Raw genomic sequence first — 72,089 nt, forward strand, 5'->3', positions numbered from 1 at the left:
ATGTTTAAGGAAATACTACTAGAATCCTTTACAAAAATTATACCCTCTGGTAATAAAATGTCCATGAATAAAAATAAACCATTATGCATAAATTAGACACTGCAAATTTTAATAAAACTCAAACAAAGGGCATTCAAAATACAGAAACAGCATTTCAGGAGTATAAAGATCTAAGTAAGAAATGTAAAAAAGAAATTGAGCTAGCAAAGTTATCCACAGATAATCAAATCGCCAGTGAAATTAAAATAAATCCCAATTTTTTTTATAAATACATCAATGCCAAAAAGAAAAAAATACATGTTATCGGCCCCTTAAAAGATGATAATAACATGATAATAATAGAGGACAAAGAAAAGGCTGAGATATTAAACAGGTACTTCTCATCCTTGTTCATCAATGAACTGTCTGTTATACAGGGATCATTCAACAAGGCAAAAATCAAAAGTTCACCATCTGATGTAATTAGTTTAACACAAGAAGTACATCTATGTCTGAGCAAATTAAATACTGGCAAATCCCCCGGCCCAGATGGCATTCATCCACGGATACTGAATGAATTGATCTCAGTAATTGACAGACTGCTGTATCTTATAGTCTTAGACTCTATTGTAAAGGAGTGGTTCCACAGGATTGGAGAAGGCTGATGTGGTACCAATATTTAAGAAAGGTGAGAAGGTGGATCCAGGCAACTACTGTCCGGTAAAGCTGACATAAGTAGTGTACAAAATTTTTGAGGGTATTGTAGGAGATGACCTGCAGAAATATATTGTAAGAAATAATATAATAACTGACAACCATTATGGAGGAGATATAGTAAGTTCAAATCTGGATGTTGGTAAGGCAGCTGATGTGATTTATGTAGACTTTGTAAAGACATTTGATACTGTACCACACAGCAGCCACATAAGCGGGAAAAAATTCCAAAGTCGTTGAAATTGCATAAAAAGTGCTATTACACAAATGTTTTTACCATTTTCACTTTATGATAAAATTGACCTACAAATATGATTCCCTAAGACAGTACAAGTACACAGATGCCAAACATGTATAGTTTTTTTTGTTTACGTGGTGAAACAAATGTATAAAAATTGAAAGTCATTTTTTTGCTTATGTTGCCATATTCTGAGACCATTAGCGTTTGTATTTTTCGTGATCTATGGATGGATGACTGGTCATTGTTTGTGCCCTTAGATGATATTTTTACTGATACCATTTTAGGGCAGATGCGATGTTTTGATCACCTCTTATTGCATTTTATTTCAATGATACGACTGCCAAAAAAGAATTAACTCTGGCCTTTTGATTCTTTTCTCATTACTCTGCTAACTGACTGGGGACATTTATTTAAATTTTATATTTTGATAGATCAGACATTTCTGAATACCCGATATTTATTTTTTTAATTGCTTTCTTTTTAATGGGGCAAAAAGGGTTGATTTGAACTTATGTGGATTTTTTTTTCATATTTTCATATTTTGAAAAACCTTTTTTTCTCACTTTTTAGTGACTTCAATAGACCCCTCAGAAGACTTGAAACTCCTTTTTTTTGCTTTTCACTGTATTCAATTGTCCCTACAGGGGACTTGATGCTCTGATAGTCCAATCGTATAACAAAAAGCGCAATCTCTTATAAATGCAATAATGTGGAGACATGGGAGGTCAGGGAGCGCCCTGATCCGCTACCGAAACCGTATGGACCAGGGATCATCCCACCGAATGCCCGCTCTCCATTCACCATGGCCATAATGCTACTCAGACAACACAGGGTGAAGATGAAACAGTGTGGCAATAATTTATTGAACCAACAAACAGGCAGATAGAACAATCCAATCTCAGCAAAAATTCCCAAGATGGTGCAAAATTACTGTGTGTGTCTCCTCATTGTACCGCCATATAGCTCGTCATTGCTTAGCAGCAGGTTCCATCAATGCACTGTGGACCCCGGGCTGCGAACGCACCTTATTCCTTTTCCAAGAGGACATCTGAGCTCTTGGCGAGGACATACTGGTGGCTGCATATGGCCCGTGACGTTGGGGACTATATTCGGGCATGTGTCTCCTGCACCAAGAATCAGTCTCCTCGGCAACGGCCTGCTGGGCAACTTTACCCCCTGCCGGTGGCAGACAGGCCCTGGGAGATGGTTGGGATGGACTTCGTGGTGGGCTTACCCAAGTCTCGTAACTGCACGGTTATCTAGGTTGTCACCGATCATTTCTCTAAGATGGTGCACTTGGTGCCGCTTCCACGGTACCTTCTGCATGGGCCTTGGCGGCGTTGTTCATTAAACACATTTTACGTTTACATGGCATGCCTGATAAAATTGTCAGTGACCGGGGTCCCCATTTCTCGTCTCGGTTTTGGAGAGAGCTCTGTCGTCTACTCAGCATAGAACTAAATCTCTCCTCTGCATATCATCCCGAGACGAATGGGTTGGTAGAGAGGGCCAACCAGACTCTGGTGACATATTTGGGCAGTGGAGGCACGTGACATTTGGGACCGCACACAGGATGCCTTTCGGGCTTCCAAGGAGAGAATGAGGGTTTCTGCCTATGCTCACTTGCGCCCCGCTCTGACCTTCGCTCCTGGCGACTCAGTGTGGCTCTCCGCACATAACATCAGGCTGCGAGTTGAGTCCACTATGTTTGCGCATCGCTACATTGATCCTTTCAAGGTTCTGGAACAGGTTAACCCTGTGGTCTACCATTTGGCTATTCATCCGTTCCTTGGTATCACCGACACCTTCCACGTTTCCCTCTTAAAGTCCATCTATATGTCCCGATTTTCTGAGTCATCTGCCGGGACATCGGGTTCATCCACGGATGAGTACGAGGTGAATGCTATTGTGGGGTTCAAGGTAGTATGTGGCAAAAAATACTATCTGGTGGACTGGAAGGGCCACGGTCCTGAAAACAGAACCTGGGAACCTGTAGAGCACATTCGGGCTCCGCTGCTCATTGCGGCCTTTGAGCGTAGCGAGGCCCAAGGAGGGTGGTCCTAGGAGGGGGGGTAATGTTAGGAGTCAAGTTCCCACCGCTGCACAGGGGGAATCTCGAACCATGTCTGCTGCAGTCTCTCATTCTGCATCAGCCGCAGTGGAGCCTGCTCAGTGGAGACATCAGTCCCAGCGTCTCGCTCACCCTGATTCTGTGCAAAGGGTTACTGTGCTGCCTTTTCAGGCTCTGCCATTGTAGCCTGTACTGATCAGCGGCGAGTAGACGTCTCTGTGACTAAGTCCTGCTTTTTACCTTCTTAGCATGCCCAAAGGAAGACCTCTCAGTGGAGGTCTGGGGTCACATGCTCAGGTACTGCAGCAGTTCTCATTGGTCCTCTAGGAAGGTCCTGAAGTTGCTGCAGCTATAAAAGGTTCGCATGGCCGCACGGCCATGTGCTAGTATACCCTTGTTTATGTGTGTGTGTTGTGAGTGAACGTTGCTCTTTAAACATCCCCTCCCTTGTGTTTGAATGCTCGCGTAAGGAGGATGATTGTACTCTAGCGCCCAACTTGTTACCAACACTAGTACACGAACAGCGTCTATTACTGTGACCATCAGGGTGGCGCCGTGCGCTATCTCCACACTTTCCTAACCCAAGTTTGGGTGGTTAGTGGCATCCGCCAGAGCGGCACCGCATGCACTCTCATGCTACTTTATTATTATTTCTGTTATGTGCGGTACTGCGGCCCTGTGACACAACAGGGCTCGCTTCTTTCACACTGGGTGAAGCTAAACCGTGTGTTTATTCTCATTGTACCACCATATAGTCCGTCATTGCTTAGCAGCAGGTTCCATCTCTGCAAGGTGGACCCCAGGCTGCGAACGCACCTTATTCCTTTTCTCTAATTATTTGGTGTGTTCCGCTAGCCTTAACAGTCTCACCTTTACGTTGACTTTCCGGGATAAGAGCAGCTGTGACTTCAGAGCTTCCAGGACTGACTACCGCACCTGTGCCATGCACAAAGAAGAGATAATGACAAGCTTAGGAAGATGACAGGCCATTGAGTTACAAGGCCAGGAGACCGGAGGGTCACAACCTGGCTTTTTCATCTCCTTGGAGTCAGGTGACTGGTGGGTCTCATTCCAAGCTTTCACAAATGTTTCCATGGTTGAGCTATGGTCAACGCAGCAAATCTGTATTCCTCCAGCTGAGGCCGAGGTCCCTAAGCTGGCATCCTGAAGAATGACAAATCTGTGTCCCTCGTGATGGAGCCATGATGTCTTGGCTGCTGTCCTTTAGAAAGTCTCTGGTTCTTTGGATGTCTGGATCTCTTGGCTCTCTGGAGGTCTCCTATTATACTTTTTCTCTGATTGTTCCATTCCTTGATTTAGTTTACAAATACTGATGTAAAATGCTTTATAATAATAATAATAATAATCTTTATAATTATCTATTTTTATACTGACCGAATACTGAATGCGTTAACGTGGCCTTTATATGAAGAGAAATTGACATATTGTAGACTGCAGACCAGTTTCCGCTGTGTTAAAATCCAGCACTGTGAGCTGGAGATTTACATAAATCCCATAGTTTTTGCTGCAAATGTAATCAGTAAAAAAAATTGTCACCAATATCTCATCTTGGTAAATTAGTCTTAGAGTTTAAATCCATTGTCATGTTTATCAGAATATATTCCTTATTCAAATATGCTAATAAGGCACCCAGTGCACCGTGGGCGTAGCTGAGCAGCGGAGTGTGCCTTCCTACTGTCAGTTTATTAGGGCTATATCCTCTAGAAGGGGCCATGCTTGGTTTGGACAGTCAGTTTCTGCTGACAGACTCACATTATAGAGCCAGCACTAATATCTAGAACGTTCATCCTTCTAATGATATTCTGGATCTGTTCATGCAGTAGGTGTAAATAAGTGCTATGTTAAAAGGTCAGGAACTCGGTAGATATTTGGGGTGTTAATAAAGGATTGAAAGTCAGCGTGAAAGTGAGCTAATGAGGTGTTTGCATGTGAATAGCAGGTAATTTGCAGCTTGCCACTTAATATAATATCTTATCAGCCTTTGTGAATATTTGCACTAAATTTCTTGATATATTTTGCTTTCTCTTCATTTTCTTTTCTGAGTGTTAAGTTGGTCACAGCTACAAACCTAGATGGAAACAAAGAAAGTACTCAGAGCTGTGCAGCAGAATATATTGTTAATAGCTTTACTTTATTCTGGAACATCGGGATCAATTGATTAATATGTATATGGTAGTTTTATTTCACAGAAACTCAGAAATTCTGTAGAAACCAGCAAAGAACCTAATGGCCGTCGCCTGTCACTCCAATAGGTAGGTCCATAGTTTGAGCCATGATGAAGGAATAAAAAAAAAGGAAGGTGGCATCTACAGGGTGTTGCAAGGAGAGACGAGCCCGGTCCAAGTAGGAAAAAAACTTTTATTCCACTGCGCGTTTCAGGGATGGTCCATCCTCTTCATCATCAGGTATATACAGGCCATAGGTCACCATCAGCCTTTATACAGGCAGGTGGTGGCATCACAATGCCAAGAACTTTTCATTGGTCACTCAATTATTACAAATTCAATTAGAAAATATTGTTCACAGAATTCGGACATTTAAATTGCAATGGATTCCTTGTTAGCACACCAGGGACACAAAAATCAAAGAGAAAATAATAAAAACATAATAAATGAAAAAGTAGATGCCACTTTCTTTTTTTTTCCTTCCTTCATTCATCCAGCAATCCGAGGGAGCCCTGCGGTTGGTGAAGCAGCAATCTAGGGGAGCCTGCAGCTGGTTCGGCAGCAACCTGGGGGAACTGTTGTGAATTCTGTTTTTGGCTCCCTCTGGTGGCTACTGGTGGTACTGGTTGACTTTGGTCTTGTGTTTCCAGTGCACCTGTTTTCATCAGGAAATTGGGAGTTTCCTATTTAGTCTGGCTTCTCAGTCACTCTAGTGCCGGCAATCAATGTTACCAGAGCATCTCTGTTGCTTGCTACCTGCTCCAAGTCTGCAATTCAGCTAAGTTGAAATCTTTGGCTTTTTGTGTTTGTTTTGTCCAGCATGCATTTATATTTCTCGTGCTGCTGGAAGCTCTAGTGATCTGAAATTACTACTCCGGTGTCATGAGTTGATAACGGAGTTAAGGTAGTTTCAGGATGGCTGCTTAGGGTTTTGAGGTAACCGCGAAGTCCTCTTTTGTATTTTCATCTATCTAGTCAGAGGGCCTCACTTTGCTGAATCTATATTCATACTGCGTTTGTGTTTTCCTCTTACCTAACCGTTATTACATGTGGGGGGCTACTATAACTTTTGGGGTTTCCCTGGAGGCAAGCCAGGTCTGTGTATTCCTCTTATAGGGGTAGTTAGCTCTCCGGCTGGCGTGAGGTGTCTAGGGATACAACGTAGGCACACCCCCTGGCTACTTTTATTTGCGTGTTAGGTTCAGCATCGCGGTTACCTGAGATACCATCTTCCTAGAGCTAGTCTGTTTTTGCCCATGTCCCTGCCATTGGGAATCATGACAGTATTGCCGGACATCCTCATCCCCTTTAGGAGCAGGTTTTTTTTTCGTGGGTAAAAAAGATGGCTCCCTGAGGCCCTGTATTGATTATCGCCTGTTGAATAAGATTACAGTCAAATACCAGTATCCTTTGCCACTACTGACTGATTTATTTGCTCGTATTAAAGGGGCAAAGTGGTTTTCTAAGGTTGATCTTCGGGGTGCGTATAATTTGGTGCGGATCAAGCAGGGAGATGAGTGGAAAACTGCATTTAATACGCCCGAGGGCCATTTTGAGTATTTGGTAATGCCTTTTGGTCTTTCTAATGCTCCTTCAGTCTTTCAGCCCTTTATGCACGATATTTTCCGTAAATACCTGGATAAATTTATGATTGTGTATTTGGATGATATTTTGATTTTTTCGGATGACTGGGAGTCGCATGTTCAACAGGTTAGGAAGGTTTTTCAGGTTTTGCGGTCCAATTCTCTGTTTGTAAAGGGTTCAAAGTGTATCTTTGGGGTTCAGAAGATCTCCTTTTTGGGGTATATTTTTTCCCCTTCTTCTGTTGAGATGGATCCTGTCAAGGTTCGGGCTATTTGTGATTGGACGCAGCCTACTTCCCTGAAGAGTCTTCAGAAGTTCTTGGGCTTTGCTAATTTCTATCGTCGATTTATAACTGGGTTTTCAAGTGTTGCTAAACCTCTGACTGATTTGACTAAGAAGGGTGCTGATGTTGCCAATTGGTCCTCTGCGGCTGTGGAGGCCTTTCGGGAGCTTAAGCGCCGCTTTTCTTCTGCCCCTGTGTTGCGCCAGCCTGATGTTTCGCTCCCTTTTCAGGTTGAGGTTGATGCTTCCGAGATTGGAGCGGGGGCGGTTTTGTCGCAGAAAAGTCCCGATTGCTCAGTGATGAGACCATGTGCATTTTTCTCTCGAAAGTTTTCGCCCGCCGAGCGAAATTATGATGTCGGTAATCGGGAGCTCTTGGCTATAAAGTGGGCATTTGAGGAGTGGCGTCATTGGCTTGAGGGTGCTAGACATCAGGTGGTGGTCTTGACTGATCACAAGAATCTGATTTACCTTGAGTCCGCCAGGCGTCTGAATCCTAGACAGGCGTGCTGGTCATTGTTTTTCTCTCGGTTTAATTTTGTGGTTTCATACTTGCCGGGCTCGAAAAATGTTAAGGCAGATGCTCTTTCTAGGAGTTTTGAGCCTGACTCCTCTGGTGATTCTGAGCCTACGGGTATCCTTAAGGATGGAGTGATTTTGTCTGCTGTCTCCCCAGACTTGCGACGTGCTTTGCAGGAGTTTCAGACTGATAGGCCTGATCGTTGTCCGTCTGGGAGATTGTTTGTTCCAGATGAGTGGACCAGTAGAGTCATCTCAGAGGTTCATTCTTCTGTGTTGGCGGGCCACCCTGGAATTTTTGGTACCAGAGATTTGGTGGCCAGGTCCTTCTGGTGGCCTTCCCTGTCTCGGGATGTGCGTACCTTTGTACAGTCTTGTGATGTTTGTGCTCGGGCCAAGCCTTGCTGTTCTCGGGCTAGTGGATTGTTGTTGTCCTTGCCTATTCCGAAGAGGCCGTGGACGCACATCTCTATGGACTTTATCTCGGATCTCACGGTTTCTCAGAAAATGTCCGTCATTTGGGTGGTGTGTGACCGTTTTTCTAAGATGGTTCATTTGGTACCCTTGCCCAAATTGCCTTCTTCATCGGAGTTGGTTCCTTTATTTTTTCAGAATGTGGTTCGCTTACATGGTATCCCGGAAAACATCGTGTCTGACAGAGGATCTCAATTTGTGTCTAGGTTCTGGCGAGCGTTCTGTGCCAGGATGGGCATTGATTTGTCTTTTTCATCTGCGTTCCATCCTCAGACTAATGGCCAGACGGAGCGAACTAATCAGACCTTGGAGACGTATTTGAGGTGTTTTGTGTCTGCTGATCAGGATGATTGGGTCGCCTTTTTGCCGTTGGCAGAGTTTGCCCTCAATAATCGGGCCAGTTCTGCTACTCTGGTTTCTCCTTTCTTTTGCAATTCAGGGTTTCACCCTCGTTTTTCGTCTGGTCAGGTGGAGTCTTCGGATTGTCCTGGAGTGGATTCTGTGGTGGATAGACTGCACCGGATTTGGAGTCATGTGGTGGACAATTTGAAGTTGTCTCAGGAGAAGACTCAGCAGTTTGCTAATCGTCATCGTCGTGTGGGTCATCATCTCCGTGTTGGAGACTTGGTGTGGTTGTCTTCTCGTTTTGTCCCTATGAAGGTCTCTTCTCCTAAGTTCAAACCTCGGTTCATAGGTCCTTATAGGATTTTGGAGATTCTTAATCCTGTATCTTTTCGTTTGGACCTTCCAGCATCTTTCACCATTCATAATGTTTTCCATAGGTCGTTGTTGCGGAGGTACGAGGTACCGGTTGTCCCTTCTGTTGAGCCTCCTGCTCCTGTGCTAGTGGAGGGTGAATTGGAGTATGTTGTGGAGAAGATTTTGGACTCTCGTATTTCCAGACGGAGACTTCAATATCTGGTTAAATGGAAGGGATACGGTCAGGAGGATAATTCTTGGGTGACTGCCTCTGATGTTCATGCCTCTGATTTGGTTCGCGCCTTTCATAGGGCGCATCCAGATCGCCCTGGTGGTTCTCATGAGGGTTCGGTGCCCCCTCCTTAAGGGGGGGTACTGTTGTGAATTCTGTTTTTGGCTCCCTCTGGTGGCTACTGGTGGTACTGGTTGACTTTGGTCTTGTGTTTCCAGTGCACCTGTTTTCATCAGGAAATTGGGAGTTTCCTATTTAGTCTGGCTTCTCAGTCACTCTAGTGCCGGCAATCAATGTTACCAGAGCATCTCTGTTGCTTGCTACCTGCTCCAAGTCTGCAATTCAGCTAAGTTGAAATCTTTGGCTTTTTGTGTTTGTTTTGTCCAGCATGCATTTATATTTCTCGTGCTGCTGGAAGCTCTAGTGATCTGAAATTACTACTCCGGTGTCATGAGTTGATAACGGAGTTAAGGTAGTTTCAGGATGGCTGCTTAGGGTTTTGAGGTAACCGCGAAGTCCTCTTTTGTATTTTCATCTATCTAGTCAGAGGGCCTCACTTTGCTGAATCTATATTCATACTGCGTTTGTGTTTTCCTCTTACCTAACCGTTATTACATGTGGGGGGCTACTATAACTTTTGGGGTTTCCCTGGAGGCAAGCCAGGTCTGTGTATTCCTCTTATAGGGGTAGTTAGCTCTCCGGCTGGCGCGAGGTGTCTAGGGATACAACGTAGGCACACCCCCTGGCTACTTTTATTTGCGTGTTAGGTTCAGCATCGCGGTTACCTGAGATACCATCTTCCTAGAGCTAGTCCGTTTTTGCCCATGTCCCTGCCATTGGGAATCATGACAGGGAACCAAGTGGTTGGTGCAGCAGCAATCCGGGAGAGCTGTGCGGTTGGTGCAGCAGCAATCTGGGGGACCCTGCGGATGGTGCAGCAGCAACCTGGGGGAACCAAGTGGTTGGTGCAGCAGCAATCTGGGAGAGCTGTGCGGCTGGTGCAGCAGCAATCTGGGGGAGCTGCGCGGTTGGTGCAGCAGCAATCTGGGGGAGCCTGCGGCTGGTGCAGCAGCAACCAGGGGGAACCAAGTGGTTGATGCAGCAGTAATCCGTGGGAGCTGTGCGGTTGGTGCAGCAGCAATCTGGGGGAGCTGCGCAGTTGGTGCAGCAGCAATCTGGGGGAGCCTGCGGCTGGTGCAGCAGCAATCTGGGGGAGCCTGCGGCTGGTGCAGCAGCAACCTGGGGGAACCAAGTGGTTGATGCAGCAGTAATCCGTGGGAGCTGTGCGGTTGGTGCAGCAGCAATCTGGGGGAGCTGCGCGGTTAGTGCAGCAGCAATCTGGGGGAGCCTGCGGCTGGTGCAGCAGCAACCAGGGGGAACCAAGTGGTTGATGCAGCAGTAATCCGTGGGAGCTGTGCGGTTGGTGCAGCAGCAATCCTGGGGAGTTGTGCGGTTGGTGCTGCAGCAACCTAGGGGAGCCGTGCGGTTGGTGCGACAGCAACCTAGGGGAGCCGTGCGGTTGGTGCAGCAGCAATCCGGGGGAGCTGTGTGGTTGATGCAGACGCAATCCAGGGGAGCCCTGCAGCAGGCAGCAATCCAGGGGAGCCCTGCAGTAGGCAGCAATCCGGGGGAGCCCTGTGGTTGGTGCAGCAGCAATCTGGGGGAGCTCACACAACCACTTTAGGAGAGCAGCACCCTCCCTTGGTTGATGTTTGCAGACATGGAGTTCTTCTCTTTTCTTACTACTTTGAGCAATAGACACATAATGTCATCACGACTCGGGTGAAGTGACCAGGTTTATGTTAGTGGCCGGTGATACATCTGCCTTAACCTCTCGGCTGACCCTTCCTATTGTTCACTAGAGAGGATTTATTTATTTACATTCAATCAAAACTTCTTTGTCCTCCCACCACAGGTCAGTCCTCGATTTTCCGTATTGGTTCTTCCAGCCTCCAGCATATGGGTCTTCCGGCATTGATATGTAGACAATGAAGTGCTTCGCCGGACGCCATTTTCCTATATACCTGTGAATTGGATCAAAAAATCTGATTTAGAACATTTTCCTGAAATTCTTGATAAATTTATTTTGTTCACCTCATATGGTCACTATTGAAGTTCCACCTCCTTTTCTTAACCCCATAATGACGAGGGCCTGAGAGAGACCAACCAATTTATTTCCGTTTTAGCCTCCCCTCTTTTAGCAGTCACATGTGGTTGTGCGATGTCTGATTTTCTGCAGAGAAAATTGTGTTACACTATGCACTCCTTTTTTGGTGGACATATAAGTTACACTGAAATGTATGTATATACAGTAAATTTTTTATCACCAATTTTTTTAAAAAAACCTATTTTTCTTGTATTATTTCTACTGTTCATGGTTCATATTCAATAACCTGTTTATTGATTGTAATTTTGCAGGTTACTACAGTTGTATAGAAACCTAATATGCTTATTTTTTGTTTCTAATATTTAGTAAAATGTACTTTAAATACATTTTTTAAAGTTTATTTATTTTTTTTTTTGCAGCACTTTTGATTTTTCTTACTGTATTTTTTTAGTATTCTTAGGATAGGGTAACAATGTCTCATCGGTCGGGGTCTGGCACTCCACACCCCCACACTCCAGCTGTTACTGGTGACGGTGGCAGCAGCTGTCGTCCGGAAGTACTTACTTGCGGAGCTTGGCCGTCTACTTGCAGTGTCCCCCGCGGGGTACAACACATCCACCTCCTATCCAATTCAATATGAGGCAGATGTGCAGAAACAAGCCCCAGCCACTACAAGTAGACGACCAATCTCCACAAGTATTTCCAGATGGCGGTCGCTTCTGCCGGCACTAATAACAGCTGACTGACAGGGATGCTGAGTGAGTGAGTCATGAGTAAGACTGCCTAGTGCATTTTTGTTTTGTATGCACTATAATTTCTTATGAAAAAGAAAAGGAAAATCCAGTCCTGTTGAGCCGGACTCCAACGTTTTCTGTTTTCCTTGATGTGAGGCCAGGCCGAGTCTGGGCCCCAGGTGGATGAGCATGGAGCAACTGGGTGAGCTGGAATCACGTTTCTATAATTGATGCCTTCAATGTAAAAGTAGTGGACAACTTCTTTGACTTCTTTGAGCATTATGTAGCCCAGAGGATAGAAGACAGAAGCAGTAATAGACCGCTTCTGTCTTTTCCTCAGCAGTCCCGGCTCAATCGTACAACCAGTGCTGAACCTACTGCCACAATTTCAGGAGCTGTAAACTTACACCCTAACTTCACAATAGCGTTGGGTTTCAGCCAAGGACCAGACTTCACCATTTTCAAGTCAAAACCTATACACAATAATTTTCCTAATAACACAATGTTACCGGATCACACGATGCCTCAAAGTATGGCTCAGGGTATCCACTGTAGTGTAAAGATTCATGGCCTCAATTTTATTGTTTGTCACCCAACATTCCATATGTAGCTAAAAAGAGCAACAATGTAACAATCTGACTGCTAGTTTGAGTGTGTGCGTATAGGTGCCCAAATCTCCATGTTTTACTTACTGAGTATGCAGACAATGGGAGTCGTCAGATTTCCCTCTGCTTCCACCATGTTTGTGCCATTACTCAGTGTTTTAATAACTATAATTCCTTACTTCCCCTCAACCTAAAAGCCAATAAGCATTACACGGTTTTGATGGGAGTAAACAAAGAATCCTCAGCCCCTGCTGTGATCCACCCCTCTGTTTGTGATGTGGATGATGACCCCTTGATCTTTCTACAATCTACCTCAGAGGGGCTGGGTTAGCGGGTTTACAACAGGCACTGAGGTACAAACCTATCCGACAGCTCGGTGCATAGTAATATACACCAACACCAATAGTACAATGCCACTTCGGAGATACACCGGAAAGCTGACAAATTGTAATGTCAACAGTTTATAGCGGGAATCATGATTACAGGTTCACTTTAAATAGAATCAGTCACGAGGATTCTGCTAGCAAGTCCTGGGGCAGGATGAGACCCTGATTCCAATGATATTGATATGTCACTTACTGGAAGTTCTAATAATCTCCAGCTAATAAAACTGTGATTTTATCATTAGAGGACTAGAAAACCTGCTGTCATGTAGTCCTCCATATCCATGAGCTCTGTATAACCACACCCCTAGCACTGATTGGCAGCTTTCTGTACACCCTGTGCATAGGCAGAAAGCTGCCAATAAATGGTGTGGGTTATAATGTTATAAAAAAAAATTGTTATCTATAATCTGTTATAATCTTTGTATAATTCCGCCCACACTACTGATTGGTAGCTTTATGTGCACCCTGTGCATAGGCAGAAAGCTGCTAATCAGTGGTGTACGCAGGTATATACAGAACTCTGCATTCGGAAAACTGCTAGATGTGAAACCGATTATAGATAAAAACATTTTTACTCAAAACTGCAGCATGGAGCCCAGTAAGTGAAACATCACTAGAATCAGGATCTCTGCCCAAACATCATGCTGCTCTCAGAGCAAAAATGTGATGACAGCTTCTATTTTAAGAAAGGAGCGGTGCCGTGCCACTCAGTCCCATCTGTTTTCTAATGTATGGCATTGGCAAGACATTTTGCAGAAATCCCTGCTACATCTTTAGCAAACAAGGCAGAAAATTGCCCCAAAGGTCATGAAAAAGGTAAGGATAAGTGAACATACAAAAAGGCAAATATGGCGCCATAACGGTCTGCTACCGCACATTTAGGTATAACGAATGCAAAGCATAAAAAAGGAAATAAAGAGGAATTTGTTTCTGCATCGTGCACCGCCGAGCCTAATATTGTTACAGTCACAAAGACAAATGACAGGGAGCCTGCCGCACACTTCCAGCCTCCTGCCTCCAGGATACAGCAACCTGACCTGCCGACTGCTAATAATGCCGCCAACAGCTTCTCCACTACATAAAACCTGCAAAGTCAAAAGGCCAGCGTTTCTATCAGCTGAAAAATAATTGACAAGTGCCGTCAGACAATTATTTTCTCATGCAGGTTACCAGAGGAAGGTGAGAGCAAACATGGGAGAGATGACGGAGAACACAGCGCGTTTCAGTACGGAGGGGCGAACAAGTTGTTAGAGAAATGCCACTTACTACTTTGTAGAAGAGGTCGAGGTGGCTGCCGTGACATTTGAAAAAACACCTTAGTAATACGGCGCCAATCACTAACCAATAAACCAGATGCCCCCGGGGGTCTGAGAACACAATCGTCATTCATTATAGAGTTGAGACAAATTAAAATTGATATTCTAGAACATGAACAGTTGGTAAACAAAAAAATGAGAAAATGAAAGAGAGAACGAAAAGTTTCCAAGTATTCGGTGGAGATTTTCATGTTGATGAAGCATCTTACGGACCATACTACTAGTTATTGTAACTTGAGTCAAATAGGGACCTGAGAGAAATGGTCAAATCATTAGATTTATGTTTCTTCTTAATATGGTGTATTCTGCAAAATTAGGAAACTGCACCAGTTTGTGGCTATTGAAACCGCCAAGACTCTGTGCCTCTGTGCCACAAAAACCATAAAGCATGTGTCACAATTGGACACGAGTAAGTCCGGTGAACAACACAACATACACCAACAATGGGATGGAATAGGGTAGCGCGGGATGGTGCATCTCCTGACTGCAACCTGTGCCTGCCCCTAAGCTCAATTAACGCCCTATGCGGGTCCTTCCCCCCACCGCCATCACGTGCCTAGTCCCTGATTGTGACCTGAATATACCCTGGCTAGTGCACTGGCTGGCAAGATTGCTAACCTTACCACTGTATATGGTAACAACACAGGAGAAGTGACAAACATGGGACAGACAAACATAGGGGAAATAACACTCATAGACTTGCTTTGCTGCAAAGCTCCAAACAACAGATGAAATGACACCAGGAATCCAAAATTCCACAGCAGCAGCAGCTGCAGTTACACCACTGATACCGGAGAGCTCCTAACTCCAGGATGGTCTTCAAAGAATAACTCTATTACCAACAGTCAGCTGATGTGTCAAGTGACTATTTAAAGGATGGTGGGTGTGGCCACCACCCACATCAGCTGACCAGCAACAAAGTAGCTATCAGTGAGGAAACTGACATTAACCCTTGCTAGCCCAAAACAAAAAAAGCATTATTTAAATTAAAGCAGAACCAGAGCTGCCATGAATCCATTAATGAATAATTAATGATAGTACCCCCCTTTTAACGAGGGGCCTTTGGACCCTTAAGACCAAGCTTTACCAGAAATGATGTACAGCAAGGATGCCGCAACCCACTAGGATTTACCTTTGCAGTCGCCTGATCCTCAGAGTTATGGCAAACGCAGCCCGATGGTGATGGCAATAACGTAGGCTCTGGAAGCGCAACAAATCTCCTGAGCGACGACCTGTGGAATACGTTATGTGCCTGCATTACTGGTGATAACTCTGACTGGAAGGTCCCAGGGCCGAGAACAGCTGACAGCCGAAACTGTTGTGAATTCCGTTCTCGGGCTCCCTCCTGTGGTCATGAGTGGTACTGTGTGAGTTTGTTCTTGGGCTCCCTCTGGTGGCCTTTAGCGATATGGCTGGTCTTGGCTGGGCTCAGCTGTTTCATCTCCTGCTAGGCTGGGCCTATTTAACTCACCTGGACCTTTACTTGTCGCCTGCTGTCGGTGTGTTCAGTCCTGATCCTGTGCTCTCCTGAATATTCCTTGTGACCAGTCTCCTGCTATGAGAAGCTAAGTTTGCTTGTTCAGTTTCTCATTATTTCCTTGAAAACGTTTCTCATTATATTATGAGTTCAGCCCAGCTTGCTTTTATGTGATTTTTTGCTTGCTGGTTAGTTCTGGGGTGCAGAGTGCGCCCCTCACATCGTGAGTCGGTGTGGGGGTTCTTGTATTCTCTGCGTGGTTTACTTTTGATAGCTTTTGTACTGACCGCACAGACATCTATCTATTATCTGCCTATCTAGTATTAGCGGGCCTCATTTGCTAAACCTGTTTCATCTCTATGTTTGTGTTTTCCCCTTAACTCACCATTATCATTTGAGGAGTGGCGACATTGGCTTGAGGGAGCCAAGCATCGTGTGGTGGTCTTGACGGATCACAAGAATTTGACTTATCTCGAGTCTGCCAAACGGTTGAATCCGAGACAGGCTCGATGGTCGCTGTTTTTCTCTCGTTTCAATTTCGTGGTTTCATATCTTCCGGGTTCGAAAAACGTGAAGGCTGATGCCCTTTCTAGGAGTTTTGTACCTGACTCCCCGGAAGTTTCTGAACCGACTGGTGTTCTCAAAGAGGGGGTGATTTTGTCTGCCATCTCTCCTGATCTGCGACGGGTGTTGCAGGAGTTTCAGGCCAATAGACCTGACCGTTGTCCACCGGAGAGACTGTTTGTCCCAGACAGATGGACCAGTAGAGTTATTTCCGAGGTTCATTCTTCGGTGTTGGCGGGTCATCCTGGGATTTTTGGTACCAGGGATTTGGTGGCGAGATCCTTTTGGTGGCCTTCCTTGTCGCGGGATGTGCGTTCCTTTTTGCAGTCCTGTGGGATTTGTGCTCGGGTTAAGCCTTCGTGTTCTCATGCCAGTGGATTGCTTTTGCCTTTGCCTGTCCTGAAGAGGCCTTGGACGCATATTTCCATGGATTTTATTTCGGATCTTCCTGTCTCTCAGAAGATGTCTGTCATCTGGGTGGTTTGTGATCGTTTTTCCAAAATGGTCCATTTGGAACCCTTGCCTAAGTTGCCTTCCTCCTACGATTTGGTGCCACTGTTTTTTCAGAATGTGGTTCGTTTACATGGTATTCCGGAGAACATTGTGTCCGACAGAGGATCCCAGTTTGTGTCCAGATTTTGGCGATCCTTTTGTGCTAAGATGGGCATTGAATTGTCTTTTTCGTCAGCCTTCCATCCTCAGACGAATGGTCAAACCGAACGAACTAATCAGACCTTGGAAACTTATTTGAGATGTTTTGTTTCTGCTGACCAGGATGATTGGGTGACCTTTTTGCCATTGGCTGAGTTCGCCCTCAATAATCGGGCTAGTTCTGCTACTTTGGTTTCACCTTTCTTTTGCAATTCTGGTTTTCATCCTCGTTTCTCCTCGGGTCAGGTTGAGTCTTCTGACTGTCCTGGGGTGGATTCTGTGGTGGATAGGTTGCAGCAGATTTGGAACCATGTGGTGGACAATTTGACTTTGTCCCAAGAGAAGGCTTAGCGCTTTGATAACCGCCGTCGCTGTGTGGGTCCCCGACTTCGTGTGGGGGATTTGGTATGGTTGTTTTCTCGTTATGTCCCGATGAAGGTTTCCTCTCCTAAGTTCAAGCCTCGTTTCATCGGTCCTTATAAGATTTTGGAAATCCTCAACCCTGTGTCTTTTCGTTTGGACCTCCCAACATCTTTTGCCATTCATAATGTGTTCCATAGGTCATTGTTGCGGAGATATGTGGTGCCTGTGGTCCCTTCTGTTGATCCTCCTGCTCCGGTCTTGGTCGAGGCGGAGTTGGAATATGTGGTGGAGAAGATCTTGGATTCTCGTATTTCGAGACGGAGGCTTCAGTATTTAGTGAAATGGAAGGGTTATGGTCAGGAGGATAATTCCTGGGTTGTCCATGCGGCCGATTTGGTTCGTGCCTTTCATTTGGCTCATCCTGATCGGCCTGGGAGCTCTGGTGAGGGTTCGGTGACCCCTCCTCAAGGGGGGGTACTGTTGTGAATTCCGTTCTCGGGCTCCCTCCTGTGGTCATGAGTGGTACTGTGTGAGTTTGTTCTTGGGCTCCCTCTGGTGGCCTTTAGCGATATGGCTGGTCTTGGCTGGGCTCAGCTGTTTCATCTCCTGCTAGACTGGGCCTATTTAACTCACCTGGACTTTTACTTGTCGCCTGCTGTCGGTGTATTCAGTCCTGATCCTGTGCTCTCCTGAATATTCCTTGTGACCAGTCTCCTGCTATGAGAAGCTAAGTTTGCTTGTTCAGTTTCTCATTATTTCCTTGAAAACGTTTCTCATTATATTATGAGTTCAGCCCAGCTTGCTTTTATGTGATTTTTTGCTTGCTGGTTAGTTCTGGGGTGCAGAGTGCGCCCCTCACATCGTGAGTCGGTGTGGGGGTTCTTGTATTCTCTGCGTGGTTTACTTTTGATAGCTTTTGTACTGACCGCACAGACACCTATCTATTATCTGCCTATCTAGTATTAGCGGGCCTCTTTTGATAAACCTGTTTCATCTCTACGTTTGTGTTTTCCCCTTAACTCACCGTTATTATTTGTGGGGGGCTATCTAAAACTTTGGGGATATTTTCTCTGAGGCAAGTGAGGTCTTTGCTTTCTCTCTAGGGGTAGTCAGTTTCTCAGGCTGTGACGAGGCATCTAGGTTTTCAGGTAACGCTCCACAGCTGCCTTTAGTGTGTTTGGATAGGATCAGGATTGCGGTCAGTATAGCTTCCACATCCCCAGAACTTGTCCTATATATTCAGGGTATATGTGTCAGGTCAGTTTGAGATCCTACCACCAGGATCATAACACGAAACATCCCAATCACTCTAGAACTCCAAGTCCCAGATGCTTACCTCCACCTGATGTTTTTAGTGGACACCCACACGTATTCATTCACACACAGGTCAGGACCTGAACATTTATTTCCATGTGCACATTTGACAAAAAATGGTAATCTCATTGAGAAACAGACAGACAACAGAGGCATCCCACTATGTCACCAAACTCATACCCTCGCTATATACAGAGGGAAGCAACACCCTCCCCTGATCCCTCCTCCTGAGAGGACCCTGATTCCCTATTCCCTGGTAGCACCTTAGCTGCCTCCACCAGAAAAGAAAGGGTAGATTTGAGAAGGACGGTAGTGATCTTAGCTCACAAGCAACAGTTTTTACAAAACTTGTCCTAACTAACTACTTCCCTGGACTGTCAATTTATGACCGGATTGTGTCTCTGTGTCTTGTGTCCAGGGAAGACCAAGACGATGGGAGTAGGCATACGCTCCTAGATGTAGAACAACAGGGACTCCTCATGAAAAGTCCATATGCACAAACTCATATTATCTACAACTTGGTTCAAACTCTTATGGCTGAGAGGGACATCATTAATTGCATGAATGGAAATGAGTCTCACCAGCATCCTACCAATCAGACCATGAGTCTGATCAAAACGAGAATCCAATAAACTGACTTCAGCTCCACTATTCAAAGGAACCGTAATAGTCTCAGTTTCCCTGCCAACCATTACTTCATCCGAAATGGAGAACCGAGACGAAAAAGTGGAGGAAATGTACACACCCTGGTCGTCTCCCTCCACATGACCAGGGGAAAGCGGCTTTTGTGATGGAATAACAATCTTGGCACGAGCTGGGCAGACATTGATGTAATAACCTGTAAGAGCACAGAAAAAACACCCCCCCGTCCCACGGGGAATCGCAGGCAACCTAATTTGAGAGGAGACTCCTCCCATCCTTGGGTTTATCCATCTACAGCTGTGTGTCCTCCATCCTAGGAAGAACAACAGGGAATAGAGTTGATGTATGTCTCTCCCTGAGGAATCTATCCACCTGGATAACAATGATTCAGGAGTACAATATTGCACTAGAGTATCCTGAAGCCTAGCTGATAGACCCTGACAAACTGACTCCTAAGCACAGGGTCAAGAAAAAAAATATTGCTTATGTCGCCATTTTCGATTCCAATAGCATCTCCATTTTTCGGGATCTGGGGCTCGGTGAGGGCTTATTTTTTTCTCACTGAGCTGATATTTTTATTGATACCATTTTGGGGTATGTACGATGGTTTGATCGCCTATTATTACATTTTTTTGTAATTTTGTGGCGGCCAATAAAATGTAATTCTGGCATTTTTAATTTTTTCTCTTTACGACGTTTACCGATCGGATTAATTTAGTTTATATTTTGATAGATCAGGCCATTCTGAATGCAGGGTTATGAAATATGTTTTAATTTTGAATGGGGCAAAATTGGGGTGATCTGAAGCTGTGCTTCTTTGAATTTTTTAAATATTTTTAAAAACTTTGTTTATGCTGGCTTCAATAATCTCCTTAGGAGACTTGAAGCTGCAATCGTCCAGTCGCCTGTGCTATATAGAGTGGGGCCTCAGCTTTGCTATGTATAGTAGAAATCATGATCTCCTATGAACGATCACGAGACAGGGCAGGATTTGTGGCCAGCGCATGGTAAATGCAGCTGTCAGAGATTAACAGCAACATTTAACTTGTTACCAGCCGTTGACGTGGGAGATGTCAGCTATGTGGTGAAGATTATTTATTTTATTATTCTTTCACCCATTTCCTGGCTCTCAACAAATCAGAAAATCGGCGACCATTTAGTATTTTGCTGAATTCGCAAAAATATAATCTAGATTCAGAATTTATTTTTGCAAAATTCAAAAGGTAAGTGATTGATTTCCTTAGCTCTATTATTTAACTTTTTTTCCCCTTTTAATATCAGTCTGTGACGTCAGCGATTCCCTCTCAGGGACAGCACAATGGGACTGCAACCCTCATGAATCATATTAAATTAAACAATACGCACAATTACAAACTATGAAACAATGTATTGGAAGATAAATAACAAAACCCAAAGTGATAAACATGTAAATAATGAAATATTCAAAGCTCTTAATTAATGTTATTTAAAATTCTGTTTACTTAAAGCGATCCCTTGGGAGCAATTAAAAATAGACACAATCAGATATGTAAAGTTAATATACAATAAATTCATTATGTGCTGTGCAAACAAGGCACTAATTCAACTTTTTGTACCAAGGTGTTTAGAGAAAATTAATTATGTATAGAGAGCAGATTCCGCTCCGTATTCATCCCGAATAACGGTAAATGGGGAACATCTGGACCTTCCAGCTTTTATTTTAATTGAATAAAAAATGAAACTCTCCCGCTGTGGGAAAAAATTACTATATAATGGAAGTGGTCATGTTTCTTCATCACACAGCACTTAATGTCTGTTCTGTACAATCCACTGAATAGGATGGTAATAACTGCAGTATAATTATATAGGACATGCTGGTATAACCTGGGCATCTCCTTTATATAGGTAATTACATAAGTAAAAGTTATATATCTTATTATAGTGATACGTATCATGCTGGTATAACCTGGTATCTCCTGTATATACCATAATTATATATTTTCATCTAGTATAATCTGGGCACCTCTTACATGTAATTATATATGTACACATGGTATAACCTGGGCATCTCCTGTATATAATTGTATATGTACAGCTGGTATAACCTGGGCATCTCCAGTATATAATTATATATGTACAGCTGGTATAACCTGGGCATCTCCAGTATATAATTATATATGTACAGCTGGTATAACCTGGGCATCTCCTGTATATAATTATATATGTACAGCTGGTATAACCTAGGCACCTCATATATATATATAATTATATATGTACAGATGATATAACCTGGGCATCTCCTGCACATAATTACATATGTAGAGCTGGTATAACCTGGGCACCTCATATATATAATTATATATGTACACATGGTATAACCTGGGCATCTCCTGTATATAATTATATATGTACAGCTGGTATAACCTAGGCACCTCATATATATATATATATAATTATATATGTACAGATGATATAACCTGGGCATCTCCTGCACATAATTACATATGTAGAGCTGGTATAACCTGGGCACCTCATATATATAATTATATATGTACACATGGTATAACCTGGGCATCTCCTGTATATAATTATATATGTACAGCTGGTATAACCTAGGCACCTCATATATATATAATTATATATGTACAGATGATATAACCTGGGCATCTCCTGTATATAATTATATATGTACAGCTGGTATAACCTGGACATCTCCTGTATATAATTATATATGTACAGCTGATATAACCTGGGTATCTCCTGCATATAATTTTATATGTACAGCTGCTATAACCTGGGCATCTCCTGTATAGAATTGTGGTGCCCTTGAGGGTCCAGTCACCACAGAGGTCCTGCACCTCAGCCAGAGGTGTGGCATCCCACTCTCAGGTATGGAGGGGCACTACCCAGTGCCCGCACACTAGCATCCAACACCACAGCACTCTAGGTCAGGGGATCTGGGCAGACCCTATTTAGGGAGGGCCCCTTCTCAGGCTAGAGGGGGAACTAGGTAGAGGGTGTGGGTGGAGGAAGTAGACAAGGGTAGGAGACCTGTAGTTAGAGTGACAGTTGGTAGTGAAGTGTTGTCATGGCGATGGTAGTGAGGTGGAGTTAGTAGGAGGAGTCAGGAAAAGTCTGGAAGGCAGTTGGTCTGCAAGAGTAGAGAGAAGAGCATGGAGGAGCAAGGAGTCGGAAAGGAGCTCCTGAGAGACAGAAGGGGTCCTAGGGGCCAGGGAAGTGAAGAATCCACCCGTGGTGCCCGAATCCACTTCGACCATAGTCACATTGAGGAACCAGGTCGCAGTGGGGGACCGGCCCCAGACTAGTGGAGAGACTGAAGGACTCAGCTAGCAAACCAAAGGCTGTGGAATATGTATGTGCTGTGGAATATGTATGTGCGACAGCCAAATCTACACACATTCACTAAAAAGGCAGCCACATAGGGTAAAGGGGACCAGGAGATAGTTGCCCGACAGGACCTGAGGCTGCTGGCTTGGGACACTGTGTGTAAAGCGCAGGGCAGCAGGGGGTGAGCCAGTGCAGAGAGACGACCTGGAAAGGTACACAAGAAGGGGGTCTTGGAAAAGGGCACCCAAATTACCCGAGAGCTGGCTGGACAATGGACCCAGAGCACCCAGCTGGTGATTGTAACCAACAGACTCTGAGTAAAAGTATGAAGACTGCACCCTGCTGTGTGCTCAAAGTTATTTACTGCGTCACCTGCCCAGTACTACAACAGTTACCATCATCAAATTATCCCCTTAACTGCCCTGGGGCCCCGCTCTACCCATGGATAGCTGTGCCATCTTTGCTGCGTCTCCATCAGTGCCAGTGGACCTGAACTGCAGCATTGGCCATCCCTTGCCGAACACCACGCCTGGCATCACGAATCAATCCCCTATAAACTTTTCCCCTTTCATCATTTTTATTGCACACCCAGGGCCACGGAGCTGAGTCACTGCCCCGTGATTTCCCCACAGAACTGTATGACCCGGTTCCAAGTACCCCACCGCCCTGGTGGGCGTTGCATAATTAATCTCCTGTATATAATTATATAAGTACAGCTGGTATAACCTGGGCATCTCCTGTATATAACTATATATGTACAGCTGGTATTACCTGGGCATCTCCTGTATATAATTATATATGTACAGCTGGTATACCCTGGGTATCTTCTGTATATGATGATATATGTATAGCTGGTATAACCTGGGCATCTCCTGTATATAATTATATATGTAGAGCTGGTATAACCTGGACATCTCCTGTATATAATTATATATGTACAGCTGGTATAATCTGGGCATCGTCTGTATATAATTATATATGTACAGCTTGTATAATCTGGGCATCGCCTGTATATAATTATATATGTACAGCTGGTATAACCTGGGCATCTCCTGTATATAATTATATATGTACAGCTGGTATAACCCGGGCATCTCCTGTTTATAATTATATATGTACAGCTGGTATAACCTGGGCATCTCCGGTATATAATTATATACAGTATGTACAGCTGGTATAACCTGGGCATCTCCGGTATATAATTATATATGTACAGCTGGTATAACCTGGGCATCTCCTATATATAATTATATACAGTATGTACAGCCGGTATAACTTGTCATCTCTTGTATATAACTATATATGTACAGCCGGTATAACCTGGGCATTTCCTGCATTTCCTGTATATAATTATAAATGTACAGCTGGTATAACCTGGGCATCTCCTGTATATAATTATATATGTACAGCTGGTATAACCTGGGCATCTCATGTTTATATCTGTATATTTATTACCTCCATATCCATATACCTGCCAATTTTACGTTATGGTCCTAGGTTACATACAGTCAGTGATGTTAAGATGTTTTATGCTCCTTGGAGGCTTCTAACCACTTCCTTCTTTTGCCTTTTTTCCTAAATAGCATATTAAACATGAAAATAACAAAGCCGATCTGTGTCCTCATCCCGCGGCTTCTTAATCTCAGCAGTCACATTTGTGCAGTAAGACTAAGGTGGCCGATACCTCTGCAGTTCCTAAGCACCTGGCATGGAGAACAACTGGCTGCAATGTTATTCCGAGGATTTTGCCAGAATCATTCCAGGTGTGAACTTAATTTAGATTACCCCAATATGAAACCTAATGATACAGACGTTGCCAGTTAACGGTTACTCTTCTTTTGGGATGTTTTTATTTTTCACTTTTTAAACATGCTCCACATTTCCCTGGTTATAGTAGGATATTGTAGTACACAGCATCTCTGAGGGGATTGCAGGGTCTTTGTAGCTAAGGCTAAATATTAAATAGCCCCATGAATATGGTGTGTTTCGGAACCAGCTGAAGTAGACAGTATACAGAGGACATTATCAGGTTCTGCAGTTCAGCTTCCAGTGAATGTGATCTGAGCTGTAATACTGAGAATGGCCACTGCATAACGCATGGCGCTATGGTGGTCTGCACTATAATCTTCAGGCACCTGCAGCTCCGACCTTACTGGTCTGATACTGTTGCAGTATCTCAAACAAGGGCAGCCTTGTTACAGGCGGTGCCTCATTTCAAAGTATAGAGTTCCAAAGACTTAAAGGAAAGAAAAGCAGCATGTATTAATCCAATGTGAGTCCAGCTTTAGCCTCTTGCTGTTGCTCTAGTCACTGTTTTCAGGCTGTAGCAGTGATACAATGTCAGCAACCAATTACTGAACTCACACAACATGCACGTGTCACACTGTGACAGTCTTTGGTAATGAAGTGGGGCCTAAAACTGTTCCCCGAAGCTGGGACCCTACCTTTCCCTGTCCTGTGGATACTTTTGAAGGTAGAGAGGGCCGAGTCTCCAACTTTACTATGCTCCTGTTAAACCCTGACATGTCCCCTATCTCAACCCATGAGGCATGGGACAGAAATGTAAGGTAAACAAGACAAAACCGGGAAAACAGGAAACCTCTATCATACAAAAAGTCTAACCAACAATAGGGAGGAGGATAGGGGCAGGGAGGAATTAACTAAATGGGAACTGAGACCAGGAGATAAACACATACATCCAACAGCAAACCACAGAACACAACTACAACAACTCTACTCCAACCACTCCGCTTTAGAACACAGCACAGGAAGACAAATCTTTCACCGGCAGGGACAAGAAAGTCTGACCAGTTTTTATATAAAGAGGTAATTACCTATTGTGAATTCCGTTCTCGGGCTCCCTCCTGTGGTCATGAGTGGTACTGTGTGTGTTTGTTCTTGGGCTCCCTCTGGTGGCCTTTGGCGATATGGCTGGTCTTGGCTGGGCTCAGCTGTTTCATCTCCTGCTAGGCTGGGCCTATTTAACTCACCTGGACCTTTACTTGTCGCCTGCTGTCGGTGTATTCAGTCCTGATCCTGTGCTCTCCTGCTATGAGAAGCTAAGTTTGCTTGTCCAGTTTCTCATTATTTCCTTGAAAACGTTTCTCATTATATTATGAGTTCAGCCCAGCTTGCTTTTATGTGATTTTTTGCTTGCTGGTTAGTTCTGGGGTGCAGAGTGCGCCCCTCACATCGTGAGTCGGTGTGGGGGTTCTTGTATTCTCTGCGTGGTTTACTTTTGATAGTTTTTGTACTGACCGCACAGACACCTATCTATTTTCTGCCTATCTAGTATTAGCGGGCCTCATTTGCTAAATCTGTTTCATCTCTACGTTTGTGTTTTCCCCTTGACTCACCGTTATTATTTGTGGGGGGCCTATCTAAAACTTTGGGGATCTTTCTCTGAGGCAAGTGAGGTCTTTGCTTTCTCTCTAGGGGAAGTCAGTTTCTCAGGCTGTGACGAGACGTCTAGGTTTTCAGGTAACGTTCCACAGCTGCCTTTAGTGTGTTTGGATAGGATCAGGATTGCGGTCAGTATAGCTTCCACATCCCCAGAACTTGTCCTATATACTCAGGGTATATTTGTATGGTCAGTTTGAGATCCTATTACCAGGATCATAACAGTACAGCAGGCCCGAAAGTGTTAATGCAGCTAAAGAGGGAGAAGAGAAATCTTAAGGTCATTTTTTTTTTTTTTCTGCACTGTGTTTTGCCTCTCTCCTCCCCTTAATCTCTGGGTGGTTCTGTATGCAGCTACTAATATGGACATTCAGAGTCTGTCTTCTAGTGTGGATCATCTCACTGCAAGGGTACAGGGCATTCAGGATTATGTAGTCCGCAGTCCTATGTCTGAGCCTAAAATACCTATTCCTGAGCTGTTCTCCGGAGATAGATCTAGGTTTTTGAACTTTAAGAATAATTGTAAGTTATTCCTTTCTCTGAGACCTCGCTCATCTGGCGACTCTGTTCAGCAAGTCAAAATTGTTATTTCTTTGTTGCGGGGTGACCCTCAAGATTGGGCATTCTCTTTGGCGCCAGGAGATCCGGCATTGCTAAATGTTGATGCGTTTTTTCTGGCGCTTGGAGTGCTTTATGAGGAACCAAATCTGGTAGACCAAGCAGAGAAGGTTTTGCTGGCTCTCTCTCAGGGTCGGGATGAAGCAGAGGTTTATTGTCAGAAGTTTAGGAAGTGGTCAGTGCTCACTCAGTGGAATGAGTGCGCCCTGGCGGCGATTTTCAGAAAGGGTCTTTCTGAAGCCCTTAAAGATGTTATGGTGGGTCTGAATGAGTCAGTGTCTTTGGCCATTCAGATTGATCAGCGTTTGCGGGAGCGCAAACCTGTGCACCCTCTGGCGGTATTTTCTGAGCAGAAACCTGAGCGTATGCAATGTGACAGGATTCTGACCAGAGTTGAACGGCAAAACCACAGACGTCAGAATGGGTTGTGCTTTTACTGTGGTGATTCTGCTCATGTTATCTCAGCATGCTCTAAGCGCACAAAAAGGGTTGCCAAGTTTGTCACCATTGGTACTGTACAACCTAAATTTATTTTGTCTGTTACTTTGATTTGCTCTCTGTCATCCTACCCAGTTATGGCTTTTGTGGATTCAGGTGCTGCCCTGAATTTGATGGATTTGTCATTTGCCAGGCACTGTGGTTTTATCTTGGAGCCTTTACAATTCCCTATTCCGCTAAAGGGAATTGACGCTACACCATTGGCCAAGAATAAACCTCAGTACTGGACTCAATTGACCATGTGCATGGCTCCTGTACATCAGGAGGTAATTCGCTTTCTGGTGCTACATAATTTGCATGATGTTGTCGTGTTGGGTCTGCCAAGGCTGCAGGCTCATAATCCAGTCCTGGATTGGAAAGCAATGTCTGTGTCAAGTTGGGGGTGCCAGGGGATTCATGGCAATGCTCCTTTGGTGTCAATTGCTTCTTCTACTCCTTCTGAAGTCCCTGAATTTTTGTCGGACTACCAGGATGTATTTGATGAGCCCAAATCCAGTGCCCTACCTCCTCATAGGGATTGTGATTGTGCCATAAATCTGATTCCTGGTAGAAAGTTCCCTAAGGGACGACTTTTTAATTTGTCTGTACCAGAACATACCGCTATGCGGAGTTATATAAAGGAGTCCTTGGAGAAGGGACATATTCGCCCGTCCTCGTCCCCTTTGGGTGCGGGGTTCTTTTTTGTGGCCAAGAAGGATGGTTCTCTGAGACCTTGTATAGATTATCGCCTTCTAAATAACATCACGGTCAAATTTCAGTATCCCTTGCCACTGTTGTCCGATCTGTTTGCCCGGATTAGGGGGGCCAGTTGGTTCACCAAGATAGATCTTCGTGGAGCGTATAATCATGTGCGCATAAAGCAGGGCGATGAATGGAAAACAGCATTTAATACGCCCGAAGGCCATTTTGAGTGCTTGGTGATGCCTTTTGGGCTTTCTAATGCCCCCTCTGTGCTTCAGTCCTTCATGCACGATATCTTCCGAGAGTACCTGGATAGATTTATGATTGTGTACCTGGATGATATTTTGGTCTTTTCTGATGATTGGGAGTCTCATGTGAAGCAGGTCAGGATGGTATTTCAGGTCCTGCGTGCCAATGCCTTGTTTGTGAAGGGCTCTAAATGTCTCTTCGGAGTCCAGAAGGTTTCCTTTTTGGGCTTTATTTTTTCTTCTTCTACTATCGAGATGGATCCAGTCAAGGTCCACCCTATTCATGACTGGACTCAACCTACATCTGTGAAGAGTCTTCAGAAGTTCTTGGGTTTTGCTAATTTTTACCGTCGTTTCATCACTAATTTTTCTAGTGTGGTGAAGCCTTTGACGGATTTGACCAAGAAGGGTTCTGATGTGACGAATTGGTCTCCTGCGGCCGTGGAGGCCTTTCAGGAGTTGAAACGTCGGTTTTCTTCGGCTCCTGTCTTGCGCCAGCCCGATGTCTCTCTTCCCTTTCAGGTCGAGGTTGATGCTTCAGAGATTGGAGCAGGGGCTGTTTTGTCGCAGAGAAGCTCTGATGGCTCTGTGATGAGACCATGTGCTTTCTTTTCAAGAAAGTTTTCACCTGCCGAGCGGAATTATGATGTTGGTAATCGAGAGTTGTTGGCAATGAAGTGGGCATTTGAGGAGTGGCGACATTGGCTTGAGGAAGCCAAGCATCATGTGGTGGTCTTGATGGATCACAAGAATTTGACTTATCTCGAGTCTGCCAAACGGTTAAATCCGAGACAGGCTCGATGGTCACTGTTTTTCTCTCGTTTCAATTTCGTGGTTTCATATCTTCCGGGTTCGAAAAACGTGAAGGCTGATGCCCTTTCTAGGAGTTTTGTACCTGACTCCCCGGAAGTTTCTGAACCGACTGGTGTTCTCAAAGAGGGGGTGATTTTGTCTGCTATCTCTCCTGATCTGCGACGGGTGTTGCAGGAGTTTCAGGCCAATAGACCTGACCGTTGTCCACCGGAGAGACTGTTTGTCCCAGACAGATGGACCAGTAGAGTTATTTCCGAGGTTCATTCTTCGGTGTTGGCGGGTCATCCTGGGATTTTTGGTACCAGGGATTTGGTGGCGAGATCCTTTTGGTGGCCTTCCTTGTCGCGGGATGTGCGTTCCTTTGTGCAGTCCTGTGGGATTTGTGCTCGGGCCAAGCCTTCGTGTTCTCGTGCCAGTGGATTGCTTTTGCCTTTGCCTGTCCCGAAGAGGCCTTGGACGCATATTTCCATGGATTTTATTTCGGATCTTCCTGTCTCTCAGAAGATGTCTGTCATCTGGGTGGTTTGTGATTGTTTTTCCAAAATGGTCCATTTGGTACCCTTGCCTAAGTTGCCTTCCTCCTCCGATTTGGTGCCATTGTTTTTTCAGAATGTGGTTCGTTTACATGGTATTCCGGAGAACATTGTGTCCGACAGAGGATCCCAGTTTGTGTCCAGATTTTGGCGATCCTTTTGTGCTAAGATGGGCATTGAATTGTCTTTTTCGTCAGCCTTCCATCCTCAGACAAATGGTCAAACCGAACGAACTAATCAGACCTTGGATACTTATTTGAGATGTTTTGTTTCTGCTGACCAGGATGATTGGGTGACCTTTTTGCCATTGCCTGAGTTCGCCCTCAATAATCGGGCTAGTTCTGCTACTTTGGTTTCACCTTTCTTTTGCAATTCTGGTTTTCATCCTCGTTTCTCCTCGGGTCAGGTTGAGTCTTCTGACTGTCCTGGGGTGGATTCTGTGGTGGATAGGTTGCAGCAGATTTGGAACCATGTGGTGGACAATTTGACTTTGTCCCAAGAGAAGGCTTAGCGCTTTGCTAACCGCCGTCGCTGTGTGGGTCCCCGACTTCGTGTGGGGGATTTGGTATGGTTGTCTTCTCGTTATGTCTCGATGAAGGTTTCCTCTCCTAAGTTCAAGCCTCGTTTCATCGGTCCTTATAAGATTTTGGAAATCCTCAACCCTGTGTCTTTTCGTTTGGACCTCCCAACATCGTTTGCCATTCATAATTAGTGTTGAGCGATACCGTCCGATACTTGAAAGTATCGGTATCGGAAAGTATCGGCCGATACCGGCAAAGTATCGGATCTAATCCGATACCGATACCCGATACCAATACAAGTCAATGGGACTCAAGTATCGGACGGTATCCCTGATGGTTCCCAGGGTCTGAAGGAGAGGAAACTCTCCTTCAGGCCCTGGGATCCATATTAATGTGTAAAAGAAAGAATTAAAATAAAAATATATTGCTATACTCACCTCTCCGACGCAGCCTGGACCTCACCGAGGCAACCGGCAGCGTTCTTTGCTTAAAATGCGCGCGTTTACTTCCTTCCGTGACGTCACGGCTTGTGATTGGTCGCGTGCCGCCCATGTGGCCGCGACGCGACCAATCACAGCAAGCCGTGACGTAATTTTCAGGTCCTCAATGCCTAATTCTAGGCATTGAGGATTTTAAAATTACGTTCCGGCTTGTGATTGGTCGCGTCGCCCATGTGACCGCGACGCGACCAATCACAAGCCGGAACGTAATTTTAAAATCCTCAATGCCTAGAATTAGGCATTGAGGACCTGAAAATTACGTCACGGCTTGCTGTGATTGGTCGCGTCGCGGCCACATGGGCGGCACGCGACCAATCACAAGCCGTGACGTCACAGAAGGAAGTAAACGCGCGCATTTTAAGCAAAGAACGCTGCCGGTTCCCTCGGTGAGGTCCAGGCTGCGTCGGAGAGGTGAGTATAGCAATATTTTTTATTTTAATTCTTTATTTTACACATTAATGTTGTTTCGATACCGATACCCGATACCACAAAAGTATCGGATCTCGGTATCGGAATTCCGATACCCGCAAGTATCGGCCGATACCCGATACTTGCGGTATCGGAATGCTCAACACTATTCATAATGTGTTCCATAGGTCATTGTTGCGGAGATATGTGGTGCCTGTGGTCCCTTCTGTTGATCCTCCTGCTCCGGTCTTGGTCGAGGGGGAGTTGGAATATGTGGTGGAGAAGATCTTGGATTCTCGTATTTCGAGACGGAGGCTTCAGTACTTAGTGAAATGGAAGGGTTATGGTCAGGAGGATAATTCCTGGGTTGTCCATGCGGCCGATTTGGTTCGTGCCTTTCATTTGGCTCGTCCTGATCGGCCTGGGAGCTCTGGTGAGGGTTCGGTGACCCCTCCTCAAGGGGGGGGTACTGTTGTGAATTCCGTTCTCGGGCTCCCTCCTGTGGTCATGAGTGGTACTGTGTGAGTTTGTTCTTGGGCTCCCTCTGGTGGCCTTTAGCGATATGGCTGGTCTTGGCTGGGCTCAGCTGTTTCATCTCCTGCTAGGCTGAGCCTATTTAACTCACCTGGACTTTTACTTGTCGCCTGCTGTCGGTGTATTCAGTCCTGATCCTGTGCTCTCCTGAATATTCCTTGTGACCAGTCACCTGCTATGAGAAGCTAAGTTTGCTTGTCCAGTTTCTCATTATTTCCTTGAAAACATTTCTCATTATATTATGAGTTCAGCCCAGCTTGCTTTTATGTGATTTTTTGCTTGCTGGTTAGTTCTGGGGTGCAGAGTGCACCCCTCACATTGTGAGTCGGTGTGGGGGTTCTTGTATTCTCTGCGTGATTTACTTTTGATCATTTTTGTACTGACCGCACAGACACCTATCTATTTTCTGCCTATCTAGTATTAGCGGGCCTCATTTGCTAAATCTGTTTCATCTCTACGTTTGTGTTTTCCCCTTGACTCACCGTTATTATTTGTGGGGGGCTATCTAAAACTTCGATCTTTCTCTGAGGCAAGTGAGGTCTTTGCTTTCTCTCTAGGGGAAGTCAGTTTCTCAGGCTGTGACGAGATGTCTAGGTTTTCAGGTAGCGTTCCACAGCTGCCTTTAGTGTGTTTGGATAGGATCAGGATTGCGGTCAGTATAGCTTCCACATCCCCAGAACTTGTCCTATATACTCAGGGTATATTTGTCTGGTCAGTTTGAGATCCTACCACCAGGATCATAACAATTACCAAAGTCATTAGCCTCGTTAGCACCAGAGGAAACTAAATCCATTTAATATGGGACATAAATCACATCATCTCCAAAGAAGACCTACGATTCATTACACAAATTGACCGTCAAACTCCAGGTCTTTCAGGGCGACGTGAAACCCTTGTGACAGCATGCTAAGAGCTGCTGACCTTTACCGATTGACTGCAGCATAGCAACATTAATCGGAGTAGGGGCAATAATCAGTGCTAACTGGGGGGAGACGAGTAAAAGCCATTTTTTTGCAATTTTTGGCCTCGCTTAGTCTTGGCAATTATAATTTTTGGATGGGAGAAACCCTTTAAGAGCTTTGCTTCCTCTGTATTAAAATGAAACATTCTTGTTTGTAATTGGAGCCTAAAAATCGTCATTCACAGCGGTAAGTTTGCTGCTATTAAGTTGAGAATTGAACATTTTATCATCAAAAATATCTCTCCTGCTCTGATAGTTTGCTACAATTTATCAGGGTAATAAAATGTGTTACATAGAAGGCTTTTATTCGAGCACACATTTCAATCCCGCACCTGGTATTTTCCAGCAAAAAACCAATTGTTCAAAAATCTACGCATAGAGTCAGCGGCCTGTCAGTACATGGTCGCGGGTGGGGAGAAGTCTCCGGGACCCAGCGTCAGCCCTTGTAAATATAGTTACAGAAGGTTAGTGAAGACTGACATAATGGAAATAAAGTAGCAAAGAAGAATGTAACATAGAAATGACCAGAAATATGGAACATAAATAAATATGAGACCATCCCCTGTCGAAGGGAACAAGCCGAAATGCGCGTTGGGTTGCCACGCCATCCTGGTGTGAGAGGGACTGCACTACTCCTGTAAGCACTTTTTAGATCATTTAGATTATTTTATATACCATACTTATTGAGTTCCCATTCCATTATATAGATTTGCTTTTCTTTTGTAATGGCACTTCACTCCATCACTTTTGCCTAGCAACATTGTTTTGCCCTTTTAAGATTTTCTCTTGTTTTATCACACATTGAAGCACGATGTTTTTTGTGGTGCACAATTTTTTTTTTCTCTGCACTACTTATGTACCACACAATTTGGTACACACACCTATACACCCCTTTTAATGATATTTTTTATTTTTATTATTCATCTTTTTTTTTTTATCTGTTTATTTTCATTTGTTTTATATACATTATGAATCGCAATTTTTCTATATATCTATTCAGTGTTGTAACGGATGTGTGGCCTCACAATTGAAATTGTTATTACATACATTGTCCTCTTGGTACCCATAATTTTTTTTAATCTTGTTAGCATTATTTAATAAAGTATTAATTTTCTATTTTTTGACTTTTGGTCAGTTGTTTTCCTTTCTTTTTTGTCCTCTTTAAAATCAATATGAGAGTGCGGTGATGTTGGTCTATAGCAGAGGACATTACTGAGGAGCAGCTTTAAAGCAACAACTTGTGTCTAAATGATGTTCGCATTCCTTACTTACAAACTTTATATTCCTTCCAGTTTTAGCCTGCTCTTATCTAAATCCTTAAAGGTGCCCTGTGCACCCGCACCCGATATACAAGAGCCACAAGCACACAAATCAGGCAAACTTAATGTATCCTCAGTTACCCTTCTGTAACATATTGGTCTTTCTTTCTAAACAATTCAAGATTTTCTATTCCTCTGGGACTCGGAAATAGATATTGATTTCATCATGTTGACCTTACAGTAGGAGTCTGTATACGGCATCAGGAAGCTGCGGGGGACCTCTGTAATAAACTTATACTTCTGTCACCATCTTCAAAACAGCAAAAAATTATTTTATCTGATTTCGTCAAAGGTCTATAGACTAAAATTATCGCATAAAGAAAAAGCAGGTTAATAAAGATACGGACTGAAAGCTCTGACAGATGGACTATTAAATCTGAAACAAAAGAACAACTCCAGGAAGAAGTAATATAAAGTCCTCATAATATTAAACATCCATATAACTCAAACTGACACTTATACCCAATATTTGTGTAAAATGAATACAAATTTATAGCAAGTGCAATACCCGTACATTGGAAGAAGTATTATAGTAGTTATATTCTTGTACATAGGGGGCAGTATTATAGTAGTTATATTCTTATACAAAGGCCGGAGTCACACTGCAGCGAGATACGGCCGAGTCTCGCAGGTTAAAAACAAGCTCTGGGACCGGCACTGCAGAGCGTATTGCATGTATTGCTATGCGGCCGCATGCTCTGCTCCGGAGTGCCGGTGCCAGAGCTTGGTTTTAACCTGCGAGACTCGGCCGTATCTCGCTGTGTGTGATCCCGGCCATAGGGGCAGTACTATAGTAGTTATATTCTTGTACATAGGGGCAGTATTATAGTAGTTATATTCTTGTACATAGGGGCAGTATTATAGTAGTTATATTCTTGTACATAGGAGCAGTATTATAGTAGTTATATTCCTGTACATAGGAGCAGTATTGTAGTAATTATATTCTTGTACATAGGAGCAGTATTATAGTAGTTATATTCTTGTACATAAGGAGCAGTATTATAGTAGTTATATTATTGTACATAGGGGCAGTATTATAGTAGTTATATTCATGTACATAGGAGCAGTATTATAGTAGTTATATTCTTGTACATAGGGAGCAGTATTATAGTAGTTATATTCTTGTACATAGGGGCAGTATTATAGTAGTTATATTCTTGCACATGGGGCAGTATTATAGCAGTTATATTCCTGTACATAAGGGCAGTATTATAGTAGTTATATTCTTGTACATAGAAGGTGGTATTATAGTAGTTATATTCTTGTACATAGGGGGCAGTATTATAGTAGTTATATTCTTGTACATAGGGGCAGTATTATAGTATTTATATTCTTGAACATAGGAGCAATATTATAGTAGTTATATTTTTAACATTTTTTTTCTTGACCATTGTCACTTTTCCTTTGGTGAAGTCATTGACTGGTGAGATTGACAAGCAGCTGAATTTCTCATCTATAAGGCAGGAGTGTATTTTGAGCAGTTGTTGCCTTTCTTTCTCTGCTCCTTTGGTTATTGCTCTTATTACATGTAGTTTTTCATTGTTAGGTTAGGTTTTCATTGTTATGCTTAAATTTACTGATATCTAGATGTGCTCACCGTTGTAGGCATCCACTATCGCATAAGTTTCGGAAATCCAACAAGTCTCTCTGCCTGGGCAAATGAGTACAATATAAGAAATGTGTTAAAGTCGAAATAGGTCACCACCAAAACACTGTCCTCTTTGTGTCCTGTTTATAATGGAAATATAATAGTTGCCAAGATTATGCCAGAACCGAAAAGAAAGCACCGAACATATGATCAAGGAAGAAGACTTGGGACAATTGATGTAAAGATAAAATACCTTTATTAACAAGAGTAGTAAAGGGTAGCACCACATACTGTCACGATACCTGGTATTAATGCTGCAGGGGAAACTGCACCCAGCAGCAACGGAGCTGGACCAGAAATCGGGAAACTAACATGAACACCAACGGGACCTTTCACATGAGACAGAGTGACCAGGTAAAGCAAATGGACCTACGATCATGTGACAGAGTGGGAGGCGGTCAGGGGGTGGAACCAGACACCGGGGAAACAGAAGGGACAAGCATAAAAGAATAGTGTAACAAACAGCGGTCTTAGCCAGGAGATTACAAGATACCAACAGAGAGAGTCAAAGAATAGTCAAAAGCCAAGCCAGAAATCAGTAATCCAGGAAAATGAATAAAGCAGGTGACAGCAAGACACCAAGAAAGCCAGCACACACTTCAGTGGTCAAGCATACAGACTGCAGAAAAACCTATAGCTGACAAGAATACCAAGTTAGGAGCAAGTATAAATAGCCCTCCCATCTTGAAAGAGAGGCTAAGAACATTAACCCTGAGAGTACAGGACATAACCTTGTCCTAACCATGACACATACAAAGAGGTGTCCGCACATAACCATAAGAAGAAACATAGTTATGCACAATAAAAACAAATAATTAAAAAACTAAATGAACCATTGGGTAATTAGTAGAATAGTACATGTGGACATGAATATATACCAAAGAGCAATAAATCAAGTGTGTCCAAATCGCGCGTCGGGGTGTGCGCCGCACCAGAACCGTAAACCACCTTTTTATGCATACTCTCCATTACCACGTAGGAACTGCATTCTAATAGGTTTTCACCTGTTTGTTTCTCACATTTTGGTCACATTATTTCTTATTCTCCCTTATAGATTGGATACACATGCTATTTATTCTTTATTCAGTGAGCGCATATATCCTCATCTCTTTATATATATGTATGCCTATCTGGTTCCTCTGATCTATGATCTAACACCATCCATCAATTTTTGATTAAGTCTTTGTCTCTCACTTTGCCATTGTGGGACACAGTAATCTTCTTTCAGGCTACAGACACACTGGATTTATTGTTCTATGGTATATATTCATGTCCACATGTACTATTCTACTAACTACCCAGTGGTTCTGTTTTTAATTATATGTTTTTATTGGGCATAATTATGTTTCTTTTTATCGTTTTGTGGGGGCACCTCTTTGTATGTGGTGCCACCCTACACCACTAAATAAAGGTATTTCATCTTTACATGAATTGTCCCAAGTCTTCTTTCTTGATCATATGTCCGGTGCTTTTTTTTGGGGTTCTTACATTTTTTCTGATTGGTCTACCATTCATCCACCCAGCTGATATATATCACTTATTCCACAGGAGATTTATTATCACTTCTCATAGTTTGATGTTTATCTTTTGCTGCGTTCAGTACGTGTTTAAATCAATATTATTCAGGAGACGCTATTTTTTTTCCTTCTTTCTTTTTATATTGATGCTTAAATTTACGTAAATGGATAAATGTCTTTAGGAAAACTTCTTACACTGTATAATCTGCAGTTACTTTTTAAATGCTTGATTGATTCCAGCTGATATTCATGGTGTCAAATTTTTCTTTTCAACAGAGAAAATACAAGAAGTGGAAGAAAGAGAATGACTTTCATACTGGGATATCATCTGTCAGATCTCCTCAATGTGGCACTGTTGTGCAATATATTTTCATGGGAGGTAAAACCTTCTTTATTTCTGCAATTAAAGGAAGCATTAAGCCCAGAAATCTCTTAATCCTCGGTTAATTATTGCAGGATTTCTAATTTAATATTCACATTGGGTGTTAGGGCACCTGAGTTAATTTTGGGACTGTATCCTGCAGTTTGTACCTGCCTCTGTTCTACATATCACAATCTACCAAGCCCTGGGTTTCGTTTCCTATAGATTTGTATTGATGCCATCACTCAGGAAAATCTGCAGTGTTCTGAGATGCACACCATGATATGTTTTGAGCATTTATTTATTTTCTGATACAATTTGTGCATTTTTACGGTAAACAGATAATGCAACCTGTAAACAATAATACATGAAAATAAAGCATTCTGCACAATTACAATATTCCTATATGCCTGCGAGACTCACATGCAGGGAATATGGATGCAATGTCCAGAATGGTGCAGCTGCCGATCTTCTAGCATCGGTCTGCAGCGCTCCTTGGGTGGTATCTGGTCTCAGTCACTCCGAGAGCTGCAGGTCCCACTATAGGAAAAAAGGGCATATGTCATAGGACTGCCAGTATTCAGGCTGTTTTTCCACCTTTCGAGGGATTTTTTACATTTATATAAAAATGATATTATAGTAACATAGTTATTGAGGTTGAAGGAAGACTTTAAGTCCATCTAGTTCAACCCATAGCCTAACCTAACATGCCCTAACATGTTGATCCAGAGGAAGGCAAAAAACCCATGTGGCAAAGAGTAAGCTCCACTCTGGGGAAAAAAATTCCTTCCCGACTCCACATACGGCAATCAGACTAGTTCCCTGGATCAACGCCCTATCAAGGAATCTAATATATATACCCTGTAACATTATACTTTTCAAGAAAGGCATCCAGTCCCTTCTTAAATTTAAGTAATGAATCACTCATTACAACATCATACAGCAGAGAGTTCCATAGTCTCACTGCTCTTACAGTAAAGAATCCGCGTCTGTTATTATGCTTAACCCCTTTCTGACATCTGACGTACTATCCTGTCGAGGTGGGGTAGGCCCGTATGACCACCGAGGAGATAGTACGTCATATGCGATCGGCCGCGCTCACGGGGGGAGCGCGGCCGATCGCGGCCGGGTGTCAGCTGCATATCGCAGCTGACATCCGGCACTATGTGCCAGGAGCGGTCACGGACCGCCCCCGGCACATTAACCCCCGGCACACCGCGATCAAACATGATCGCGGTGTACCGGCGGTATAGGGAAGCATCGCGCAGAGAGGGGGCTCCCTGCGGGCTTCCCTGAGACCCCCGCAGCAACGCGATGTGATCGCGTTGCTCCGAGGGTCTCCTACCTCCCTCCTCGCCGCAGGTCCCGGATCCAAGATGGCCGCGGCATCCGGGTCCTGCAGGGAGGGAGGTGGCTTACCGAGTGCCTGCTCAGAGCAGGCGCTGGTAAGCCTGCAGTGCTGTAAGTCAGATCGGTGATCTGACAGAGTGCTGTGCAAACTGTCAGATCACCGATCTGTGATGTCCCCCCCTGGGACAAAGTAAAAAAGTTAAAAAAAAAATTTCCACATGTGTAAAAAAAATAAATAAAAAATAAATTCCTAAATAAAGAAAAAAAAAATATTATTCCCATAAATACATTTCTTTATCTAAATTTAAAAAAAACAAACAATAAAAGTACACATATTTAGTATCGCCGCGTCCGTAACGACAGAACCTATAAAACTGTCCCACTAGTTAACCCCTTCAGTAAACACCGTGAGAAAAAAAAAAAAAAAAACGAGGCAAAAAACAACGCTTTATTACCATACCACCAAACAAAAAGTGAAATAACACGCGATCAAAAAGACAGATATAAATAACCAAGGTACCACTGAAAACGTCATCTTGTTCCGCAAAAAAAGAGCTGCCATACAGCATCATCAGCAAAAAAATAAAAAAGTTATAGTCCTGAGAATAAACCAATACCAAAATAATTATTTTTTTCTATAAAATAGCTTTTATCGTATAAAAGCGCCAAAACATAAAAAAATGATATAAATGAGGCATCGCTGTAATCGTACTGAACCGAAGAATAAAACTGCTTTATCAATTTTACCAAACGCGGAACGGTATAAACGCCTCCCCCAAAAGAAATTCATGAATAGCTGTTTTTTGATCATTCTGCCTCACAAAAATCAGAATAAAAAGCGATGAAAAAATGTCATGTGCCTGAAAATGTTACCAATAAAAACGTCAACTCGTCCTGCAAAAAACAAGACCTCACATGACTCTGTGGACTCAAATATGGAAAAATTATAGCTTTCAAAAAATTATTATTTGCAATAAAAAGCGTCTTTCAGTGTGTGACGGCTGCCAATCATAAAAATCCGCTAAATAACCCGCTATAAAAGTAAATCAAACCCCACTTCATCACCCCCTTAGTTAGGGAAAAATAAAAAAATATTTTTTTTTTATTTATTTCCATTTTCCTATTAGGGTTAGGGTTAGGGCTAGGGTTAGGGTTAGGGCTAGGGTTAGGGCTAGGGTTAGGGCTAGGGTTATTGCTAGGGTTAGGGTTAGGGCTATGGTTAGGGCTAGGGTTATTGCTAGGGTTAGGGTTAGGGCTAGGGTTAGGGCTAGGGTTATTGCTAGGGTTAGGGCTAGGGTTAAGGCTAGGGTTAAGGCTACAGTTAGGGTTGGGGCTAAAGTTAGGGTTAGGGTTTGGATTACATTTACGGTTGGGAATAGGGTTGGGATTAGGGTTAGCGGTGTGTCAGGGTTAGGGGTGTGGTTAGGGTTACCGTTTGGATTAGGGTAAGGGGTGTGTTTGGATTAGGGTTTCTGTTATAATTGGGGGTTTCCACTGTTTAGGCACATCAGGGGCTCTCCAAACGGGACATGGCATCCGATCTCAATTCCAGACAATTCTGCGTTGAAAAAGTAAAACAGTGCTCCTTCCCTTCAGAGCTCTCCCGTGTACCCAAACAGGGGTTTACCCCAACATATGGGGTATCGGCATACTCAGGACAAATTGGACAACATCTTTTGGGGTCCAATTTCTCCTGTTACCCTTGGGAAAATACAAAACTGGAGGCTAAAAAATAAGTTTTGTGGGAAAAAAAAGATTTTTTATTTTCACGGCTCTGCGTTGTAAACTGTAGTGAAACACTTGGGGGTTCAAAGTTTTCACAACACATCTGGATAAGTTCCTTGGGGGGTCTAATTTCCAATATGGGGTCACTTGTGGGGGGTTTCTACTGTTTGGGTACATCAGGGGCTCTGCAAATGCAACGTGATGCCTGCAGACCAATCCATCTAAGTCTGCATTCCAAACGGCGCTCCTTCCCTTCCGAGCTCTGCCATGCGCCCAAACAGTGGTTTACCCCCACATATGGGGTATCAGCGTACACAGGACAAATTGGAAAACAACTTTTGGGGTCCAATTTATCCTGTTACCCTTGTGAAAATACAAAACTGGGGGCTAAAAATCATTTCTTTGAAAAAAAAGAGGAATTTTTATTTTCACGGCTCTGCGTTATAAACTGTAGTGAAACACTTGGGGGTTCAAAGCTCTCACAACACATCTGGATAAGTTCCTTGGGAGGTCTAGTTTCCAATTTGGGGTCACTTGTGGGGGGTTTCTACTGTTTGGGTACATCAGGGTCTCTGCAAATGCAACGTGACGCCTGCAGACCAATCCATTTAAGTCTGCATTCCAAATGGCGCTCCTTCCCTTCCGAGCTCTGTCATGCGCCCAAACAGTGCTTCCCCCCCACATATGGGGTATCAGCGTACTCAGGACAAATTGGACAACAACTTTTGGGGTCCAATTTATTATGTTACCCTTGCAAAAATACAAAGCTGGGGGCTAAAAATCATTTCTGTGAAAAAAAAGAGGAATTTTTATTTTCACGGCTCTGCGTTATAAACTGTAGTGAAACACTTGGGGGTTCAAAGCTCTCAAAACACATCTAGATAAGTTCCTTAGGGGGTCTACTTTCCAAAATGGTGTCACTTGTGGGGGGTTTTAATGTTTAGGCACATCAGGGGCTCTCCAAATGCAACATGGCGTCCCATCTTAATTCCAGTCAATTTTGCATTGAAAAGTAAAATAGCGCTCCTTCCCTTCCGAGCTCTGCTATGCGCCCAAACAGTGGTTTACCCCCACATATGGGGTATCGTCGTACTCAGGAGAAATTGCACAACAACTTTTGTGGTCTAATTTCTTTTCTTACCCTTGGGAAAATAAAAAAAATGGGGGCGAAAAGATCATTTTTGTGAACAAATATGATTTTTTATTTTTACGGCTCTGCATTATAAACTTCTGTGAAGCACTTGTTGGGTCAAAGTGCTCAACACACATCTAGATAAGTTCCTTAAGGGGTCTACTTTCCAAAATGGTGTCACTTGTGGGGGGTTTCAATGTTTTGGCACATCAGGGGCTCTCCAAACGCAACATGGCGTCCCATCTCAATTCCAGTCAATTTTGCATTGAAAAGTCAAATGGCGCTCCTTTCCTTCCGAGCTCTGCCATGCGCCCAAACAGGGGTTTACCCCCACATATGGGGTATTATCGTACTCAGGACAAATTGTACAACAACTTTTGGGGTCCATTTTTTCCTGTTACCCTTGGTAAAATAAAACAAATTGGAGCTGAAATAAATTTTGTGTAAATAAAAATGAACATTTAACTTTTTTTCAAACATTCCAAAAATTCCTGTGAAACACCTGAAGGGTTAATAAATTTCTTGAATGTGGTTTTGAGCACCTTGAGGGGTGCAGTTTTTAGAATGGTATCACACTTGGGTATTTTCTGTCATATAGACCCCTCAAAATGACTTCAAATGAGATGTGGTCCCTGAAAAAAAATGGTGTTGTAAAAATGAGAAATTGCTGGTCAATTTTTAACACTTATAACTCAATAACAAAAAAAAAATGTGGTTCCAAAATTGTGCTGATGTAAAGTAGACATGTGGGAAATGTTACTTATTAAGTATTTTGCGTGACATATGTCTGTGATTTAAGGGCATAAAAATTCAAAGTTGGAAAATTGCGAAATTTTCAAAATTTTCACCAAATATCCGTTTTTTTAACAAATAAACGCAAGTTATATCGAAGAAATTTTACCACTATCATGAAGTACAATAAGTCTCGAGAAAACAATGTCAGAATCGCCAAGATCCGTTGAAGCGTTCCAGAGTTATAACTTCATAAAGGGACAGTGGTCAGAATTGTAAAAATTGGCCTGGTCATTAACGTGCAAACCACCCTTGGGGGTGAAGGGGTTAAACCTTCTTTCCTCCAGACAAAGCGGATGCCCCCTTGTCCCTGTCTCAGGTCTATGATTAAAAAGATCATCAGAAAGGTCTTTGTACTGTCCCCTCATATATTTATACATTAACATAAGGTCACCCCTTAGCCTTCGTTTTTCCAAACTAAATAGCCCCAAGTGTAATAACCTATCCTGGTATTGCAGACCCCCCAGTCCTCTAATAACCTTGGTCGCTCTTCTCTGCACCCGCTCTAGATCAGCTGTCTTTCTTATACACCGGAGACCAGAACTGTACACCGTATTGTAAGTGTGGTCGAAGTAGTGACTTGTATAGAGGTAAAATGAAGTTCTCCTCATGAGCATCTATGCCTCTTTTAATGCATCCCATTATTTTATTTGCCTTTGCAGCAGCTGCCTGACAGTGGCCACTAAATGTGAGTTTGTCATCCACCCATACACCCAGGTCTTTTTCATTGACGGTTTTGCCCAGAGTTTTAGAATTAAGCACATAGTTATACTTCTTATTACTTCTGCCCAAGTGCATGACCTTACATTTATCCCCATTAAAGCTCATTTGCCATTTATCAGCCCAAGCTTCTAGTTTACATAAATCATCCTGTAATATAAAATTGTCCTCCTTTGTATTGATTACCCTGCAGAGTTTAGTGTCATCTGCAAATATTGAAATTCTACTCTTGACCACGTATGGCCAAATTGGGCTCTTTCCCATATATCCACTCCTCCAACCCCTCCCACTGTGACCAACCCAAATCCCGCCATCACCACTTAAACATTTATTACACAATAAAAACATAACATGTTAAATTCTTTGGATAATTTTGGCCACTGCGGCCAGTTTATTAACAAACAAAACATAATAACCATATAGCAAACATATGAAAAGACTTGAGGGGAGGGTTCTTGGAGCTAAAATATCTGGCATAATATATAGGCAAAACCACCACCAACTTAACCAACACTTTTTACCCTCAGCCGTGACCACCAGCTCGAGGGCACCATGTAACCCTTTTTCGGGCAGACCAAAAAACTCCAAAGCTCCCGAGGACAATCCCCATCCAGAGCCCGTAACCACAAGCCAGATCAACCCCAAGCCAATTGAGTCATCATAATTTAACATACAATTCCTTCCTCCAATAAAACATCGCCAACTCCCAAAAACCCCGCCCCCTGCTAACCACGAACAGCCCTGATTACCTCAGACTCGTGAGTGCCCCACCACCACCAGCGCCCTCTCAACTTTCTCGTGTATTCCAAGCACCCACAAATCAATACCTATGTCATTTAAGTGCACACCATCCTCTCTCCAAAAAAAACCGACCCCAGACTCCAACTCAAAATGCCTCACCGCAATCCCCCCATTCCTAGATACAAAATTCGCCACTGCTCTATTAAGTTTTATCCTGGCCCTATTAATTCTTTTTAAAGATCGAGCCACCCTCCATTGTTTCCTAGGCACTATGTCAGACCACACTGTCAGAATTCCAGGATAAGAGATCCACAATCTCAAAAAATCAAAACGGATATCCCTAATCAATTCTCTAACTGGTTTTGTACCTAAATCATTCACCCCATGTACACCAGTAAAATATCCGGTGCTCTGTCCAAACGCATGGCCCGGGAAAACTCTGACAATACCCTATTCCACAACACACTCCTAAATCTCAACCATCGAATAACCACTGTATCACGGCTAAAACCTAATTGCCTACCATCCGGACTATCATCAGCACGAAACGCACCCCAATACACAAACGAGTGTCTGAAAATCCAGGTCAATAAAGGGGCCCGACCTGAAAAACAGAACAGTTAAGGACCAGCATAAAGCAATAGGCCCCCAAAATACCTAACGACGTACGTAAGTCAAATAATGATTCGAACTCCATCTGCTAATCCTTTTAATCACGTCAGCTCCTAAACCCAAACCATCTGCCTCAGTCGCAGCCCCGATTCTAAAAGAGTGAGACCCATAACTACCAGAATCGAAGCCTAACTCCACCAACACCTTTTTTAACACAGCCGAAAATTGAAAACGTGACAAAAATGCCCCCCCCTTGGTAACGTAACAATGGGCCTGATCTACCCGACCACAAACTCCAGTACTCCTCCAAACAACGCTGCGGGCACATTAAACATCCATCGACCCTCCCCAATACGACCCGCTTACCCTTTCCCAATTGGTCGGTTTTTGAACGCGTGATCCAGAACGTAATTCCTCCTGCCCAAAAATCTACATCCTCTGCCAACAAACCCCCAGCCCTGTTTTTATTGGGGGACACCAGCTCCCGCATTCGCAAAGCCCCAAAGAACGCCCAAGAATAAGCCAACCTGAAAAGCACCGCTTCAAAATGAGAACAACAAATTCTCCCAACCACACCACCCAAATTTTTCTAACATGCTAAACGAAATAGGTCTGTGCCTGTCGAAACTTCAACACCTGCTTTATCAAAAAATCTTTTGTAATATCAACCGATCCCTGCAGCTTAAACCCAAAATCCAGGCCTGCAATAAATTTGTTCACCTTTGAAATGGACCAACCCCATTCCGCAGCTTTGCCAACCAAAAACAACACCGCCAGCATCCTATCACTATCAGACTCGACCGTTCCCCACAGACCCGACCAGCGTTCCCATATTTTCCAAGCTGATTCATAAGCTAACCATGTCTGCTTTGAAATTGAGGCTTGAATCAACCGACCTCAATTTTCCACAAATGTGAAGGGCATCCTCCGCGTCTGGCGCCAACTCCCGGAAATGATCCAACTGTGAACGAGATAAAGCATCTGCTATCGAATTTTGCACACCAGGTACGTGTACTGCAGAAATGTAGGTATTCAACTCCAAACACCACAGCACCAATTCCCTAACCAACCTGATCACCAGGGGAGAGGAAGAAGTTACACTATTAATAACCAAGACCACGCTCAAATTATCACAATGAAACCTAACCCTCCGATTTTGAAAAATGTCACCCAAACCACAACCGACACCATAATTGGAAATAACTCTAGCAGTGCAAGATTCTTGGTCAAGCCTTCTTTGCACCACCATTCCGGCCACAACCCGGAACTCCACCTACTACCACAATAAGCACCATAACCAACCCCACCGGCTGCATCAGTGTAAATCTCGCAATCGTAATCATTCAAGTTTCAAGCTGAATCAACGATCTTCCATTGTAATTCTCTAAAAAATGCTGCCAAACAACCAAATCTTCCTTGTGTTCCTTATTCAAACGAACAAAATGATGCGCTGCCCTGATTCCTGCCATCGCCTTTGACAACCTGCGGCAAAAATTCTGCCCATGGGCATGATCCGGCATGCACAATTCAAACATCCTAATAAGGACTGCAACTCCTTTAAAGTCACCTTGCACAGTCTCCCGATCCTCCGAACTTCCTGTTTAAACAACAAGAGCTTGTCCTCAGGTAACCTACACTCCATTTTCTCCGAGTCAATAAGAATGCCCAAAAAATTCAAAACCATGCCAGGGCCCTTAATTTTTTCTCTCGCCAATGGAACACCGAAAAGCCCAGCCATCCACTCCATGGTAGCCAATAAATTCCAGCATAAAGCAGAGTCCAGTGGACCAATAAACAAGAAATCATCAAAATAATGAATGATGGAGGAAACTCCGGTAACATCCCTAACTACCCACTCAAGAAAAGAGCTACATGTCTCAAACAACGAACAAGAAATCGAACAGCCCATAGGCAAACATCTCTCTAAATAAAAACCTCTGTCCCAAAAACAACCTAGCAAAGGAATACTATCAGGGTGCACCCGAAGGAATCTAAAGGCCCATTCAATATCCGTCTTAGCCAGTAAAGCCCCTTCACCATACCGCCGCACCCATTTCACCGCTGCATCAAACGAAGTGTACACCACTGAGCATAACTCATCATCCATGCCATCGATAACCGACCTACCCTTTGGATAAGACAAATGATAGATCAACCGAAATTTGTTCGGTTCCTTCTTGGGCACCACCCCCAACAGGGAAACGATCACACCTTCAACAGGCAAACAACTAAATGGCCCTGCCATCCTACCTAGTTCCACCTCCTTTGCCAACTTACTACTAACAACCGCAGCATGCAAATCCGCTGACCTCAAATTCTTAATAGTAAAGGGGACCGTGTGGTTAGGTGGAGGAATCCTAAAACCGTCCGAAAAACCACGTAAAAGAATCCCCACTTTTTCTTGATCCGGGTACCTATTTAGATAAGGGGCCATCTTTTGAAGCCTCATTGGTGTCTCCCCCTTGACCACAAACGACTGTTGGCTTACCCCTTGCTTTCTTAAAACACTTTGATGCTCCATGGGAAGCCCCGTTGCAGTGGGAACAAACATGTTTGAATTACAGGCGTTTCCATATTTACATTGGCCATCGTTAAAGGGAACCTGTCACCCCCAAAATGGCTGGTGAGGTAAGCTCACTGGCATCAGGGGCTTATCTACAGCATTCTGTAATGCTGTAGATAAGCCCCCGATGTATCCTGAAAGAGGAGAAAACGACGTTAGATTATACTCACCCAGGGGCGGTCCCGGTGCGGTCAGGTCGGATGGGTGTCTCCGGTCCGCTCCGGCGCCTCCCATCTTCATTCCATGACGTCCTCTTCGGGTCTTTACGCCGCGGCTCCGGCACAGGCGTACTTTGTCTGCCCTGTTCAGGGCAGAGCAAAGTACTGCAGTGCGCAGGCGCCGGAAAGGTTCGAGAGGCCCGGCGCCTGCGCACTGCAGTACTTTGCTCTGCCCTGAACAGGGCAGACAAAGTACGCCTGCACCGGAGCCGCAGCGTAAAAACCCGAAGAGGACGTCATGGAATGAAGATGGGAGGCGCCGGAGCGGACCGGAGACACCCATTTGACCAGACCGCACCGGGACTGCCCCTGGGTGAGTATAATCTAACGTCTTTTTCTCCTCTTTCAGGTAACATCGGGGGCTTATCTACAGCATTACAGAATGCTGTAGATAAGCCCCTGATGCCGGTGAGCTTACCTCACCAGCCATTTTGGGGGTGACAGGTTCCCTTTAAATTGCCAACCTGTTCCCGATTTTTCTTTTGCACCCTGCGTCCGCTGACCCCCACTTCCATTTCCATACTGCTGGTTGTGGGCACCTCCACCCCCATGAAAGGACTGCCAGTACCTCACCGGGGCCATCACCTTCAACCAAAGCCCAATGTCCTTTTGATCCCATCTTATTTCGGGTCGAACCGCCTTCCTCTGACAAAACTGCTCATGATAACGCAGCCACGCCTTGCCCCCATAAGTACGGTGCCTCCCCTATCGCGTCCAAATAGCAAAAGAGACCCGAACAGTTGTCCAGAAATTTCTCACCTATCACACTAGCCAAGATTGTAAAAGCCTGCAGCCAATTAACAAATGTCTGTGGAATCAACCGCCACCTTCTCTTCTCCTCCTCCTCCTTCTTACTGTCGTCCTTTTTACCCTTGACCAAATTTAATTTTTCCAAAGGAAGGAGGGAGAAAATCTCTACATATTCATCCTTACAAATTTTTTCCTTCACTTCTTTCTTTAAATGCGCACCGAGCGGACCCTCAATGCAGACATACACCTCTCCTTTTGCTCTATCATCCAACTTCACTTAATCACCCTTGTCTTTTTCGGTCTGCACCGACACTGACACCCCTGCCGACGATGCCTGCGCCGACACCCCTGACTTCTCTGTGTTGCTCACCACTCGCGATCCATAACCAGACCCCTGTAACGAGGCCCACACAGGTGACACCCAAGCGCCTTCAGCAACTCCCCCCTCTAAACTCCTCAAAAAATGTGACACCCCAGCTAGAATATCGCTAATGCCTGACACATCCAAGCTACCCAATCCAGCTAAGCCACCAACATCTGCCGCTACACTCTGACTTCCCCTAACCTCCCCTGACCTAACCCCCAATGGTGACAAATGAGACATTGACATATACTCATGAAGCTGTGCAGGTGCTGTGTCCCCGCCAGCCGGACATCTGGACCACTGCTGCTCTCCATCCTCTGGCTGCTCGCTTCCAGACTCGCACATGTCATTGTCCCCTTGCTGCTCCAGGCCCACGCCCCTGGCCTCCATGTCACCAGGGGGACCGAAGCTGGGGATCCGTGTCTCTCCCTTGACCTCCTTTTGGACCTTGATCTTTATGTGGCTGCAGCCTCCCGTGGTTTTCCTTCATTCGCTGCCCTGCTGTTCTCCACTCCTGACATAAGGCCCCCGCGTCGTGGGCATGGCTGAGCCACTTGTGGCTGCCTGCCCGCCATCCTGCTCTGCCGACCCCTCCCCCTGCCAGGTGCTCCCATGTCAGCAGCTCCCTGGGTATCTGCCGCTGTAGACACCGCCCGACGCCCATCCACAGCTGCCACTCGCGCCTGCCATCCTCTCACCGCTGGTGACCTGGCCTCGCTCACCGCTGCTCCTCCGTGGCTGCTGGGCTCTCTCCCGGCCTGTGCTGTCCCGCATTGTGCCCGAGCATGCCGCACTTCCGGCGTGGCCCGCACTTCGGGTGGAGCCTGGCTAGCCGTCGCGGCCCTCGCCACTGGAATGCACCGCAGACCCGCGCCTGCAGAACGGGTGCCTGGATTCCTGCCGGAGTTTGCACAGTGTGGATCTGTCGCACCCGGCCTCTGCAGGGTCCCCGGAGGGCTCCGTGGCCTCCGTCTGCCGTGCGTCACCATGTCTGGTGAAAGCCTTTCTGGGGGCCTCGTCCGCCTGGTCCTGCTGCCTTGCCATCCTCCATCGCCCAGTAAGGATGACAGCTGCTCCTCCAGCCAGCCGCCCCTCCTAGAATGCGCCACGTCCCGCAATCGCTCCACTAAGCCATCCACAGAATCCATGGTGAGTCTGCCTAAGGGGAGGGGTGGTGGACTTTTCACTCTGGATTCCCTCAGGCAAGTGGTGATTTTCCCGCACTTTCCCTCCACTGAATCCTGCACCCAACCCCCAACTCCTCCCCTATAACCCTCCTACCAATCCCAGCATTTAAAAATTCAAAGAAAAACCCTCCCTTGGCAACGCAGTCATGGGGGGCCTACATCTAGCTGCGCTCATTCCAGCCCCCATCTGTAGTCCCCTACAAGGTCATTAATAAATATGTAATGGGCTATGGTATTATTTAGGTAAGTAACATGTGTAACTATTATGTGTTTATGGTACATTTTCTAACACTGCATAACAGCATTATTTGGAAAATATTATTTTAATGCTTTTGTGATTTTGGCTTGTAACATCTACCAATTTAGATATTGTATCTTCACAGGGGCAGAGACTGACAGCTTGGGCCCCCTGTGCAAGAAACGTGCCTGGGTCCCCCTCCTTTATTATGCATATTGCCTTCCCTTATTATACAGTGTGTTCTCTTGTTATGTACAGTACAGTCCCTTACATATTGGATTATATAGATCCCTGTTTTTTTTTACATACCGTCCTGTCTTGTTAGCTGTATAATGCAATGATGGCTGATGGAGCATGGGAAGGCTTCTTTTCTAATGGAGGAACTGATGGACTGGTCGTCTGGTCACCGGCTCCTCCATCAGCAGTCATTTTATATCTAAAAAGAGAAAGAACAATGAAATAAAAGAGGGCGCTGTGAATAACAAAATTAATAAGAATACACTATGCAAGAGACAGTACTGTACATAACAGCAGAGGAAGCTATATAATAAGGGACAGCACTATATATAACTAGAGAGGATGGTATGCAATAAGGGACGATGTTATACATAATAAAAGAGGAAACTATGTAACTAAGGATGGTGTTATACAGAATTAGTGAGTACACTATACACTAAGGGACTGTGCTACACATAATAAGTGAGTACACTATATACTAAGGGACTGTTATACATAATAAGCGATAATAATGTCTTCCTCCACCTCCCCCTGTTCCTAAGTCCATTATAAGTCTCCCTTCCTCCCATCCCAATCCCCCACACCCCTCATTGTCCCCTCCCCCCGCATCCCATTATTGTCCTCTCTCCCAGCCCATCATTGCCCTCTCCATCACCCCATTATTGCCTTCTCTCCATCATTGCCCTCTCCTCCCCCTACACACACAAAGACGCACACAGCACCTCTCACCTCTCCGCACACTCTGCTGCAGCATCACCATTGCCTTCCTCTCTCTGGCACAGCTGGCAACTGAATGATGACATCATCCAGCAGTGCTGCTGTCTGTGTGAGAGGAAGTGTGGGTAGGAAGCAGGATGGATCCCTGCAGCTCCGCTGCTATTTTCTCTTGTAGGCAGCGTAGCTGCAGGGATCTCTCCCTGCCCAACGCACATGAGGGCAATCTGGCCAAGGGCCAGATTGCCCTCTTTATTAGCCACCCTGCAGGGGCTCCCCTCCACCTCCGGGCCCCAGTGCAGCCGCAGAGGCTGCACATGCTGTATGTCCGCCCATGCATCTTCATTAACACCTTTGCACACCCTGCCATACATGTACGACACAGTCAGGATGCAAGTGTATGGAGCGGGTTTAGAGGCTGTGCCCGCCCTGTACAGGACAGATGCTGGAGGCGTAGTCTTTGATATTTGCGTATTTAAATGTTGCTGAATATCACAATCATGGAGAACTGATAAGGGAATTGATAGCACTGTGCTAAAAGCCGCTGTGCGTTCTCTGCACGCCCCTGCCTGTGGCAGTACTGTCTTTTAAGTCGCTGTTTATATTCTGCTACTCATATCTGTCATAGTACAGTGCTAGTGCTGGGCTAAAAGCTGCTGTATGCACTCTGCACCCATATCTGTGGGAGTACTGTCCTTTAAAGGGAACCTGTCACCCCCAAAATCGAAGATGAGCTAAGCCCACCAGCATCAGGGGCTTATCTACAGCATTCTGTAATGCTGTAGATAACCCCCCATGTATCCTGAAAGATGAGAAAAAGAGGTTAGATTATACTCAACCAGGGGCGGTCCAGCTGCGGTCCGGTATGATGGGCGTCGTGGTCCGGTCCGGGGCCTCACATCTTCTTACGATGACGTCCTCTTCTTGCCTTCATGTTGCGGCTCCGGCGCAGGCGTACTGTGTCTGCCCTGTTGAGGGCAGATCAATGTACTGCAGTGCGCAAGTGCCGGGAAAGGTCAGAGAGGCCCAGCACCTGCTCGCTACAGCATTTTGGTCTGCCCTCAACAGGGCAGACACAGTACGCCTGTGCCAGAGCCGTAGTGTGAACACAAGAAGAGGATGTCATCCTATGAAGATGGGAGTATAATCTAACCTCTTTTTCTCATCTTTCAGGATACATCGGGGGCTTATCTACAGCATTACAGAATGCTGTAGATAAGCCCCTGATGCCGGTGGGCTTAGCTCATCTTTGATATTGGGGGTGACAGGTTCCCTTTAAACTGCTATGTGCACTCTGCACACCCGCCTGTGTGAGTACTGGGCCAAAAGCCGCTGTGTGCACTCTGCACCCCCACCTGTGTGAGTACTCGGCCAAAAGCCACTGTGTGCACTCTGCAACCCCACCTGTGCAAGTACTTGGGACAAAAGCCGCTGTATGCACTCTGCACTCCCTGCCTGTGAGTATTCTGTTAATTGAAACTGCTGTGTTTTCTAGTAGTCTGAGAAACAAATAATTTGCATCTCCTTTCTCATTGCCATTAGGCCAAAGATATCATTTTCCAGGATTGCTGTGTTATTTCTACTACTGTTGCAAATAAATAAATCTACTCTTCCGCCATCTCTTTGTGAGCAGTGTTAAATAGAGTATAATGCCATTATCCTTAGCTGAAACATTCATGTTTGGTTTCCTGCTTTGAACAATAATTTTTTCAAAGGAAACACTTCCGGCCCCTGGGACCTTAAGGCAACAGCATTGGAGAGGTGTCCTACGGCAAAGTGGCTGGGACTGGCGGTATCAAGCCTCGCGGCGGACAGCCAGCTGTACCCAAAACTAAACTACGAGCTTTTTATCTGCGGCTGCTCTACTGTAAGCTACGGAAGATAGAAGATTGCCTGTGTAAGTGAAATTTGTAAGCTGATAATGTAGGGGTGCTGTGCCCCATGCTCTGTGGGTGAACCTAAACATCCACAGGTTCGCTCATCTCTATCGGAGAATTGTGTTGCCGGATCCTTTTTACCACACGATAAACACTAAGAATATAACACAACTGTGCAGAATTACAGATTTTTCACAATTTCACCCTACTTAGATTTATTATTCCTTTTTTTAAGTAAATTACACTAATGAGGAAAAGGGTAACAATGATGTGACCTTCTGGCTTTCCGGCTCCGTATCTCACCGTCATCTACTGCTTCCAACATGAGACTGCCATTATTTTATACACAATCATCTTGTCACCCTTTTGCTTGTCAGTGTATTTGGTAAAAGAAATGGTGTCAATTAAAGTCCTCCTATGGCTATGCTGATGGAAGAATAAAAAAAGTTATGTCTCTTGGAAGAAAAGGGAAAAATTATCAAAATGCAGAAAAGAAAAGCGGTTTCGGGTCCCATCCAGGCCTGGTTCACATTTGTGCAACTGCAGGTGTGTGATGTGTGTCGGATGTATTTGGTAATAGCATATAATAACATTATATGCCTAGATTTAGGTGAATGTTATTAGTGCCGAGGAAAGCATACGGATCATTTTTAAAAGCCGTTATAGTGCCTGTTTAAGGGGGCAGACAGACTCCGTATTTCTCGTGCGAGAATCGCATAGTAATCCTTGGACTGACCATCCTGACCCGAGTCCGATGGCTGCATAGAAATACATCACGCTGTCACGCTCAGGTCAGGAGAGGTGCCGGGCCAGTCCGTGAAGTGCGACGAGAAAGATGCCCCCTCAACTTATAAAATCCATCTACATCTCCACAGATTTTTTACTAAAAATTATGTTTTTTTTTTAATTAATTGTTTGCTTTGCAGCATTTACTTTCTAGTTTACTGATTTATATTCAGTCTGCTGTCTGTCTGCTCTGAGCGGAGGTGCGGAGCCGTCCAGAGGAGTAATGCTTCTTATTCCCATCAGTTTCTATAGACAACATAAGCATTTTAGATGTATGGAAACCATGGGAATGCTGGCTTTGGTTTAGCTCATGGGGGTCTACTAGCTCTGGTTTAGCTGCTGTTTGCTACTTTGCATATTCTTTCCCATGGAGCATTGACTTAAAAATAAGTCTCCTCATTGACAACCAATACCCCCCTGTGCAGTGTCCAGCAAGGAGCCCACCTGGTCCCCCCTTCTCACTATGCACTAAAGCTGCCCAAACCCCCCAATATCAATGGGATGGGGCAACATCTAATGGGGGCAGAAGGATTCGTCCTGTTGGATTTCCAATAATTCATCCTTTTTCCCAGCAGAAGAGAAGTCCGGCAGTGACTCAGAGATCAGAGGGGCACTCGGCAGAGATGAGGGTCCCTGTGTTTAAGTGGTCAGCAGAGAGCGGTCAGATGAACAATAGTTTGTCCGGCAGCTTTCTTTTCTGTTGGTTCCAAATGTCAGAAGAAAGTTGAACAATCAACATATGATTTCTTCATAAAGTCCCAATTTGTTCTCGGTTTCAGGCCGGGTTCACTAATTGTGATTCTGCAATAAATTCAATCGCTTTTTAAATTTGCAATTTTGCAACAATATCATCACATTTTTGCTTCAGTTTTGCTTTGTAAGGAGACCCCCGATCGAAAAGCACTTATACTAATAAAGAAGGATAAGTCATAGTGGGAAATGGTTAAATATCAGAGTGTACAGATCATACTTTATTAATTTCTTCCTTCCTGGTCTCTTTAACACTGAGTGGTAGTATCATGTATGGCATGTAGCTCCTACCAGTGTCCATTAGACTGCATTCTGTGAGGGGCTTAAGGGGGCTTCAGGTACAATATCTGTGTGCGACAGGGAGGAGGCGTGTACAGGTACAAGACCTGTGTATGAACAAGTAAGATGTGATCGTTAAGCCTCTAATACACATTAATGTAAGCATCTAAAGATTTAAGGGCAGCTGCCTGTGTCTCAGTTGGCCTCCACCGAGCTGGGGCATAATGGTGGCCAACTGTCATGATGGTCTCGCCAGCCGCCTGGCCATCCTCAGCAAAATAGAAAAGGGAAAGTTTTGGAAGGGGTGCAAAATCAGCCGGTCTTGATAAACAATGTCTGGACTTCAGGTGCAACAGAAAAAAACCATGATTGATGATGCTGATGATTACATCTCTCCTGGATATTCAGTACACGGAGCCAACAGCCCCTCATGGTGTGAGGACCCCCGCTCTTTTCCGGCAATGTGTAGCCGCTCCTCACTCCCGCTGTTTATAGCGCTATACGTGCACTAAAACTTCTCCCCTCAGCCTGGACCTCGGCATCCACGGCACCTCAGGCTTCCAGGAGAGAACTTCCACTCTCCTCCCACTGCTGACAACCAAGGATTATATCAAGACATCCATCATCTGATCCCTAACTGATGTCGTCTGGTCGTTGGGATCTTCTTGAACCACGCAAGTCTCTATGACCCATGTGGCTGCACACTGTAGTCCGGACAGCGACCACATCACAGACATCCTCCTTCATCTCTAGGACCATCCAATCCCAGGGGTGCAGGGTTGCTTCTCCTAGGCTTAGTAGTTCTCTTATGGGGCTGCTACCAGACTTCACAATAATCCTTACAGTAATTACATGTGTGTAAAAATGGCTGAATAGCCGGCGCCCCACACCATCAGAGATCAGACATTTGTGACGGCTGACTTTGCAGGACTCCTCACATGTTCATTATTAATGACTTTACAATATCGATCATTCTAAAGACAGAGATAAACAATGAAAATCTCCAACCATGAAGATCCATATCTCTCATCATGGAATCTTCACCTAGGTCCCGATTCCTGACTTTCCTCTAATGTCTTTGTGCAGCTCGACTTCTTGTCTTCGGCTTCAGTTTACATGAAGGGAGGTGATAAGTTCCTGAAAATCATGGTGTTCAGCCCAACTCCTCCATTACCTGTGATTATATGTAAAAGCAATAATGCAATGGCATTGTTCTCCATGACTACTTGTAAACTAAAATACTGTTTAAATTCAGTTTTGACGCACTCCTTAATAATCTCACTGTAGAAAACAAGAGTTTCCATTTACTAAAATTACAATTTGGAGCGCAGCGAGGCAGGTACTTGACACAAGGTATAATTAAGGAATTACAGAAGTATCAGGTTTACCTTTGCTACTACATCCTGGCATGCCAGTCATAAGATAAGAACGGAGTGAAAAGGGAATTCAAAGAAAGGTAATTAAAGAAGGAAAAACGGTAATATATTGGTAATATTGATAAATCCCAGCCCCTGAGGCCGTCCATTCAAGCAGTTGTCCATCTTTGGAGGCAATTTTTTTTTTACTTAAGTGCATTAATCTTGGGCTAAAAATAATTTTTCATGTGGGTTTCATTAAAAATTTTGCACCGCATGACTTCTACAGCCTTTGTGTTGCAATACTTTCTTTGCACAAACCAAAAGTATTTTTCCAATCAATTCAAATAAAGGCTGTCATGATCCAGTCCGGGGTTTGTTTCTGATTATTCTCTCCCTGGGATGGTCATATGAGGGTTAATCTTCCTTGCCTTGTTTTGGGATCTGTCTGGCTATTTCAGTCCACTGTTACCTGCAAGCAGTGTCAGTTATAATTCCTGTCTCTGGCTTGAGCAGCTGAGCCTGTTATACCCTGATTTGTCCTCTGCCCATTTACCTAGGTCCCATTCCTGTGTTCTCCTGTGACTTCGCTCGTTGTTGTACTCGCTTGTACTTGTACAAGAGTATTGTGAGCTCTTGGTATTTGACTCGGCTTGTTCTCTGACCTGTTTAACTGTCTTGCGCTTCTGGCTTTCTGCTCCCGTTCAGCTCTGACTTCTTTGGTTTGTTTCCAACCATGTGTATTGCTGTGACCTATGGCATTTCTTTCCCTCTCTGTTGCTGACCCGGCTTTGTCTGACTACTCTTTCGCCACCTAGTGGCTCCAGCCTGCTGCTCTGGGATTTCACTGAGAGTATACCTGTTTTCCTTCACCCGCTCCCCCTGGTGCAGGTTGTGCGCTACTGCACTGCAGCAGGCATTGCAAAGGCAAGTTTGTTTGCTTTTCTGCACCATGGGGCTGTCACAGTGGAGCTTCTGCCTCTCTTTCTGCCTCCATCTTTTTCCGCCCACCCATCTATATCTCCTGTCACCATCCACTTTGGATCAGGGTCGCATATCCTCCTTCTTTTGTCATTTCACCATCAGGTAAGTGATACAGACACGAAATCAATCAAACGCTTTAAGGAAACTTGCAGATTTCTTTCCATTTTCACATAAAAACATGCAGACAAAATGTCTAAATGCAAGAGGTTTTGTTCCAAATTGTAAATGAAAGTTTCCCTATGTGCTGTGCCGTGATGCCGCACAGGAAAGAAGTCGTCTGCCATCGCTAACTAAATATGAGAAAAAGTAAACGAGGGACCCAGGAAAACCGAGTGGTTGTGAAAAAAAACAACGGATCAATTCATAGGAGTCCGAGCCAAATCACTGATACCTGGTGACTGGACAGGATTTCCATGAGTGTCTAACCTTCCGGCGTCTCTGGCGCGGATTTGATTAGCCAGGGCTGGTGCGAAATCATCTGTGCGTCCTGCTCATCTCTTGTTGAGACCGGTGGATTATTTTTTGCTCATTTATTCACAGTCAGAGTCGCCAGAACTTTCTCATCTCTATGTAGCTTTAATGTACGACATCTGGCATTTTTGTGTCTGTAAGGCCGTGTTCACACAAAGCGTAAATACTGTATCCAAACCGCGCAACAACAATCTTCTCTGATTATTGCATTTCAGTGCACTTCTTTTATGCCTTTTCCCCTTATTTGATGCCTTTTTGGTGAAGATGTGAAGCTGTGTTTTTCACAGCACAGAAGACCTTTGATTCTGCACTTAAAGTATTGCAGTTTTTACATGTGTCTTTTTAGAAGTGTCTAGAGAAAAAAAAAAGCACCCAAACTGCACCGTTCAGCCGCATCTTTAGACCACAGGGGGCGCAGTTTTCATGAAATCATATCTACTTTGATTTGACTTTTAGGGTATGTGCACACGTATAATGGTCCACTGCGGATTTTTCCGCAGCGGATTTGTTAAATCTGCAGGGCAAAAACGCTGCGCTTTTGCGGCAGATTTATTGTGGATTTACCGCGGTTTTTCTGCGGTTTTCACTGCGATTTTACAACTGCGGTTTTCTATAGGAGCAGCTGTAAAACTGCTGTGGAATCCGCAGAAAGAAATGACATGCTGCGGAATGTAAACCGTTGCGTTTCCGCACGTTTTTTTCCGCAGCATGTGCACAGCGTTTTTTGTTTCCCATAGGTTTACACTGTAATGTAAACTCATGGGAAACTGCTGCGGACCCGCAGCTGCGGAAATGCTGCGGATCCGCAGCAAAATCCGCAGAATTTATGAGCAAAAAAGCAGCAGAAAATGCAACATTTATACTACATGTCCAAGCAAATTTCCAAGTAAAGTGGATGTGATTTCATGAAATCTCCGCTCTCGGTGCATCTAAAGATGCTCCTGAACCGTGCGGATTTGGTGCTTTTTTGTTCTGTAGGCATTTATGTTAAGCTTAAAAATCTGCATAAAAAAGTGCAGAATGAAAGCTGTTCTGTACTATCAAAAAAGTGAAATGCAGTAAACAAACAATTATCAGAGAAGATTGTTACTGCGTCATCTGGTGGGGTCAGCTGCAGAAAAAAAAATCACCAGAAAGAAAGCTATGCGGGAACACGCCTTCAGCATTACATTTTTGTTGCATTTTTTATGGGTTTAGTAAAGAAAAAAAATCAATGTCTCCTTTTTATTATGCCATTTACTGATCACCATAAATGATCTGATCGCTGTGTTGTGCTGGTCATTATGATTACAGGGACACCAGATATGTCCGCTATTTGCGGATTTGTGATGTTTATTTTTTAAGACTGCAGGAAAAAATGACATTGTAATTCTTTATTAATTTTTTATAATTTAATAAGAAAAAATATATATTTCATTTTCCCTCTAAAATTCAGGTACATAGAAATACACTGCTATGTACAGATGTATCTCTTTGTACAATCTGCTACAGGGGTAACTGCCTGCAGTGCAGCTTCAAGAATACAAAATGTTTTATGCTGATCAGTGCCGGCTGTGGCTCATATCTTTAGCTACTGCTTGCAATAATAGAGATTGTGGGTTCAATTCCTAAGGAGACTGGACCACAAGAAAATAATTGCTTATTTATTTAATGTAAATGTGAGCAGAGCAGAGAGGTGCCAGCCTCTGAGGAAGAGGAGGTACAGAGTGATGAAGAGAAGATGCTAAGAGTCAGAGGAAGTTGGGACAAAGCCCTGATGTAGCAGGACTGACCCTTCAAATTGGGACAGTCCCACTGAATCTGGAACAGTTGGATGCTATGTGTTTACACTTCAACAGTCCAAGGAAGGCACATTGCATAGAAGGGGATGATTCTCAATTTTTCCGCACCACTTAGACTGGTTTTCCCAGGATATAAAGCTCTACCCTATGGTATGGTAGAGCCAAGAGTGGAGGGGCACAGAGTCAAGAGTGGAGGGGCACAGAGCCAAGAGTGGAGGGGCACAGAGCCAAGAGTAAAGGGGCATGGAACCAAAAGTGGAGGGGCAGAGAGCCAAGAGTGGAGGGGCACAGAGCCAAGAGTGGAGGGGCACAGAGCCAAGAGTGGAGGGGCACAGAGCCAAGAGTAAAGGGGCATGGAACCAAAAGTGGAGGGGCAGAGAGCCAAGAGTGGAGGGGCAGAGAGCCAAGAGTGAAGGGGCACAGAGCCAAGAGTGGAGGGGCAGAGAGCCAAGAGTGGAGGGGCACAGAGCCAGGAGTGGAGGGATGGCGGATGTACAGAATCAACATTAGAGTTCTTTAAATAATAAGACATTTATTGAATATATAAGGCATTAGAATAAAACAATAGAAAGATTTCCTATGGCAGGTATATATATATATATATATATATATATATATATATATATAGTGAAAAAAACAGATTTAGCCTTAAAAGGGTATTTTCAAGTTATTATATTATATTCATACTGTGTAACTAAAACAATCAATTTTGCAAGTGACTTGCTTTGTCCATCTGCTTTCATTCAGTGTACAGATGATTGCCATGGACCTTAACCACCAATCCCTGGCCAAGTGGACTCAGAAGTTACATCGTATGAGAGAAGTTGACTCTTAACATCCCAGTCAGCTCTCCCAGCCCATTAATTTCTATACAGAAGTTATCTGGGCACCTCGTCATCCATCTACTCCTGACAAGCTGCTGTTATAAATCTTGAAAAATTGCCAGTCTCCAGCATTGGGTTCTCCAATAGGAGTTCTCCAAATCATGGCTCTCACTTTCCTGAAGTGTATGCTTGTTCAAATGCCTTGTTATCTCCATGTGTTTATGCAGTGATAATGTAAATGGAAAAAAAACACTTATCGCTGAATGTGTTACAGCAGATCTTGTGCTATAGTTCTCCTACTCACCAGGCCTGTCAGTGAAGGAGCGCCCACCCCTCAGAAACGTATAAGTGAGGAGACTGCAGAGCTGTGAGCCGCTCAGGAGTCACTGAGAAAAACCCTATGAGAGGATTGTCCTGTAAGCAGTAGTCATCCTTCCTTTGCAGAGGACAGATGATAAATGTTTCATCGCTGGGGGGGGGCAGGACGCTGAACGCCTCTCTGATCCTAACAGGGAATCCAACACCCCCTGTGTAAATGGAGAGGAAGTGCGAATAGATCATGGCAACTAACAGCGAGATGGGCAATGGTTGCTTTCCTCATTTCCATTGACACGTGACCCCACCCCCAGAAATCATCCATCTTTTATCTATCAGTCACATCTTGTTTCTGGAACATCCGCCTTTAAGAGATATTGTTTTCTCTGACAGAGAACAAGTCACTGCATCTTATGTATCTTGTAAAATCTGCCCGGCATTATTGCTTTTGTTTTGTGGAAGTTGCCATCAATTTGTTACGGTAAATCATCAGCTTCAGATAAAAGTGATCTCTTAATTCTGCTGTGTTCAGGTGAAAGCTCCATCTATCGCTCGATTTGTCAGCACATTTGTGGAGAGTAAACAGACAGTAAATTACATTGTATTATTGAGATAAGCGCGCGTCCGGGGGTCCCCGATGTTTGCAGTTTTTTTTTTTTTTAGTAAAACCTAATTAAAGCAGCGTTTTACTCAGAGCCGGGATTGTTTTCTCCTCGCACAGAAGAAGACGGATCGGCGCAGCAAGGAATATGAATAAATTCCTCAGGGTTTGTTTAAATTTGAAAAGACATCATTTTCTGGAGATCTATGAGCTGCTATGACAAGAAATATTAAAATGTGACATAACCAAGCCCAAAATAAAAAAGGCTGAAGATAGAAGACACCAGACGTGCAGAATGTGCCTCAGTCTCGACGTGTCAGAACTCAATTCTTGTGTTAATTTAATTGCTCTGCAGCAAATTGTGTTTATCTAATTATTAGTGAGCGAAGATAAAAAAAAGTTTTATCCCCTAATAAGACATTACTTTAAGGCTGCAGTTGTATTTGTTTGCTGTGATTAAAAATAAAATGTAAAAAAATACAATTCATGTTGCAGCTGCAAAAATCACAAGGCTCCCCCAAACCTCTGAACCTCTTCTTAGTTTCTGCTCCAAAAATGCAACAAAAACATTCAATGTGAAAACAGATGGCGTTTTTTGAGGAATTAAAAAAATTACAAGTTTTTCAAGTAGAAACAACTTCAGTAAACGCTATTTTTGGGATGGAGTTTATTTTTCCTGAAGCAACTTTGAAAAGTTTTTCATGTGTTTTGGAAAAGGTTTTTTTTTTAAGTGTTTTGTGCAGACTAATTAGTCTAATTGTGACCTTTTTTAGTCTCATAAGGCTATGTGCACACGATGCGGATTTTGCTGCGGAAAACACAAAAGAAAAAAAAAAAAGGTGAAAATAGAATAATGAATAAAATAAAATACACAAAACTAGACAAAAACAGGTGCAAAGGCAATGATGAATCTTGACCTGTACGTTTCCATCATATATACGTTGTATGTATTGTGGTCAGTATGGTCGCGTATCTGCCATGTATGTGGCTGTCTTTATACTCCCGCTCCCATCTGGGGGGGATTGGGGCTTGTTATCTGGGGAATGATCCAGATCTTTAAGACCACATTCCCAGTATTTGGGTTTTTTATGTTGCAGATTTTATAACTTTGGTTACCTGTATTTTTTTACATGCACTTTTGTCTCTTTTTGGTGTCATGTTTTATGTAACGCTGCTTTGTTTTTGATACTTCTTGGCATTTGGCTTTGATGCAGTCGTGTCTGATTACATGCAGATTTTTACCTGCAGATTTTCCACATATAATGCAATTCTACGGGGAAAACCCACACATAAAACTCTGCATAATCATAGCAGAAAATATGTTGCAGATTTGACATGCACAACTGTAAGGCCAGCGTCACACTCAGCGTATGAAAATGCGGTCCGTTTTTTACGGCCGTAATATGCAGAAATGTTCCCAAAATAGTGATCCGTATGTCATCCGTAGGCAGGGTGTGGCAGCGTATTTTGCACATGTCATCCTCCGTGTGTAATCCGTATGGCATCCGTACTGTGATATTTTCTCGCAGGCTTGCAAAACCGACATCTAATGGATTTATGAGCTCAAATGTTCGTTAAAACATATATACAGGACCTTCCAGATCTTCCAGATGTGCCTTTTCTGGGGTGGCTGGGGGCAGATGTTTTTAGCCAGGGGGGTCCTATAACCACGGTCCCTCTCTAGGCTATTAATATCTACCCTCAGTCACTGGCTTTACCACTCTGGCGGAGAAAATTGCACGGGAGCCCACGCCAATTTTTTCCACGATTTAACCCTTTAATTTAATAGCTAGAGCGCCCAAATTTTGCACATACACACTACTAACATAAGTAGTGTGGAATATGCAAAAAAAAGGGGATATGAGATGGTTTACTGTATGTAAACCATGTCTCATATCCTGCCGGGTTTGGGAAGGAGATAGCAAAAGCTGGTAATTGAATTACCGGCTTTTATGATATCTAGCGCTGTATGAAATATAAATATATATATATATATATATATATATATATATATATATATATATGTGTGTGTCTCACTGACATGTGTGTATATATATATATATATATATATATATATATATATATATGTGTATATATATATATATATATATATGTATATATATATACCTATTCTATGTGTAGACATTTATTCTACCTATTCTATTCTATTCTGTCAGTGTGATTTACTGTACACCGCACTGAATTGCCGGCTTTTCTCTATAACACCGGTGTGTATTTCTCGCAAGTCACACGCATGGTCCGTGTGTAATCCGTATTTTTCTCGCCCCCATAGACTTTCATTGGTGATTTTTTTGTGCAATAGGGTGACAAACGCAGCATCCTGCGATTTTCTACGGCCGTACAAGACCGTATAATACGGATCAGTAAAATACGGCAGATAGGAGCTGGGCCATAGAGAATCATTGTACCGTATGCAATCCGTATTTTCTGCACCTCTCATACGTCCGTAAAACTCGCTAGTGTGACGCCGGCCTAAGACGCTGCATTTTTTTTTTACACAAAGCTGTTTTGCATTTCATATTTTCAGGAATTTGGCTGATTTTCAGCAGTATACATCTAATGGCTGCTATCACCAAGCTGTAGTTGTTTGTGAAACTATTCACCCTCTTGCCATTTTTAGTGGTTTTGCTACCTTACAACCTGGAATTTTGCTTTGAGGGTTTGCATCATGTAAAGAACATGCTGACAACTGTGAACATTTAGTTTTCTCTTTATTGTAAAGCAAACATAAAATAGGACAAATTACTATAATCTTCAGCAGGCATAACTATTACCCCCCCTAAAGTCAGTACTTTGTAGGTCCTCCTTTTGCAGCAATTACAGTTGCAAGTCTCTTTGTATAAGTCTCTATGACCTTTCTACATCTTGCCACTGGGATTTTTGCCCAATTCTCAATGTGAAACTGCTCCAGCTCCTTCACATTAGACAGTTTCCTGTTGTGAACTCTATTTTTAGGCTCCCTCTAGTGGTCACAAGCGGTACTGTGTAGTGTTGTCTTTCTGCAGGTTGGCTGCATCAGCTGGTTCGTTATCCTTGGTTGGTTTCCTATTTAACTCACCTGGATACTCAGTTCCTTGCCTGCTATCAATGTATTCAGTGCTCTTCAGATTCCTTGTGATTACCTTGCTCCCAGCCTCTCCAAGACAAGCTAAGTTTTTGTTCGTTCATTTTTTGATTATCAGCATTCATCATGTTTCTTGTCCAGCTTGCTAAGATGTGATCTCCTCGCTTGCTGGTTGCTCTAGGGGACTGAGTTTCTCCCCCCACACCGTTAGTTGGTGCGGGGGTTCTTGAAATCTCAGTGTGGATATTTTGTAAGGGTTTTTTACTGACCGCACAGACCCCTTTACTATTTTCTGCTATCTAGTATTAGTGGGCCTTATTTGCTGAATCTGTTTTCACCCCTGTGTATGTGCCTTCCTCTTACCTCACCGTTATTATTTGTTGAGGGCTTCTATATCTTTGGGAATTATTTCTCTGGAGGCAAGAGAGGTCTTTCTTTCTCTCTAGGAATTTTAGGCACGTTCACCGGCTACTTCTAGTGTGTTTGGATAGGTTCAGATTTGCGGTCAGTCCAGTTTGCCACCTCCCTAGAGCTTGTCCTATGTTTGTTACTTAGCTGGAGTAATTCGTGATCCTCAACCACTAAGGATCATAACAGTTTCCTCTACTGTAAATCATTACCCCGGTCAGAGAACCGCGGTTCCCATGCTGTCAAATGACAGCGTGAACCCGCAGCTGTGATCAGAGGTAAAAAGTTTACCTCCGGTCACTAGTTTTGGCTGATGGGACTACTTTAAAAAAAAATAATTAAAAAAAAGATGTGGGTTCCCCCTTCTTTTTTGACAACCAGCCTTGCTAAAGCTGACAGCTGGGGGCTGGTATTCTCAGGCTGGTATCTATTAGATGCACCAATTCTGGTGCTTTGCCCACCTCTTCCCACATGCCCTGCAGCAGTGGCAAGTGAGGTTCATATTTGTGGGGTTGATGTCATCTTTTTATTGTCTGGTGACATCAAGCCCATGGGATGGTAATTGAAAGAATGACACATACTCTTTTAAAGATTCTAAATTAAACCATTAACCATGAGTAGAGGAAACGTTTTGGTGTTAATGTTCATATTGTCTAAAAAAGGCCAAGAAAGCAAAAACTCTGATGGGGTATGTAAACTTTTGAGCACAACTGTAGGGTTCTTTTTACTTTACATTGGGGTTACAGCATTTGTAGACCTGACACTTGGGAGTATGGCATTTGTAGACCTGACACTGGGGAGTATGGCATTTGTAGACCTGACACTGGGGAGTAGGGCACCTGTAGACCTGACACTGGAGAGTAGGGCATCTGTAGACCTGACACTGGGAAGTACGGCATCTGTAGACCTGACACTGGGGAGTACGGCATTTGTAGACGTGACACTGGGGAGTACGGCATTTGTAGACCTTACTCTGGGAAGTACGGCATTTGTAGACCTGACACTGTGGAGTACAGCATTTGTAGACCTGACACTGTGGAGTACAGCATTTGTACACCTGACACTGGGGAGTACAGCTTCTGTAGACCTGACACTGGGGAGTACAGCATTTATAGACCTGACTCTGGGGAGTACGGCTTTTATAGACCTTACTCTGGGGAGTATGGAATTTGAAGACCTGACACTGGGCAGTACGGAATTTATAGACCTGACAGTGGGGAGTATGGCGTTTATAGACCTTACTCTGTTGAGTATGGCATTTGTAGACCTGACACTGGGGAGTACGGCATTTATAGACCGGACAGTGGGGAGTATGGCATTTATAGACCTTACTCTGGGGAGTATGGCATTTGGAGACCTGACACTGGGGAGTGCAACATTTCTAAACCTGACACTGGGGAGTACAACATTTGTAGACCCAACTCTGGGGAGTACAGAATTTGTAGACGTGACAATGGGGATTACGGTGTTTGTAGACCTTATTCTGGGGAGTACGGCATTTGTAGACCTGACACTGGAGAGTATGGCATTTGTAGACCTTACACTGAGGAGTACGGCTTTCTAGACCTTACACTAGGGGTACAGCATTTGTAGACCTTACACTGGGGAGTACGGAATTTGTAGACCTGACACTGGGGAGTATAGCATTTGTAGACCTTACACTGGGGAGTGTGGCATTTGTATACCTGACACTGGACAGTATGGCATTTGTGGACCTTACGTTGGGGAGTATGGCATTTGTAGACCTTACGCTGGGGAGTGTGGCGTTTGTAGACCTGACACTGGGGAGTACGGCATTTGTAGACCTGACACTGGGGAGTATAGTATTTGTAGACCTTACACTGGGGAGTGTGGCATTTGTAGACCTGACACTGGACAGTATGGCATTTGTGGGTAAAATCCTGGAGGGCATTCTAAGGGATGCTATACTGGAGTATCTGAAGAGGAATAACCTCATGACCCAGTATCAGCACGGGTTTACTAGGGACCGATCATGTCAGACTAATTTGATCAGCTTCTATGAAGAGGTAAGTTCCGGTCTGGACCAAGGGAACCCAGTAGATGTAGTGTATATGGACTTTTCAAAAGCTTTTGATACGGTGCCACACAAAAGGTTGATACATAAAATGAGAATAATGGGGATAGGGGAAAATATGTGCAAGTGGGTTGAGAGTTGGCTCAGGGATAGGAAACAAAGGGTGGTTATTAATGGAGCACACTCGGACTGGGTCACGGTTAGTAGTGGGGTACCACAGGGGTCAGTATTGGGCCCTCTTCTTTTTAACATATTTATTAATGACCTTGTAGGGGGCATTCAGAGTAGAATTTCAATATTTGCAGATGATACTAAACTCTGCAGGGTAATCAATACAGGGGAGGACAATTTTATATTACAGGCTGATTTATGTAAGCTAGAAGCTTGGGCTGATAAATGGCAAATGAGCTTTAATGGGGATAAATGTAAGGTAGAAGTAATAAGATGTATAACTATGTGCTTAATTCTAAAACTCTGGGCAAAACCGTCAATGAAAAAGACCTGGGTGTATGGGTGGATGACAAACTCATATTCAGTGGCCAGTGTCAGGCAGCTGCTACAAAGGCAAATAAAATAATGGGATGCATTAAAAGAGGCATAGATGCTCATGAGGAGAATATAATTTTACCTCTATACAAGACACTAGTGCGACCACACTTAGAATACTGTGCACAGTTCTGGTCTCCGGTGTATAAGAAAGACATAGCTGAAGGAGCAGGTGCAGAGAAGAGCAACCAAGGTTATTAGAGGACTGGGGGGTCTGCCATACCAAGATAGGTTATTACACTTGGGGCTATTTAGTTTGCAAAAACGAAGACTAAGGGGTGATCTTATGTTAATGTATAAATATATGAGGGGACAGTACAAAGACCTTTCTGCTGATCTTTTTAATCATAGACCGGTGACAGGGACAAGGGGGCATCCTCTACGTCTGGAGGAAAAAAGGTTTAAGCATAATAACAGACGCGGATTCTTTACTGTAAGAGCAGTGAGACTATGGAACTCTCTGCCGTATGATGTTGTAATGAGTGACTCATTGCTTCAATTTAAGAGGGGACTGGATACCTTTCTGGAAAAGTATAATATTACAGGGTATATATATTAGATTCCTTGATAAGGCATTGATCCAGGGAACTAGTCTGATTGCCGTATGTGGGGTCGGGAAGGAATTTTTTTCCCCATGATGGAGCTTACTCTTACCACATGGGGTTTTTTTGCCTTCCCCTGGATCAACATGTTAGGGCATGCTAGGCTATGGGTTGAACTAGATGGACTTAAAGTCTTCCTTCAACCTTAATAACTATGTAACTATGTAACTATTTGTGGACCTTACGCTGGGGAGTATGGCATTGTACACCTTACGCTGGGGAGTGTGGCATTTGTAGACCTGACGTTGGGCAGTATGGCATTTGTGGACCTTACGCTGGGGAGTATGGCATTTGTAGACCTTACGCTGGGGAGTGTGGCGTTTGTAGACCTGACACTGGGGAGTATGGCATTTGTAGACCTGACACTGGGGAGTATAGCATTTGTAGACCTTACACTGGGGAGTGTGGCATTTGTAGACCTGACACTGGACAGTATGGCATTTGTGGACCTTACGCTGGGGAGTATGGCATTGTACACCTTACGCTGGGGAGTGTGGCATTTGTAGACCTGACGCTGGGCAGTATGGCATTTGTGGACCTTACGTTGGGGAGTATGGCATTTGTAGACCTTACGCTGGGGAGTATGGCGTTTGTAGACCTTACGCTGGGGAGTGTGGCATTTGTAGACCTGACACTGGGGAGTATGGCATTTGTAGACCTGACACTGGGGAGTATAGCATTTGTAGACCTGACACTGGGGAGTATGGCATTTGTAGACCTTACACTGGGGAGTGTGGCATTTGTAGACCTGACACTGGACAGTATGGCATTTGTGGACCTTACGCTGGGGAGTATGGCATTGTACACCTTATGCTGGGGAGTGTGGCATTTGTAGACCTGACGCTGGGCAGTATGGCATTTGTGGACCTTACGCTGGGGAGTATGGCATTTGTAGACCTTACGCTGGGGAGTGTGGCGTTTGTAGACCTTACACTGGGGAGTGTGGCATTTGTAGACCTGACACTGGACAGTAAGGCATTTGTGGACCTTACGCTGGGGAGTATGGCATTTGTAGACTTTACACTGGGGAGTATGGCATTTGTAGACCTTACGCTGGGGAGTGTGGCATTTGTAGACCTGACGCTGGGCAGTATGGCATTTGTGGACCTTATGCTGTGGAGTATGGCATTTGTAGACCTTATGTTGGGGAGTGTGGCGTTTGTAGACCTGACGCTGAGCAGTATGGCTTTGTGGACCTGATGCTGGGCAGCATGGCATTTGTAGACCTGATGCTGGGCAGTATGGCATTTGTAGACCTTACGCTGGGGAGTGCGGCATTTGTAGACTTTACGCTGTGGAGTGCGGCATTTGTAGACCTTACGCTGGGGAGTACGGCATTTGTAGACCTTATGCTGAGGAGTGCAGCATTTGTAGACCTTACGCTGGGGAGTGCGGCATTTGTAGACCTTACGCTGGGGAGTGCGGCATTTGTAGACCTTACGCTGGGGAGTGCAGCATTTGTAATCCTGACACTGGGGAGTACAACATTTGTAGACCTGACACTGGGAAGTATGATATTTAAGAAGGAGCAATTCCTTTAAATCCATAGATAATGAGGCAGGTATAGGTGCTGGCTGCCTCTCCATTCACACAGGGGACACAGGAAATATTTTCTGGCGATCACTTGGAGTAGCAGTCGTTCTCCTCAATCCCTAAATTGATTAAATTGATAACATTGATGACAGCGCTCCACTGTAGATTACACACATGACATCACATTCAGTAGTTTTTTTTCCCACGATCCAATGATTGACACATGATTTCTGTGGAAGAAATGCCGTCTGCAGATCAGCTGCAGCTCGCATGAGAGTTAATTAAAGCTGCTAATTTGATTCAGGTGTGACCTGGGCTGTTTCCAGCAGAACTGTCTCACCTAGTTTTACGATTATGAACATCTTACAAACCAGACTGCTCAGTTCTCGAACATTATTGAGTGCGACTGATATAATCATCTCTCCTGCTGGTGACAATTCATCAGTAGACAACAGCAGTCACGTGGAGTCTGGACCGTGGTGCACAAGTACAACGTGACGTAATCTAATAATACGTGGCTGTAAAAAAAAGAACAAGGAACTCGGAGAAAAATTCCAGACAAGATTCACTTCTAAAAGTAATGAACGACAACTTTCATTGCATTTCCTGCACCATTTCCTATCTCTCAGTTGCTCAGAAGAGTGAGTTTATATAATAGTTCTTAATCCATCCCAGAAAGAGCTCAGTAAGTTTAGTTACTTACTATTGGAAGCTGAGGATAGTATCATTGTAATAGACGTATCTACATGAGAGATTATTGTGGTTTTGGTTACTAAAGCTTCTAGGCAGCTTTGGACCCTAAACAGTAACAGCAGATTCTCTATTGAGGTTGGCTTTGAGAGAACAGTGGATTTCCAAAAGACAATAAATAGACAAGTCCTCTTTGTAATGAGTACATGGAGTGGGATCACCAGCATGAAAGAAGCACAAGAAAATGTTTTAAGTCCTTACGTATTTTGGTAAATGAGTCTCTCTTTAGCCAAATTGAACAACATTCACAACATGCCTGGAAAATCCTCAACAGTTTGAAATTCACATCACAACTATTGAGTGATAGTGTAAGGGTAAGGCAAGGTGGTAGTCGTAGCAGATATAAAAATTTGTTGCACAACCTGACCTCCCCTCACATACAATCCACGACTCCCAGTCAGCATGCCTGCTGCTCCTTTTCTCTCAGGGCTTCCTATAAAGATATGCACGTTTTCCTCAGCCGAAGAAGAATAAACAGAGTCACAGTCCCATTGAACGCTTGAACAATGAACTTTACTAGAAACGGGCACATAATGGTTCTTCTCAGAAATTGACAGCAGGCTTTACAATACACAATTCCTTCTCTGTCCCTGTCTCCTCTCTTTCCTTGTCAGCATTTGCGTCAGGCTTTGCATTACACAGCTTCTCCTCTTTCTCTGCCTGTCCTTCATCTTTACTAAGCCCGCTTCCGGAACGGATTGTGCTTTCCAGTGCTTTAGCGTCTTCTGTGCCCAGTTTTACTTTAGTAGGGACTCCTCTAAACCATTTCACCCTGGTCCCGAGTACATCCATCCACTTAGCAAGCCGCCACATTCTGAGTGACCTGTCCGTACTGCTTAGTTCTTTCCTTCCTGTCAGCCCCAGTCCCACTTATAATGCGCTGTCAGAGACTCTTTAAATGCCTTCCTTCTTTCTCTTGTACCCTTCCTGGCCCTGACTGGATCTTGGACTGCTGCAGAGCTGACTGCCTTGACAGGGCACTCACGCCCAACTGATTCAAATTTCCAGATGTTTCCCAGATTAACTGCTGTTAGCTCCTCCCACTTAACTATTTACAAGCTGAATAACTCTGTACCCCTTTCTAGTGGGCCAACTAGGGTACTACGCTCTCCCTAATAAATACTAGAAACAATGCAATATTTAAAAGCATAAATAAACATTAAATATACATTAACATATTTCATGGCTTTAGTCAGCCACATTACATTTACATATCGACAGATGTAACATGGGCATCTGTCGACAGAGTACCAGGAAATTATGTTTTGAGTTGTCATCTTGTGCCACACGACTTGGGATATGTGTCATGGGGGAACTAGGTGAGCGAGAGCTAATAAACCGGGCCCCTGCAATTTCCCTCAGACTAGGGAAATCCTGACTGACCCTCTACCTGGAGTTTACACTGTTGGTGTGCATGTCCAGGCCTCGAACCTCACCCTGTCTCCTGTTTCAACCCTAGGCTGAAACCTCCGCCCACCACCCAGTGAAGAGGTAATACACCAATACCCACAGTTAGCACAGACAAGGATAAAGGAAAATATACACCATGCCGCAGTCACTCAGGAATACACTATAAATGTGCAGGGCAAAATAAGTACAAATATAGGAAGGAGTAAATAAGACTAAGGAAAATACACCACCAGCAACGAATCTCCAACAACCAGCTCTCCACTCCAGACCGAGATAACAACGCACAAGACAGAAGCTATAATCGGCGATGCCCAATGATCAGGAGAACTATTTACTGTATAAAAAGTTAATTTATTGAAACAATCATACAAAGAATATTCCAAATATATATCTACATGCTAAATGCATCAAGAGACTTAAAACGGAGGAGATCTGAAGTAAACAGAGGCTCAGAGAGGACAACACAATACACGCCAAGGAAGCAAACAGCCAATATGTAATCTATATAGAGGCACACTGGCTTTTAGCAGTCCATGAAATTAAACACTACAGCGTTCAACTCTAAGCCCATTGAGCCCCAGGATAATTTCAGAGAAGTCCCAAGGATGTATGCTTACCCATTATAATCAGGTGGATGTCCCCACCTCGCCCCGCAGCCCCGACGCGCGTTTCGCGTACCAGCTTTTTCAACAGGGGTTGTGTTGTCCTCTCTGAGCCTCTGTTTACCTCAGATCTCCTCCATTTTAAGTCTCTTGATGCATTTAGCATGTAGATATATATTTGGAATATTCTTTGTATGATTGTTTCAATAAATAAACTTTTTATACATGATGTTTGAGACATTTGTGCTCTATTTTCTTGTGTTTGTTGAGGTCGTAAGTATGGTTTAATTGAGATTATTAAAGGAGTCTGTGTCATTCTTTCATTTAAAGGACTTTATTCTTGGAGTCTGTGTTTTCGTACAATGTGACTATGAGGTTAGTAATGGGGGCGTCTTATTGACGCCTCTCCACTACTAACCTCCCCAACTATCACCCCACTTGCCACCACCACAGGGCAAGTAGGAAGAGCTGGGCAAAGCGCCAGAATTGGTGCATTTAATAGATGTGCCTTTTCTGGGCAGCTACGGGCTGCTATTTTTAGGCTGGGAGGGTAATATCTATGGCCCCTTACCAGCCTGAGAATACCAGCCCTCAGCTGTTTGTTTTAGCAAAGTTCATTGTCAAAAATGGGGGATCCCACGCCTTTTATTAATTATTAATTTACAGCACAGGAGCGGCTGATGAATACTCCTATCATCAGCCCCTGCTCTCAATGTTATTAGCAGC

General features: G+C 44.0%; 2 long non-coding RNA genes across 3 annotated transcripts; one reads left to right on the top strand and one right to left on the bottom strand.

Moving 5' to 3' along the window:
- Window positions 1-4,900: 4,900 nt before the first annotated feature.
- On the bottom strand, window positions 4,901-22,178 carry LOC143809510 (uncharacterized). The gene is made up of 3 exons (XR_013222304.1): window positions 21,914-22,178; window positions 10,863-11,005; window positions 4,901-5,094 (listed from the first exon to the last, which is right to left on the bottom strand). It is a non-coding gene; the product is annotated as an uncharacterized LOC143809510 (long non-coding RNA).
- A 6-nt stretch (window positions 22,179-22,184) lies between these two features.
- LOC143809509 (uncharacterized) lies at window positions 22,185-52,256 on the top strand. Of its 2 annotated transcripts, XR_013222303.1 has the most exons (4): window positions 22,185-22,492; window positions 24,051-24,230; window positions 36,942-37,044; window positions 52,085-52,256. It is a non-coding gene; the product is annotated as an uncharacterized LOC143809509 (long non-coding RNA). The 2 variants fall into 2 exon arrangements; XR_013222302.1 differs by lacking the exon at window positions 52,085-52,256 and having other exon boundaries at window positions 22,196-22,492; window positions 36,942-37,212.
- Window positions 52,257-72,089: the final 19,833 nt, after the last annotated feature.

Source organism: Ranitomeya variabilis, chromosome 2, assembly GCF_051348905.1.
Source record: "Ranitomeya variabilis isolate aRanVar5 chromosome 2, aRanVar5.hap1, whole genome shotgun sequence".
NCBI classification, from domain to species: domain Eukaryota; kingdom Metazoa; phylum Chordata; class Amphibia; order Anura; family Dendrobatidae; genus Ranitomeya; species Ranitomeya variabilis.